The sequence below is a fragment of the Ambystoma mexicanum genome, chromosome 2q, assembly GCF_040938575.1.
Source record: "Ambystoma mexicanum isolate Mex_15411 chromosome 2q, UKY_AmexF1_1, whole genome shotgun sequence".
Lineage (NCBI taxonomy): Eukaryota > Metazoa > Chordata > Amphibia > Caudata > Ambystomatidae > Ambystoma > Ambystoma mexicanum.
In genome coordinates, this window is record NC_090924.1 from 503,278,660 (window position 1) to 503,350,748 (window position 72,089).

Below are 72,089 nucleotides of genomic sequence, written 5' to 3' on the forward strand. Positions count from 1 at the left end.
AGAGTTTAGCAATCCATCTTAACTCCCTCCACCAGCAATTGAAGACCCATAGGCTCCTCCTTCCATTCCCTTTGCAATAGCATGGCGATTGATGCTGAGAGACACATGGAACACAGATGCTGAAGTCTCTTGAGTCTTCAGGGGGAAAAAGCTACGAGGAGCATAAAAGCATAACATTACATTTCAAGTGTAAGGCAGAGGCAACTGTGAGGAAGCAGGTACCCAGTGGTGGCAGTGCCAGGATGGGAAGGGGACTGTCACGATACAGTGCTCCGAATGGGAATCATACCAAAATGTCACCCTCACAATTAAGACGGCTGAAAATGCTGACTTTATTTTTTTTGGACCCCCCTTACACCACATATATATCTGAGGGGTATAGAATATAATATTAAATCGGGGGTGCAGGGCCCCCCGCATATATATGTGGTGTAAAGTTTTTTTTTTTAAAAGTCTGCATTTTCGGCCATTTAAATAATCACATAGATCCCTCCAAATGAGGATGCTGCACAAGTTTAGTATGCTAAAGGACAGGTATGTTAACAGCCACTCCACCTGTGCAGTTCCACCTGCATCAGGCATGGCACAACACAGCCCTCAAGGCAGCCAGGAAGAAGGGTCTGGGCAGAGCTTCACATTTTGGTCTGTCTGCCCACAACAGGAGTGCATTAGTGATTCCTCATGATGACTGATAATTGTTTTTTGGCTAGTGACCTCATTTAACACCACTGAGCCGTATCAGCTCAAAGGATTCCTCTACATTGACCTTCATAACACCATCCCTTAGAAGTGTATTGCACTAGTCGTCTCCAATGGTGGTCTGGTTTCTGATTATGTGGAAGGCTAGCAGAAGAACAGTGACTACCCACAGTGAGATTGGAAGATTCTCAAAGATAAGGGCTGCTCCAAAATTGTCTCTCATATTCAGTCTCCATATACTTCTCCTTGTCATACTATGTTGGTTGTTTCATACAGAATAGGAACAAAACGAAGTCCCACCAGCTATCCGAGTCTATTCCAACCCTCCACCTGTCCTGTCCTCTGTTACCCACCTGCTTCCTCCAGATGCCAAACTATCCAACCAGAGCCACTGCAGATGGTATCCTCCATCGGAGCAGCAACCATCAGTTGGAAGAAGCTTGAAGGAAAACATTTACGGCCAGTACCTTGACTAGGAAGCTGGCTTTCATCTCCATTTCAGAAGGCCTCAGAACATTCTATAATCCACTCTATAATCCTAGAGGTCTTTATTCCCCATCTCTTGTTTGCATAAGGGACACCCATTTTGCAGAACCAGGATATATACATTTTGTATGCCACATCTGTTACAACCATCAGTGCCAGAAAAGGATTACAGAATCCTCTTATGTTACTCACAAGCTGATATTCATTGAGGTTTACTAAATCAACAAGTCTGACAAATACACACCCAATCTCCTCTTTGATATTCTGGGCCTTGCCCTTTGAAATGCCACTGTAATTCACAAAGGGTCTGTGATAATCCTCCAGGACATAGCTCAATGCTTCATCACTACTAAATACAACAACTCTAAAGTTATAGTAGAGCAAGCCATGCCAACCTTTCTTCCTTAGATCACAAATCTGAGTTTGTTAAAAATGACATGCAACCAAGGACTGCAGCAGCAGTCTTTACTGACCCATTAGCCTTGCCTAGCCTACACCCTTACAAGGTTCTGATGCCTGTTACCCACAACCATGATTGTAAAGACTGGAGGGGGTATCTGTATTTGTGCCCCGTATATGGTAAGGTAGAGACATAGAGCACCCCAGCCAAGGTTCTCTATTTAGCAGCTATGGCCGATGGCAGAAGGCCTAGTCAGAGCATGAATGTAACTTACCGTTTCAGAATTATTTTTCACCAACCAGCGTTCCCATTTTGGCTTGTGGTGCTTTGAAATAGATTTTTATTGTGGAATGTGCGGTACAAATGTTCACCTCGTGTGTCGTGTGTCAACTTACATGGTAATTAACACACGGGAGACCTATTCAGTCTGAGCATGCAATTGTAACACTGGGCCTCATTCCGAGTATGGAGGTAATCATGGCGCTATTTGCGCCATGACTACCTCCAATACCGGTACCGAGTCTGCCCTGGTTCAATGGGGACTTACCGGTCTATTCCGACCTTTGCGGGACCGGTAAATCCCAATTGATAAAGCCATTCCCCATTCCCATTTGAGCCCCCATAGGACTCAATGGAAAGGGGGAAGACGCTAATAATGGTACTGCAAATTGTGGTACCGTTATTATCTCTAAAGTCCCTTAACGGGTCCTGTCCTTAATGCCTGGACCTGCTAAGGGAACTCGGAATAGGGCGCAAAGGGATTACCGGCACCAGTGTCCTTACCGGTGACCGGTATCCCTTTGTGCCCAACTCGTAATGAGGGTAACTGTCTCACATGATGGTAGAGAGGGCTGCTTCAGGTGTGCAAGGGAGCATCAACGGACATGCATGAATTATGGTAAGACCTGTGCAATATATGCCAGAAGTGTAAGTAGCAAACAAATGATTCAAGAGCGGAACAGTGATATAGTAATGATGGGCGGTTGGTATATAGCACACTAGGAGTAGGGGTATGCTTTGTGCCATGAAACAGTGCTGGACGAGGGATAGGTGGGGTTTTGATTTAATTTTCTTACAGGGATGACATATCCCTGGAGGTAACACATCATTTTTTGGATTGTTCTTATGTTCCTGTCGGGAAACATAATTTACATAGTTGTTTCTAACTGTCCTGTTTTCTGAACCACTTGCCTGAATCAGCGTCTTGTCAATTTTTTTTTTTACTGGCATTCTTTCACAAATTAAAAACCTACCCGTCTCTGTCTTCAATCACTGAAAACAGGCTCCTATTGTTTTTTGGCCTTGAGTGAAAGTCAGCAACTGTTCGCAGGACACAAAGGGCCTCGTCACAAGTTTGGCGGTAACCCTTAAAAGCGGCAGTAACACTATTACTGCCGCATTTAAGGGTCCAGCAAATCACGGGTGTGGCGGATTTCCCTCCAGCTCTGAGCTGGGGGCAAATCTGCTGCATTGTTGCCGTTTTTCGGAGCTATTACCGCTGGCGCAAAAATTCCCCATTGGGCCCAATGGGGAATGGGAATTTACCGTTCCGCCAAACCCGTGATCTGGCACTAATACCGCCGGGGGTTTGGCGGTAGGGCTAATAGCCCCGGCAGAAATACCGCCAGGGTTAGCACCCAACTAGTGATGAGGCCAATGTGTCGAATACCCACAAAAAATGATAACATTTACTATATTGAAAGTGGACATACGAAAATGTAGTTTCCATTTCTGCAATCTGTTGTTCGGAGTGGTTACCCAGTGTGACAACGAGATAATTGAACTTCCTGAAATGATGTAAGCTCAACTATACAAAATATTTGTGTGATTAAAAACAGCGTGTGTGCTGTATGCATATTGATTAATTCAGCAACGTGTGAATCTGCGATTTGACCAAAAGAATTGACACCGTACATTATGTTATGGTGAATGATATTTATACCAGGCACTATTATAAAAAACTGAGTGCGTAACACGTGGTTTGTTTATCTGTCTAGTAATGATTGTTGTTTGTGTATAGTTTAAAGAGGAGTGAATAGAAGTATGATATTTTTGGCCGTATTGCTTACTGGCCTTGCCCACCAATATATTCAGTGCATAATTATGTGCTGTTAAATGGACCATATTGTGACGATTATTCCCCAAAGACCCGCAACCACTACTTGTATGCAGGCTAATGATATCTACACAGCTTTGTCCCGTGGGATATCCTGGTGTGCTGTCACTGTTGCATTCTTGTGCAACATAAAGTGGTGGTTGGGTGGAGGGACGGGGACAAACCTTTTCTGTGGGCACTTGGTTCTCTTATCGAACACTAATCTTACCACTTCCATTCTAGTGCCATCTGTCTGTGGTTCTACAAAAATGTTATGGGCCTCATTACAAGTATGGCGATAAGGCAACAACGGCGCAGGTATCGCTACCGGCACTGTTGCTACCGTACCGCCATACTACGAGTTCTGCTTGCGGGTGCCGTTGTAGCCACCAGGTCTGACCTGGTAGCCTTACCGGCACCCGCTTGCAGAACATGATGGTAGCCTCGGTACCTTTATTAACGATACCGGTGCTACCACCCTCCCCATTCCCATTGACCCTGAATAGCCCAGTAATTGCCCATTCATGAGTGCCAGACCCATATGCGAGTTTGGAGGTAGCGTAATGAGTCCCTATGTTTGTCCTTATTTTATGGTAGGGCCAGCTATGTGAAGCAGGTGCATCTGGTTCTCCATCCATTGGGATCTATAACTACTTCACATCGCTAACCTTTTATGCACATCATGGTCTCAACTATTCCCCCATGTTGTCATGTCTGTGTTCATTTTGGGTGGTTTGTGCATAGGATTAGGTTTCATCCGTTTCTGAATTATATGGTAACTTGTTATAATCGATTACAGAACGGCTACTAAAACATATTATTTTATTTTGTTATCTATACAGCTATATTGTACTGTTCTGCGCATGCCATAGTTTCCAGCTACCGTCGGATGGATTCTTTAATCAACATTGGCGGATAATCATAAACAATGCTTATTGTATAATCGTTATGTGGGACGACCATCAGGGACCAATCTACCCTTTGGTGGTACCAGCAAAAAGGAGCAACCTGCCAGTGTTTATAATATAAATATGCGCTGAAGCGAAAGTGTTGTACATGAAAGAGCAAAGAATCCATATCTTCTCACGAACGGATCAACATGTGTGCTATTACAAAGTTTTGCTGATGTAACATAAGGACGCACAAAAATTGGAGTACAGGGATTGATCGATCGCTGATCACATTCGGCGTATCATGTACAAGTACATTCTAAGAATGCGATGTTCGCTAGCTATAACTTGTATTGAAAAAAGATATTGCTCATTTCGTGGACTTAATCTTCTCTTGTGATTGTTATTTGCAAAATAAAAGCACTTGTTACATTGCAGACTATTGATCTTTTTTTAAAACTAAATGTTTTGCTCTCCTATTTGGGACATGAAAGAAAAGTTACGTGCTGTGAGAGGATGTGTGTGTTTATCTTCCTGGTTCTGCGTTAAGTAACGTTATGGCGTGTGCGATGACGGGGCACATTTGGCTACGCTGGCCCCAAACGTCATGAAAATAGGTGGAATATATCATTTGGACTAGTGATGTCACTTTGAGCGGCGGGTTATCTGTATTCTTGCTGTGAGGGAACTTGAATTTAGGACGATGCATCAAAGGGCCAGGAGGATAGCTCAAGGGCAACCCGCTCGCCTTGGAATCAAGACAATGTGGTGCAATGCAGACTCGAGCCCCGGGTCCGCGCTCAGAAACCCCTGGGTATAAGCGCATTATAAACAACCAATTAAATTAAATTAACTAATAAGATTAGCACAAGATGGCAGCGCACGACCTGTTGTTTTCGCATGTGTAAAAGCGAGGAAAACTAAGTTAAGATGCATAGGAAAAAATGTTAAGATTGATTACAGTATGCTTAAAAATACATGCCTGAACAATCGGGACAATATCATTTTTGAGCTAGCTATTCCTTTAAGACCCTGGTTTCACATATTCGTGGCCTGCTGAATTTTGTGTTTTCGTTGGTCGAGTGTTTCAGTTTAAAGTAAACAGCAATGTTTACCCAGCGCCTAACTACAAGGAGTTTTTTTCCTCCGAGTGCAGTGCCTAGAGACCGAAGATACATTCACTGATAAAGCTTAATGAGGCCATTCTAGAGGTAAAGCTTATTTCCACACTTCCTGCAGTGGGCGCAAGGAGGAGTTCCCATTGCCCAGTAATGTGATGGCCTCCAACTTCCCTAATGTAAATCATGGCAAACCTGGCCTCTGCATGTAGAAGCCAAGCGGGAGACATAGGATTTAGCGAACATTTTTGAAATGCGACACGTTTACGGCCTTCTATATATGTCTAAAGTCTCATCTCGGCTTTCCGGTAATTCATTGCGAGCAACCATGATTGGATGACCCTGTGGAGTGACCTGACCCTACCCTGGAAGGTCAGTTGAAATGTAGGGACAATAAAATGTGCAATTGACGTTTCTTTTTCATTCACTTGTCCCTGGCCATAAAAAAATATAAAAAAAACGCTTTGTTCCCCTGTATCATTCACTGGGCCTGTCACAGGTGGGGATGACGTGGGCCTGGTATAGACAGTGCTACGCGACCGTCCTGCCGTTGGATAGGCGTGGGGGGTAAGGCCATCATTTCCTCACTGCACGACCACACCACGGCGCATTCATTTGATGACTGTGGTAGGTCTGCTGTCCCCGGGTGTGCTGCAGCGCTATCATTCCGCGCAGGTGGTGGTGGGCTGCGAGGCTCGAGTCTGCAGGTGCTGGCACTGGCCTAGCACAGAGGGGCTAAGGCTATCATGGATTGCTGCCGTGGCGATCGTGTAAAGGTTGCATCTGTAGAGTCGTATCCTCGTGATGTGCTGCGCCCACGTGCTGGGGCTATCATTTCTGCCAGCATGGCGCCGGCGTATGGCCAGAATCAGGGAAATGGCGCCGGGGCGCTGTCATTAGCTGCGTGTGGCTTGCTGGAGAGGAGAGGTGGCTATCTCCTCGAGCAGGCTGCGGTGGGCTTTGGTTTGGCTCTGTGGCTCCTGATATACATTGGCATCCCAATCAAAGAGCAGACATTTATAAATTAGAGGAGCACAGCGCATGGAAAACGCGAGATATGATTTTAACATGACAGCAAGAGCTAAGCGGGTACGCAGGAAGAGAGAGAAAACAACAAACCCCCTGAAAGTTGACTGAATTAATGTTTAGTACACAATGCACCAGATGCGCCAATTGTTCCCTTGGCCTGTTTGCGGCAAGGATGCAGCTTGTAAACCCGGGATCTGCATAGAACGGCCATTAATGGGAATCTGCCACGGCTGTAGTCCTGGTCATCAGTTCCTGCAGGGATTTATAATGCATTTTTCATGTCGGCCATAATATTGCACTGTCACTGGATGTGTCCAATGTACCAGTGGGAAATTGCGACTAATAGATCCTGCCACTCTATATGAATATTGCTTGCGTCTACGAAGCTGTGCCCGGAACATGTCAGGCTCTCAGCACGTCAGCACTTTTCCTTTTGCAAGCTGCACATGTAATTGTACAAAGCCTTTTCAGATATTTATATTTATTTATTTATTGGTCACGTGTTAGGCGCTTATACAATTAGCAAAACTGTTCCAAAGCGCCCACAGGGCAACTGGATGGGGACAGGGGAAGGTAGACACTGAATTACAAAAGGATACATAGTTCAAATTAATAGTGCAAACAAATGATGAGAAGGAAAGGGACCGGAGACAAACCTACTAAGTGTTCAGAACGTGCAAGTGCAGAGGGGATGGGGATGAGGTATAGGTGCTGTGGTGCTCATAGAGAAGTGCTCAGGGCGAAGTGCTTAAGAGGGGAAAAGTTAAGTGCAACCTCCCGTGGGGAGGGTCAGCCTGAGAAAGTGCAGTGAACAGACAGTGGCTGGGATGAAGATGTGGGGGTCAGGGCCCCGAGGATTCCTAAGGGCCCTGCACATCAGTCAAACTACTGTATGATTAGCAGGGAAGAGAGGAGGAAAAGCAAGAGGTCAAGAGAACAGTCTTGAGGCTTTTTCGGAACTTAAGGAGGTCCTGCTCAAGATACAGAGGAGGAGGGAGCTTATTCCACAGGAGGGAGCCTGCTGAGGAGAGAGTTCGACCACCAGCTCTCTGTTTAGCAAACCGCTTCACACGCAGGGAGTTGGTGCCAGAGGAGCGCAGGAGTCTAGAAGGAGCCAGAGGAGTGCAGGAGTCTAGAAGGAGAGTATTTGTTCAGGAAACATTGAAGATAGAGTGGTCCCCTGCCCCAGATAGCCTTGTGGATGATACAAAGGGCTTTGCATGTAATCTGTGCTCAGACCAGGAGCCAGTGAAGACTTTGTAGGGCAGGAGAGATGCAGTCCCTGGGCTTGAGGCCAAGGATGAGTCTTGCTGCCCTATTCTGGGTTAGCTGGAGGGGTTGCAGGGTGGCCAAAGCAAGATTAAGGAGGATGCTGATGCAATAGTCTAGCCTGACGAGAACCAGAGCACGGGCAACATTGAGTGTCTGGGGGAAGGTATGGAAGGGTAGAGTACCTTTAAGAAGGAAGAGCTGAAAGTGAGACTTCTTGACAATGTCCTGAACATGTGGGAGGTGTCGAAGATGACTCTGAGGTTCCTGGCTTCAGAGGAGGGTGCAGGAGGAGAGCCCATGGAGGAAGGCCAGAGAGAAGGGAAGAAGTAGGGTGCAGGGGACCCAATGGGGAGAATGGCTAATCCCCCACACTAGTGTGAGATGGGGGTTTAGATTCTATTAAAGATAAGGAGGCGAGTATTATGTATTACAATCTTTACTCTGAAACCACAGCAGCAAAGAAAAACTTTTACAAACAAAAAAAGTTGTAAAAAACAGAACTAAATAGAGTTCAATGTCAATGTAAGGGGACTCCCCAATCCATCATGGAGGAACAGGTCATGCCCTGCAGGAGACCAATGAGCAGGGACCCTTCCCTATATAAGTCCATTACTCTAAACCCAACTCCTCTTTCTGTAGCTGTCTTGAACCAGATGTCCACTGCACAGATCAGATGATAAACAATGAAGACGAATCCAGCGAAGCCCTCGTATCACACACTCCACATCTTGTAACTGTGAGCCACATTCCTGATCAGAACCTCAACTCGTAGCTGTAAGAACAACAAGCAAGAAGGGTGGGTGGATGGGAAGAACAACAAACCCAAGAATGTTCGCTCTTGAAACACATGTGTATATGCGTGCCATAACTGCCATGTCATATCATATCAAGGGTGGGTGGGTGTTATAATACTCACCTCCTTGTCTTGAATAGAATCTAAACCCCCATCTCACACTAGTGTGGGGGATTAGCCATTCTATGACAAGACAGGAGGCTCATATTATGCATATTATTTGAAGCCCTTGCATCCCATTAGTACAACATGATAAATACAATAGTGACAATATAATAAAAAATAATAGGAGAAGAAAATGTATTTAAATGTTTTCATTTGATCAATCAGCTGAACGCAAGAGTATTGCCCAAGGCTAGGCTACCCGAATAACTGCCTTATAAGACATAACCAAATCCACTGCAAGAAAAACAACTGGAAGATGTGCCAATTCCAGCGTTCCTTACAGGCCACTGGTTAAAAGAGGGGAAAAAAACACTGAACAGAATCTTCCTGTACTAATAGGTTAGGAAAAAAACACATAGGAGTGATAAACTCCTCCGTTGTCCAATCAAACAATTAAAACACTTAAATTCATACCATCTTTGGGAACCTAGATAGTAACAAAAGAAGTTAAACCCTTAGCTCTCCTGGAGATAAAGACAAAAAAACCACCAGGGGGTGAAAGCTTTGTAGCTTCCATCCCATGCGTTAAAGGAAGATATTGTATTAGAAACCGGGCATGTCACATAACTGCACAGGAAACCAAGTGGGAAAGGCAATCTTCATAAAAGGTAAAGCGGGTGTAAAAGGACATTTTATTACCATGTTATAGGAAGACCTAGCTTGAGTGGAGCTGAAAAGCAATAGACCTGCAATAGACCTGGGGCCTTGTGTACACAGAAAAGTCTACTGCAAGCTCTAGCCTTAGCACACCATTGTCCCCAGACATATGTGTATACTAAGACAGGTATGTCTTCTGGAGGCAGAAGCAGAATGGAAGAAAGGGGTCTCACCTGTAACCAAGCAGCTAGCGTTAAATAACATCTGTACTAAGAAAAAAAAACCCACCAGGGGACCCTGATAACAAAGAGATAATCCCAAAAAATCCCTGAAACAACAGGAAGAGTTAAACCTGCCAAACAGCCAAGACGGAGACCCTCAGACCTCCTGAGCTCTTGAAGAAGGACACTGCTACCATGACAAAAAGAAGATATTTACAAACCTGACCCTTAAGAGACCGAACTTGGCAAGGAGAAAAGACGTATCTTACATCTCATCGCTACCATTATAGTGATACCTTAATCCCTATGAAGATGTGCCAGGTGCTTTGACCTTATCCCCTCCCCCATGGTTGATGAATCCCTTAGAGGATCATAAACTAACCGAAGGAGGACCCACTAAATTCCATAGTCTTAGTAAAGACTTTAAACTGCAAAGAAACAAATCCCTAAACAGTTAAAATGCAGTTGTTTACCAGACGAGGACGAACCTCTATTTTAGCAAATCTGAAGAATCTTGAAACCCCCAGCACCCTGTGCTGGCGCCTTATTGCAAACAATCTCCCGTGAAAACCCAAAAGGTCTACCTGCCATGCAGGTGACTAGGAGAACCAAGCCATTAACTAAATATATATATATCCCAGCCCTCTGGCAATCACATTGACAGACCCCTACTGAGATGGTTAATGTAGAGACGTCATAACGCCCTGTGAGAGAGGGCCACAAAAAACTTGGATGGCAGATGAGGAGCACTCCCAGACCCCTCTATCCACCAAGGGATATTGTGCCTTCCCATAGGAGGAGATACAACCTCCTCCACTTATCTAAGGAAACCCTGCAACCCAGAAGAAGGCTACCTTGAGGACCACACTAAAGCCTTGCTTTACACCTTTAAAAAATAAAAACACTCTTGCACTTTTAACCAAACCCCATGCCCGTGGAAGGGGGCTCTGCTTAATTTAGTGAAATACCAGGAAATTGATGCAAAGGAAAGTAAACTGACGGGAGGGAAATGCCCAGTGCGAATTTTGCACTGGTCATGAGCCAGAACTCCTGTTAAAGGAAAACCGGAAACCATCAGGTGTTACCCCAAGAGTTATAACATTATGATGCAATCCCCCCGCAAGGGTGGCGGGGAGGGGAATGAGGGGCGAAGGGGAGGGGGGAAGCATTTTGGGGTAATTAATGTGCCCTGTAATTGAAAGGTTGTGAAGGAATACTGGGACCACTGTCCCTTCAAACACTGAGGCCCGTGCCTCTGTATGCAAGTAAGGCTGACTGGCCTCTCTGGGGATCAGGGGAAAGCAAAAAATGTAACTAAGCACATTGCCCATATCAAAAAACATTTATCTAGTGCTACGAACCCTCAAGTATACGAGTGCTGCTCATCATTACTACCAACGGGGTGTGGTGTGAGGCTTCCAAAATTCACAGATTTGAAAGCAAGCACTATACTTGCTGCACTGTAGGAAAAATATATAATGAAAGAAACTACACAACTCTCTTGAGGGTACAGAAACCTGCTTGCACTCCTGGAAAAGAGGAGAAATTGTAACACACAGCTAGGCAATTAGCGGAAAAACAGGCCAAGCCTTGGGAGGAAAACCATGGGGCGGGCAACAGAAAGTTATAATTTGGTACCCCGTCCCTATGATGCCAGCAAGTGTTTCCAAACACTCCAACCAAGTCAGAACACCGGTGATCAACGTTGCCTTGCAACAAAAAACTGAACCGTTACCCGTGAGCAGACCTTTTCCCCACCAATATTCCAAATTGTATAATGAATGTCATATTGGGACAAATAGTAAGGGAAACACTCCACCCTCTAAGGAGAGAACTTGTGGTTGCCGAGCAGGTAAACCCCATTTGCACATCAAGTCCTGCATCCTTCCATAGGGACAGAAAGTGTCATTTTCTCCTCCTCATGTCGAGAGAAAATTCTGCAACTTAATCAACCCGGGTACTTGGTGGAGCAATTGTTATTGGGGAAAGAAATGCCTAAGGAAACAGACTGAGTTGTCCTGAAACTAACTAATGTAAAGGGAGACAACATTTTAACTAAAAGATGATGGTTAACACCGGAGTGATGGCTAGAGAGGAAGGTACAATCCCCCCATGGGTCTGTTTACACCACCTCCACACACTCTTTTCTTTAAAATACCTAATAAATAAATTAATCAATATATAAACTAATCTAGCTACGCCCCAACAGGGGTCCGAACCCCGGCCCCTTAGAGGAGCTGATGCTTACTGAGCTATCTGCCTACTGGCAATCCTGAAAACGTAAATGTGCTCCAGGCACAGCTTAAATATATTGTTTAGCGGAAGAGTACACTGAGCCAGTGCACCTCCACTGCTCATCCGAGCAGGGTGTGGAACCAGCAGTACACGAGGGGTTCACCCCACAGAAGAACACAGGCAAAACTGCCACCGAGCAGGTTATGGCCCACATACAGTGAAAGCAATCACAAATTTCATATGCAGCACCTAAACAAAACTGCCAATCTTAAGGGAGGAAGACACTGAGCAAGTGCACCTCAAACTGCTCACTCGAGCAGGGTGTGGAACCAGCACTACATGAGGGGTTCACCTCGTGGAAGAACACAGGCAAAGCCTGTCACCGAGCAGGTTTATGGCACACCTACAGTGATGGTAATCCTCTCTGCCATATGCCGTGCTTAAACAAGGCTGCAGACTAGCAGCGCATCAGGCACTTGAGGGGGCAGGTTCCAAACATATATATTACAAAATATTCTTATTTAAAATGTAATTAAAATGATATATATATAATCTTGTTAAAGTGAAAAGTCCGTAATGGGCTGGCTCAAGTTTTCTCGCATAACTAGGGTGACCAGATGACCCGGTTTTCATTTTTAGAAACCCCGTCTGGGTTTTGCATGGTTGGGCGGTATGGTAATTAAAATTGTAATTATTTTAACAACACGTTCAGAATTTTGAAGTTGGAGGATTGGTTTGAACCTCGACCCTTCCAGGTACAAATGACAACCCCTATTGACTGTGCTACAGAGACTGGCTTCAAAATATAAAAGAGAAAAGAAAGGAAAACATAGGCAACATAGCGGACCGAGCACACCCGCAGCACCTGGCAGTCCCAGGTGCAATTTAAAGGAAAAAGAGACGTAAATTTAACCAATATACATTTTTCTAAATACCCATGATGTTCCGGACATTGTATTAGAACTCAGGACTGTGGCATTCCAACACCAAGCACTTAGCTAGCTTTTTGAGCCACTGGAGGTTGTGCTTTCCAAAGAACACTGCAGCCACAATAGGGCTGTGTACTCGGGTCACCAACACTGCAGGCCCCCAAGAAGCTGTTGCGCCACCGTAGCATTATTCCTCCAGCACCTGGAACGGCCTTTTGGAACACGGAGGTCGCAAGCCCCAACAAACACAGAGGGCTAAATAAACAAAAGAGAGGCTCGCGTGTGCCGGCCTTGAAGCTTTGTCAGCTTCATTTAGACATGCGCGTGACGGCCGTAAAACCTAAAATGAACATAAATTAACCCATCAAGAAGAAGAATGCTCGCGCGCGCCAGCACGAAGCATTAGCAGCTTCTGTCAGACCATAAATCTTACATAAAAGAGACCTGTGACCGTACACGCTTAAGCATAACGCCCAGAGGAAAACTAGCGCGAGAGTTACAAAGTTACATAAACATAAACAGTATCTGGGAACACCATGCCAAACCAGATACATGTCTTATAATATAAAGGACCAATATATATTAAATGTAACACCAAGAAATGCTACAAGTACACAATGTTCCTTAATGTAACAAATTAAGGTTTATTTCTACTGACAACATGCAAGACACAAAAATGAAAGGGGTGACTTAGCTGTGGTGTCAGCAGCAAAGAAAGAGGAGTTGGGTTTAGAGTAATGGACTTATATAAGGAAGGGTCCCTGCTCATTGGTCTCCTGCAGGGCATGACCTGTTCATCCATGATGGATTGGAGAGTCCCCTTACATTGACATTGAAGTCTATTTAGTTCTGTTTTTACAACTTTTTTGTTTGTAAAGGTTTTTCTTTGCTGCTGTGGTTTCAGAGTAAAGATTGTAATGCATAATATGAGCCTCCTGTCTTGTCATAGAATCTCTATTTTGCTGGCATTGAGGCAGAGGTCATTAGCAGTGCAGCAGGCCTACATGTCAGAGAGGCAGTCAGGCATGAAAGAAGGTGCAAGGGCATCAGTGGTACGTTTGAAGAAGAGTTGTGTGTCATCAGCGTAGCACTGGAAGTTGGGGGAGAAGGAGGCAATGAGGCGTGCCAGTAGAGAAAGGTATGAGTTGAAGAGTCAGGGCGCAATGATGGAGCCCTACGGGACAACACAGGTGGAGGAGGAAGTAGTGGAGGAGAAAGGGCCCAGAATGATTTTGAGGAAAGGTCAGTTAGAAAGGAGGTAAGCTAGTCCAGTGCCTGCTCCGAGATACCCAGGGTATCATGGAGCCTTCTTATGAGAATGGAATGGTTTACTGTGTCAAATGCAGAAGAGAGATCAAGGAGAGTGAGGACAGCATGGGAGCTGGAATCAAGGGATGCAAGCAGTTCTGCACAAGTGTTCAGAAGAGAAGTTTCCGTGCCTCTGGCATCCAGACTGGGGGTCGTGTAGACCGCCAACAAGTTCAGTATGTGAGATTAGTTGGGGGAGAGCCAACCTCTCGAGCAGTTTCCCCAGGAAGGGGGTGATGGAAATAGGGCGGTAGTTTGCTGGGCGGGAGGGATCTACAGAGGGGTTTTTAAGGAGTGGGCGCACAAGGGAGGGCTTGAGGGAGGATGGAAAAGAACCAGTAGTAAAGGAGTTGTTGCAGTGATCAGCAATAGCAGGGGCGAGAGAAGAGATGTTGTGCTTAAAGGTTCTGGAAGAGCATGGGGCAACCTGTTTTGAAGAGACCTTAATGCAGTTGACAACACTGGTGACTTCTTCAGAGGAGACAGGTGCGAAGGAGGAGAAGGAAGAAGGGGGAGAGTGAGTGGTGGGGGGCAGAGGAGGAAGGGTTGGAAGAGTGTGTTACAAGACTGTTCAGTATGTCCTGGGTTTTGGAAATGAAGTGGTAGGTGAGTGCATTGCAGAGGGCCTTCGAGGGAGTAGGGGCAGAAGATACGGCAGACAGCTTGGCAAGTTCCCTGCAGATTTTGAAGAGTTCAGCCATGTTGTTGGATGCATTGGACACTCGTGCCTCAATGTGCTCTCTTTTTTTGGCACTGATGGAGATTCTATAGTGTCCTTGGATCATGCGGCAGGCCAGTTTGTCAGAGGGTGAACCTGAAGTATGCCACTTCTGTTCAGCATCCCTGCACTTATGTTTTTGGTCTGCAAGTTCGGAGTCGTACCAGGTGTTATGCTTGGAGATAGGTTTCAGGCTGATCCTCATGATTGGGGCAAAGATGTCAAGGGTGTTGGTAATGGACAGATAGAGGTTGCTCAGGGCAGAATCAGTGGAAGAGTCTTGGGCAAGGAAAAAAGAAATTGGAAGAGAAGGCAGCAGTTGACACTCGTTTCATCGGACGGATGTTCGTGAACGAGGATGGTAGAGCTTTAAGAGGAGTTGTCACAGGCCCATAGGAACTGAGGTGAGAGGTGAGGAGAGAGTGGTCAGACAAGGAGAGAGGGGTATCCAGGGGAGTAGAGAGAGTGAGGGTGGAGTGGATGATATGGGTCTGATTATGAGTTTGGAGGTATTACCCAGGTAATACCTCCAAACTAATTTACTGCTACCCCACACATTAATTACTGGGTGGCCCATTAGGTCTGCGTGATTGCAAGTCATGCAGACGTTCCCATTTGAATTCGTTTTTGAGTCCTATAAGACTCTATGGGGACTGGTACTGTAGAATTTACCCTGTGCGGTAATTACTCCACCCAGTAATTACTGCATGTGGTACTGCTTTTATGTGCCATTAAAATCGATACCACAAAATCAGCCTTTGAAAAGAGTTTCAGTAACAAACCTCGGATTTTGGTAGAGCAGCAAAACACTTGGGCATGGTAATCACTGGGTGTTTTACCTCCATCGCTAAACTTGTGATCTTTGTGCATGTGTATGGTTTGTGGTATGGTGTGGCATCAGGCAGACTCTGTTTGACACTCATCATAATCTGAGGACAGCACCTTAAAATGTGAGGCAAGCGTCTAAGCGCTAAGGGACTCATGTGAGTAGGGTGCAAGAGACCCACCCAATGGGGTCTGTGAAATGAGCTAATTTTGCTAATAAAAAGGAAGACTTTTGGAGATTGGATAGTGCCATCAGGAATCCCACCATTGGCGAAAAACCTAAATCTGTGCACAAGAATTCTATCAACCCCACCCTCTGCAAAGCCCGCAACTGAGTGACTTCTACGGCTAGTCAAAGTCAGTACCCTTTGCTCATTAACGTGGGTCAGGGCCAGTCCTAGGGTTTACGGGGCCCTGGGCAGTAAAAGATGTGTGGGCCCCCCTAATTTGCATAAATAGTGACATCCGTGATATCACAGAATGAGTCTTTAGTGCGCAAAGGTATCATGGGAAGTAAAATTAGAAACATGTTGCCATGCGAAAGGTAGTAGACACATACACTCTGATGTCCAGTATATTAGTTGTCAATTTTAATATTTACTTATATGGCAATATCAGGAGTGAGGCATTTGTTTTTTATGTAGCAGACAGCTGAATACTTTGTATAGACTTCTTATTTTGGTAGCTAAGGCATAGTGTGATAAAAGGAGTTGCACGGGAGCACTCACTTTAAGTGATGAAGCCCGGATTCGAGAGCATTCTGCAATTCAGGGACCTGAACATATCTCTTCCCAGATGTAATTGGTATAAATACTGTTTGCAAAAGGTCTTTTTGAAACTTTGTTTTGAAAACACTATCTGTGGAAGGCATTGCAAAAATATGGTGATTGTGTTTTGCTAACTGAAACGGACTGCTGTTCTTGCAGAGGTTTCACAGTTGTTTTTATTTTTATTGTGTGTTTATTTGGGAAATGCTGGTGCCTAGATGCCTAGGGTCTTAGAGCACTTTACAAATGTAAAAATAAATAAATAAAAGATAAATATAGTCCATGCTTTTATTACAGAAGCTACAGATAAGGATTGTTTTTACTGTCAAAAAAATAAAATAATAGCAAATAATAACTACATGTATGAATTGCTGCTCACAACAAAATGAGAAAGGAACATCAACAATGTACCCTCTGAGCCTTGATTTGAGGTGGTGAGCAGTCCAAAACTGTATGCTGCTGTAGAATAGCAGGGAATCCTATAGCAAAGGCAACTGAGCGGGTTAGGAGACTGTTGCTGAGACATTTAGATCTTCCTGCAAATCATATGTCCTCTTTCCTATTCATGTGGCAACATGTGCTGTAAAATGTGATGTTTTGACATGGGGATGAGTACGGCTCCCGCGCTTCACTCCGTGTGGGAACTTATGCCCCATTAAGCTTAAAATCAAAAGCAGACACCAACGAATAAACACACAGTAAGTGAACATGTCTTAAAGTGGAATGTTAAGTGAACATGTCTTAAAGTGGAATGTACACATTTAGTTCAATTTATGTTTCCCCTTAGAAGAAAGTGCACTAGACAAAATAGCATTTGCCTTTCAAAAAAAGTAATCCACAACAGAAAAATAACCTGAGAGAGAACATTTTCCAATAAATGCACAGGTGTTGGGATGGTCAGGAAAGTTCACAACAAAAAAGAGGGGTTCATGTTGCACGCACAGTATTTGTGACTGGGGGTGTGGTGGACTGAGCACGATGTTGCAATTTCATATGTATCCAGTGTAGTTAAATGTGAATAGGATATGTTACTTAATGTTACTTTTTGGTTAAATTGATACATATTAGCGTTGCACGCGCATAGACGGACAAATGCCAAAACCACCAAATGAAATATAAAACAGGATCAACAAGTAGTTTTCAAAATGTGCATGCAAGGAAGAGGACCGGTCACAGAGAAACCACTGTGAAGAAAATATGACAGTTAAACATGCATGCACACTGATATGCATACACAGGGAATTTATAAAATCTACATATAGTGGGCCTTATTTACAAATGGATTTGCAGAGATTCCAAGGCCAGAGGATGGGTAAATAGGTAATTACGACCCTAGCCGATGGTCAGCTTAGCTAAAGAAACTGGTCATAGTTTTTATGGCCTGTTAGGATCTCAGACAGCAGATGTAATCTTAAATACATGGGAGCATGCAGAAGGGTTTTGGCTGTTTGCTTTGACCAGCAATAAAACATTGGGTCAAGTGGCGCTCTAGGCTAAAGTGATTGAAACCCAGGAGGTTCAATTGTATTCTCAGATGTGCTGTGCATGATGAAATAGCAGTTATTTAGATTAGAATGTTTAAATGGAGTCAGTAAGCCGGGTGGGTGAGATAGCTATTGTCAGTTCCATGAGAACCTGTTTACACAGCTTCCTTAATATCGCTTTAAGTATCTATGCACAGCATGTGCAATTATGTTTAAGGCTAAAGGGCTAAGGCCAGTTGTTACTAATAATGAATTATGTTTGGACACAAATGTTTAACTGTTTGATGATGTCACAACCTACCACTGACAAATCCCAAGAAGGAATGTGCTATGAATATGATCTGGAGATGGTAGTTAAGATAAGTGGCCAACGAGAATGGAAGAATTGGAGAAAGTTGGGATTGGTTAAAGGCCCATCTGTTTCCTGGAGGCATAGTACAATGGCCCAGCTGTGCAGTGCGACTTAACGGAGCACCGCATCAGAGCACTTTGGGTTCACGTGAGTGTATTTTGGGGGGTGAAGCAAAAAAGGGAGAGAGGGGGTAAAAGAGGGATGCTTCTTTAATTTAAGGGGTTTGGTAAGGGTAGAATCAGAGTGCGTGCGTGGAGTTAGTAGAGGTTACAGGGATCGAAAGAGTGAATGCTTTGATGGAGTGAGTGGAACTGTTTTACAATGTAAGTCCCTTGTGTATATTTTTACCTACTTTGTTATTTTAGAGCTGTGAGGTGGTATCCCAGCCAGCATGGTCATTGTGAGGTTTGTCCCGATACCCTTCCGTGTGCTTGCATGGTTGGCTGAAGTCCTCACCTAGAGGTCGGGTGGCATCTTATGGTAAGTCCAAACTTAGATACTGTGGAATATTTTTATCCACGCCAATGTGCCACACTGCACCCCTTTGCCAATGGGGAAAGAAAACTGCCATAAATTGAGGTGATAACCAATGTGCGGACTAAAATCTGAAAAATTGAGCATGGTTCACAAACCACAAAAGAGCTGCACACCCTGCCACACACACACAGGCAAAGTTGGTGTAAAAACAGGAATCGCTGCTGTCACCTGTCATCTGTCATCTGTCAATTGTCACATGAACCAATGCCACAGAAGTGGGCTAAAATCCAAAAATGTCCTTAAATACAGCTTCCAAATCAATGGCAACCTTCAAAGTGCTGTTTTGGCGCTAAATGCAGTCATTTTCCCCAGTGAATTATTGAAAGGAGAGTGTGCTGAAATCATAGATTCTCCAGAGCAGTCGGAGGAATCCAGGCCTCACTGACTGACAGCTGCATTAGAAAATTAGCTGTCAAGCCCAAGTTTAAAGTGTTTCTGTTTCCTGATTAAAATGGCAAAAATCGCCTATGTTTGTGAAGGGCTAATTCTTTTAAAATGTCCAAATCCCTTATTAACTGTGCTTGTATTTTAAATGTGAACTGAAAAGATTTTAATGTATAGGAACCCCGTCTGGAGCTAATCAACTAATTAATTCTGATCTGACAGCCTAGCCTGGGAAGATTCACATTTCAGCTTAACACTCAGTTGCTACAGGAAGGCTAATGGCTGCTTAATGTTTCCCGCATAATGAAAACAAAGAAAGCTTCAGACATTCGTCTCCTGGCTGACCCAAGGACAAAGGAAGGCTTGGACACCCATCCTCCTAAAGGAGGGACAGGATGTGGAGGAGGTTTCTCAGTGAACTTCAAAGGACTGACCATTTGCTCACTTAGGAAGCAAGAAAAAAAACCTGGCCTGGATTTTGAATGGAAATTACTTGTTTTTGCCTCAGAACTTTATGACATTTAACATCAGCAGCCAAAATAAGTAGGCAAGTGAAAAATACAAACTTATAAATCTAAACTCATGCTAGACAGTTGAAGATGTGGTAGGAGTTCCTACTACATAAGGAACCAAAGATACACTAAAACACTGACTGTGGCAAAAGTATAAATGTTGCAAGCTTAAAATTGTATGTACATGATCCACTGATCAGCGCCCAGAGATGTATCGAATTAGAAATAATTAATCCATACCATTATGGTGAAAATTGATAAAAATCCATAGAATGAGAAAGACAGCTCGCACAAAGATGGGGATTGAATGTGGATGTAGACAATCAAATATGAAATATATGTGTCCAATTTTATTAGGGTACATAATGTTAGAAATGTACATGTGTGCAAGAGTTATGTTTTGGTAAAAATCAAGGTGGGAGTTCCTAAATCATGTCATAATGATGACAGCTCTTTTCAGACTGCCAACCAGGACAAAGCACATCCCTGTAGCCACTCACAGACATGGGGGTGTGTTTTTGAGTTCTGCCCATGCCATAAACTTTGTAATGTATAAATATAGGAGTTTCACTACACATGGACACTGCTTCCAGAACCCATTCAGATGTCCGCACAGCACCTTATTCCAGAACTCTTCATCTTGTAGCTGACTCCAGAACTCTTTGAAGATTCAGATTTCTTTGCAGAATCCAGACTTTAGCACTGCAGAACTCTTGTTAGCTTGACCCAATTGCAAACATACAGAACTTAAAACAATAATTCTGATTCAGCTTGGCTTACTACCATTAAGGCTTGCCCGCTGAAACTTGCATCCTGCTATCTACCGTGTTCAGTAATCAGAAGGGGCCCATCCAAATCCAGTCTGAGGCACATTACAAAATTGACCAGAACAGCGCCGCTGATCCAAATCCCTCCAGAGGCGCGTTCCTGCTGGTAGACCTGATCCACTCAATGACCAGAGCTGATGGTCCAATTTAATTATAAAGGAGTGTAAGTATAACTGGAAGAACAGTAACCCATAGCATATCTGTATTGTATTATCCCAATTTCAACCCAACCAATCTTAAATTCAGAACCCTAGTATTGCTAGAATCCTTCTTGCGCTGATTTTCTCATCTGTGTTACAAAACCATAACTCCTTAGTGATTTCAAGTAACTAAAGTAAATCCCAGAAGAAATTGAGGACCCATTGCGTGAATGGTTGTGCTGGCCACGTAGCCGTGAAGATTCATGTGTGGTCTCTTCTTTTCATAGTCCTTAATATAGTATAAGAAAACCCATCTGTAGTTTTTAAAACCTAATTCCTGTTTTCATTTTCGCGCCTATTTTCCAAAAACGCCTCTCGCTAAAACTTCTATAACTTCTTCAGTTTTAAAGATAGAAATGAAATTTCAACTCTCACTGATATCTAAGACCCTTAGCTACACCAACAACTAAAAACCGCAAAAGTGTATTTGACACGTTTTTCTCCAATATTGCATAGTAAAAGTTTTCCGCAAATTTGCAATTTTTACCAAAGTTACATGTGTCTTTTGCCCCTTTCAAGTGCTTCTTCCATCCCATCTTGACCTCAAGTGTGTATTGTTGTTTACATTATAGCTCATGTGTGTTAGGACTTGTTTAGAGTTGCTTTCTTTAGAATGTTTCTTCATTTAAGCATTTTTGACAATTTTTCAGTATTTCACCAAGCAATTGCTCATCTGTCAGTTTAAAGTGTCATTTTACAAAACGGTTTCTCTCTTGTTTGGAGAGGGAAGATTGCCTATAAACTCTGGTCATTATCTTTCATTCCTGAATACCTGCTGGTTACTCACATTGGTGTAGGATTGCTCATTTGTATTTAAAACATTTTTGCAGGGGGAATCTTAACCTAAACACTATCTGTGCACAAAACAAAACTGTTATTTTCCTTGTGTTTTCTACTTTTCATCATTATAAGTGAATTTAATTGCTTTGCTTAGTTTCTGAATTGTATTGTCACCCTTTGGGTGATTGCTGCCTCATATATATATTAAACGTATGTGTGATTTGAATATTAAATAAATAAATAAATATTTACCTTTACAAACTAGCCTGATTCCTTGTTCAGTGTGACCTGGGGGTATTTTGAGATAGTTGTGATATGAGTGGTATATCATTCAGAATATTGAACTTATAAACAAAAATAAATAAGGGTTTCATTGCACATTACATGCTAGGCGAGACTTGGGTGTGTGCCTGATTGAAATCCCTTACAGCTTGGGGGCTAGTGTCATGATTCTGAATTTGAAATACCACCTGTGACAGTCTGACACTGAATACTAGCCTGCAGGGTACAGACACCTTGCTGGGTTTGCGTACTGTGCTACACTGTAAAAGAACCTCTCAAAATAAATACTCGAAGAAAAGTCAGGACTGTTTGCAAACGTAAATTAACCCTGAAATAAGTCAGAAGGAAATTAACATTTCTGAAATGGCGATCCCAGTAGAAATGAATATTGCTAGGGAACACTTCCTGCACAAACTGTTTGTCAGGGGTGAGTGGCCAGAACAGGATGAACAGGTATGGTTACAGGAAATAAAACAACAAGTCACTGCAATAGACCTAGATACATGGCAGGACAAGGGTCCATTACATCAAGCGCTTAGCAAACTGTACATGGCCCCAAAAATAAAAGAGGAGCAGTGTAAAATTGCCAAAATAGCAGCCTACCTGTACCTCCACATAACAATAATACAGGACAAGCATGCAGACAATATAGTTCTGGCAAGGAATCAAGGGGAAACACTGCAGAAAATCCAAACTAATCTGGACTCTGCAGAGCAAAGGCTACAGAAGAGCCAAGAATCAGAAACAGAGGTTCGGCAGTATATCACCAAACTAAAAGAAGATCTGGATCTCTTACAGCAAGAGAAGGCAGAGCAAAATACCCAAGTACAGACACTGCAAAAAGAATGTCAGGAAAGGGTTGACTCTTTGCACCAGAGTCAACAAAAGCTGGAGCAGCAATTAACTTTTAACAGAGTCTGCGCAGAACAGTTAGTTGTCCTACAAGACCGCATAGACAAATTAAAAGAGGAAAACAATAAATTAATTATTAAAGAGATCCACTGTCAAGATGAATTAGATGAGGAGCACCAGAAATCTAGTGCATTTAAAAAACAGAGGGATAACCTGGCTGCACAGAGGGGCACTCTAAGCCAGACGAGGGACGTCTTAGGCCAGGAAGTCAGCCAATTAAAAACTAACTAAGTTAGAGGAAAGAAAGCTGGCCCTTCAGGAGTTTAGTGAAGTTAAAACTGAATATGAGAAGCTACGAGAGCACAGCAGGCGGTGGAGGATGCTCTGGAACAGAACTCTCAGACTAATAATGACAAAACTCAGGAGGTGAGTCTCCTGCAGCAAAAATTGGCCCAGTATTTCCAATCCAGGCAGGAAGCCCAGAGAGACAAGGAGGCAACCTGTGAAAAGAATGATAGGCTCCACAAACAGATAACTATGCAAGAGCAAATCATTGAGACTAGTAAGACCTTAACAGAGGAGCAAAAGAGTCAGATTTTGGCATGTCACCAGGGAATAGGGGCTGAAAGAGATGAGGTAGGAAGGGACAGAGAAACCCCCTGAGCACAACATCAGGACCCCTGTCATCAGGGACTTTAACCCCTTCAGTACCATGGACTCTGCCACCATCATGTCCACTGGCTCATATGAACCAAGGGCCACGGGGATGGTAGACTTCAGTAGAATTAGCAACATGGGACTGACAGATCCGCGCCTCCCAGAAATGGATGGGTGGGCATCTCTGTACAGATTCCCAAATGTTAGGGCTAGCCTTTCTGATCAGGAAGACTCCTGTGAGGGGAGAATCAGGGAACTGGATCCTCAAAAATACTGCCTATCAAAGGATCAGTCTGTAAAATTTGGTGGGGAACTCCATGAAACTAGGCCCACAAAGAGTATCTTAAAGACCTCTTCCCAGCTAGGGCGGTAGGGCAGGGGGTACTTAGCCAATCCTGGGAGCAAGGGAGAGCCAGAAGACTATTCTGTGCACCATAGGTTCCAAGAAACTAGGCCCCCACATTCTGCAAGCCATGCCCAAGCTTGCAGAATCAGGGAGAGCCTAGAGGATCAGATAGCCACCGCCTGTAGCAGTGCCTCTGAGTCAGAGGATGAGTGGACAAGGGTGACTAAGACTAAAACGGCCAACAAAATTAAGAGGGCCCTACTGAAAGACCCCCTGAAACAGATCAAGGCCATTAGGAGCATCATAACTCCCTATCATAAAAATGGCAAGTATACAGTTTGGGAGCACCTCGAGTTATACGAGCAAATGATGGAGACTTTCCATTTGAAAGATATCCAGAGTTGCATGCAATATGTCAAATGGACATTTTCCCCTGAATACTCCAGCTTCTCTGCGGGCTGGAGGATCCGAACCACTCAAGATTGTCCACCTATAGGGCGGCCATCTTAAAACATTTCTTGGTACATAGGAACCCCCAAGAGGCCCGCAAGGCAGCCTACAAGCTGCAATGTGGGGAAGACCAGGCCTCACAAGAATTTGTGCAAGAATTAAAACGTGCCTTTGCGCAGACCACCAGGAGGGTGCGCACAGACAGTAGGGAGTTCATTAATACCTTCTTTCATACACTCCCTAAATACATCATGACCCACATGGTGAGGGACTTTCACGAGAAAAGATCACTAGACTGGGTCATTTAACAGGCGACTCGCATTTATGAAGTGCAGAAACCGGTAGAGAATAAAAATATAAACAAAACCCCCAAACCAGCCAACCCCCCTGCTGCTGCTAAGGTGGCGGGGGTGAAGGTTGCCCCCATCTTAGATCTGGGGATAGGGGGGCCCTAAAGATATTCCTGTGCAAAATCCTGCTAACCAAAGACCCAGAAGGCACACGGGCCAATCCCAGAGAGGTAGCCAGGGAGGTAATCCCACAAATGGGACCCCAGATTATATTAGCCCCCGTTACACGGGCAACAGACCCATCCTGGCCTGTGTGTGGGCTCCCCCTGCCCAAGGGGGGGATCCAACCAGGATCCAACCAGGTAGCTGCCAACCCAGGAAACTTCCCTCCTAACTTTACCCAGGAGGGAGGTAATCCCCCAGGAAGTAATCCCCCATTGCCGGGTTGAGCTTCTTTCCCCGGTACCCGCCAAACCTCAACCCCCAAGACAACCCTTCTTTCTTTCCCACTTTCCTGAGCCCAGACAGCCCAATCCGGGAGAGGGGAGGCCAAGGGTGGAGGGTAACCAGAACTATCCCAACCAAGGGGATTGTGGGAGAACGGACAGTTACCCTTCCCGTGATCAACCTAGGATGGACCAGAGACCCCCGTACGAGCCAGAGTGGGTGTCCCAACTGGAGCACCAGGTCCAGGACTTGTCACAGCATCTGAACATGGCAGCCCAGAACCCCTCAAATCAAGGGTCTGGTACTCCAGAGCAATGAAGGGGAGAGAAGCCTGACAACCTACCTGTTCCAAGGGAGGAGGCACAGAGGGAAGGGGAGTCTAAAGCCTTAGAGGAAGCTTCCGTCCCCACTTGTGAAAAGCCCCTGAAAACCCAGGAATTGGAAACAAAATCTCCTGGCCCCGAAAGTCTGCAACCTAAGGAACAGAGGGCGGGTAGGAGCAAGAAAGGGCCTAAAAAGACTCATTTTGTGGAGGAGGTTAGAGTCTTCCAATTTGAAGGAGAGGAGTCCTCAGAGGATTCTGGGAAAAGGATCTTCTCCTTCAGGGATGGGGGAACTCCTCCCAAAGAAAAATGGGTCCTGAGAGATCCTAACCAAGACTGGGTAAATGTGGGGACTGAGTTAAAATCGCCCATCATTGAACCCCAGAATGACCAGCCAGAAAATCACCTTGCCCAAACCAATTCTGATGGCTGCCTCCAAAAAGGAGGGGGGGCAGCCCAGAATCAGAACCAGTGGAGCCCAAAACTCCCTGCATATCCAACTGTCACCTTTTTCTTACAGACTCCCAAGCTCCCAAACAGAATCCTGCCCAAACTACCCCTCTGTTAGAATCCAGAGTAAAGAAATTAACCCACCAATTGGTCCAAAAAGTGCATTATCTTTGCCCCCTTGAGGAGAAGGAGGGAAGATTTTATGCCCCGGTCCAAATACAGGGGCAATGTACATTTTTGGCACTAGTGGACACTGGATCCCAAGCCACCCTTCTGTCAAAAATGGACAAAAACAACTTCAGAACTTCGATGGGAATGAAACTCCTGTCGAGGGGACTGTGGATTTAGACGTTAAAATTGGGCGACACAAGATGAAACACCCGGTCATAGTTGTGACTCCAGAGGGTACACCATGTTTACTAGGGAATGACATCCTGCGTAGATTGTCTCCCCTAATAGATTGTGTAAACATGTTCCTCTTGACCCAGACTAACCGACCAATCAAATTAAAACATAGCGTCAACCATGTTAGTCTAAATGGCACACGTCACATGGTTGAACAAAAACCTGACCAAATTGAATTCCACTTTCAAAACAACCAGAACCCCGATGTGACAGTAATTGCAGTAGGACAACAAACTGGTGATAGGAAGTCCTTTCTATTTCTGAAAATGAACCTTCCTTCCAGTCTCAAGTGGCATTCCACACTGGTAGGAAATACTCTTAAATTCTGTACCAATTCACAATCAGAAAATCCTACTTCTATAGTCCAAAATGATGAGAAACCAGCTCAGAGCTTGGCTGACATTCAGAAAATTGTAGAACAGTTGTTCATCCCCATTCAGTTAAATGGGGAAAGGATTCTCTTCTCGCCCGAGTGTGCATGAACAACGGTAAGGGCTTCATCAGCGAGGCCATGTTCCGAAAACTCCCAAAAGATCCAGCCATTCCCACATTTAAATTGATAGACAAATGGGAAATGGACCTGGAAACACCCAATTCCAAACATCTCCTGCCTAGCAGGTGTATGCTTCTATAGGCAGCAAGAGCATAGTCCATAATTGTTGGGTCGTGCGAGATGTCCGTGCTGCATTTTATTTAGGCAGTGCATTCTCAATCCCTTTGCCATTAGTTTGGACCTAATAAACTTCAAAGCCTGGTCCCGATTAGTGGGTAATCCCGTGGACTTTGATGATCCAGAGAAAGCATTTTGGTCAGCTCAACTGCTGCCATATGCAGTTGAAGTTCAGATTGGAGAGGAGGTCACCATCCCAGAACGGACCCGACAATTCAGTCAGTAGGGAGGACCAATACAAGCTGGCCTTTACCTTAGAGGGGCAGCAGTATACTTGGACCTGGACTCCCTTCGGATACATCAACTCCGGCAATGAATTTAATATCATTTTGCATAAGGCCATGCCCGACTTGGGTGAAAGGGGTAACCTGGCCTATGTAGTTGATGTCCTAATCAAAAGCACAACTTTGGAGGAACACATAGCAGAGATCTGTTATGTTCTGACACAGTTGAGGGCTGCCGGAGCAAAACTCTCTCTCCAATAGGCACAGTGGCGCAAGACCCATGTCAACCTCTTGGGGCATGAGATAACTCCTGAGGGTCTCTGTCCCCACGAAAAGAAAGTAGAAACACTCCAGAAACTAAAAGACCCCACAACCCTGCGGGAGCTAAGGAGCCTCCTTGGACCAACTCATTTCAGCAGAAAGTTCATTGAGGATTACTCAGAGATCACAAGACCCCTGATCCATCTGTTCAAGGGGGGGTCAAGTGGGATTGGGGTCCAGAACAAGCTGAGGCAGTAAGACAACTCAAAAGAAGCCTCTCACAAGCACCTTGCCTAGCTTACCCTGTCAAAAAAAGGAGTTCTTCTTGGAGAAAGGGTTCTCAAATACATGCTTGACTGCAGTATTATACCAAAAGCATGACAAGGTCAATAAAGTCATCTCCTATGCGAGTAAGACTTTATCCTCTGTGGAGGAAAAATTCAACGATTGTGAGAAGGCACTCCTGGCAACAGTGTGGGCATTGAAGAATTACCGCCCGTTCATCCAGGGGGAACACATCATAGTAAAGACTCCACACCAGCCTCTTCAATACCTTCAAATTGACAGATTCCAAGCCGGAAATGTGAGTAATTCCGAATTACTTCCTGGATTCTGTCAATGTGTCAATGCAAGGTTTCCTGCAGGTCAGATATGGCCAAAACAAGAAGAGTCCCCTCGCGCAAGGTCTGGCTGACTTGCATGATTGTGCCAGAGAAAACTGTCTTGAGGACGAAAGTCTTAAAATCAAGGACAACATGGAGGCATACCTTAATTCCCCACACAAAGCCTATGAAGAAGACAAGTGTGAGGGAATGCCCACTGTCTATGTGGATAGGTGCTCCTACCATGGTGACAACAACAGGGAAAAGGAACTTGTGGCCGGCGTGGGGAATGCATGGGTGAATGATGCCCCAGAACCCTCTGCTGGGTACAAAATCAGTCCCCGTAGTAGTCCAAGTGGCAGAGCTGATGGCTGTGCATCAAGCCATCCTCACTGCTGTCCAACACCAACTCCCTGAACTAGTCATAATCACTGATTCCGATTATGTACAGAACGGGTTTATGGAGCACCTGGTTAATTGGAAAACCAGAGGCATTCTATGTACTAACAATAAACCACTAAAACTAATACAGAATATTGATGATCTGGTCACCTTTAGTGGGATGACCATCTACTGGAAAAATATCAAGGGTCATTCTAAAGTTGAGGAACCAGACAAAACTGTAAATCACCTAGCTGATCAGCTGGCCAAAGCTGGAGCCATCCAAGGGGATCTACTTGAAATTGAGTCCCTGTTGGGGGAAATTCAGGTCACTGCTATCACTAGGTCCCAGACAAATGCTCACAATGAACTCTCAACTGCCCAGTGGAGTAAGGCGACTCCAGATGCTGATTTGATTACGGCTCAAAAAGGGGATCCAATAATTGGTAAGTGTTATCAACACATTGAGGACCCTGAGAACTTTCCCCTGATGGATACCGATTGCATTGCGGAAGCCTGATTCAGAGTCACGCCCATGATGCGGCCACAGCCGGTAATCGGGTCTTTCATACAACATTAGAAATCTTATGAGAGGTTGCATACTGGCCACACATGGGGCAGGAACTCGAACAATACTTGAAGGGGTGTCTTGTGTGTGCACAATTTCAGCCAACATCACGTACACACTGTGCTCCCCTCCAAAAGAGGGGAATGACACTGCCTTGTCAGATTTGCAAGTCGATTTTATCGGGCCCGTGATTCGCTCCTCTAGGGGGAACAAGTACATGTTGACCGTAACATGCTTGTTTACTAAATGGGTGGAATGTCTCCCGGCCCCAAATTGCAAGGCAGAAACAGCAGCTGCCCTGATGATCAATCACATCTTCTCGCATTTTGGACTACCCCAAAGGATTGAGTCAGACCGAGGTAGTCACTTCACTAGCAAAGTGATAACAAAGATGTGGGAGATACTTGGGGTAAAAAGGAAATTACACATTGCATACTGGCGGTCCTTTAGTGGTGGAGTTGGGAGGTACAATAAAACTATTGTGAGAATATCAAAAAAGTTAGTGGCAGATTCTCGGCAAAGTTGGGACATTCCATTTCCCCTTGTCCTGATGGCCATCAGATCTACCCCTTCTGCTGCAATAAAAATGTCTCCATTTGAGCTGATGACTGGACGAAGGATGGTGCTACTCCAGCATCTGCTCTACAGAACCCAAGAGCAGACCTTTATAAATGCCTCCACAACTCATGGTTATGTTGAGAATCTGAGAAAACACCTTCAACATGCTTTTGCATATGATTAACGGAATCTAGAAAGAACTGCAGACAGTATGAAGACCCACTATGACCTTAAGACAACTAAAAAGGAATATCAAGTAGGAGACCGGGTCTGCATGTACAATTTCCAAACGAACCAAGCCAAAGAGAGCAAATTCCTAACAAGTTGGCGGGGTCCTTTTGAAATTGTGGACAGAATCTCACCAGTCGCCTACAGAATCTGCATCATTTGACAGAGGGGAAAGACACGTGGGTCCACATAAACCAGCTAAAGAGTTGCCATCCCAGGCATACTTTGCGGTAAATAGAGGAGCCGACCGGAAACCCAGAAGGGAAAATCCGGAGACATAAAAAGAATTATTAAATGTTCATTGTATACGTGCAAGGAGAGTGTTAAGACCATTATTAAATATAGCTGGGGAATATTGTAAGTTGTATTCAATGCATGCATCTGCCCCACTACACCCCTCTGGGAGTAGTAGTGGGGACATTTCCATAACTGTTTTCTAGCATTGGAACTAAAAACCACCTAATCACCAAGGAGGACTCCTCAGGGACCGGAAAAAAAGAACCAAGAGCCGGAGTATCGCTTCACACTTCCAACCAGAACCAGCAAGGAGAGCGTGTCGCATGCATCGCTGATGGGAGAAATAACCAGATTTCTTCACATGGACCGAAAGAAAAATAATCCCACTTGTCAAACTCCCCCACGACTGGACATCATGCTGGAGTCAGGGGGGATCTGTGGAATATTTTTATCCATGCCAATGTGCCACACTGCACCCCTTTATCAATGGGAAAAGAAAACTGCCAAAAATAGAGGCGATAAACCGTGTGCGCACTAAAATCTGAAAAATTGCGCATGGTTCACACACCACAAAAGAGCTGAACACCCTGCCACACACACAGGCAAAGTTGGTGTAAAAACAGGAATCACTGCTGTCACCTGTCATCTGTCATCTGTCAACTGTCACATGAATCAATGCCACAGAAGTGGGCTAAAATCCGAAAATGCCCTTAAATACTGCTTTCTAATCAATGGCAACCTTCAAAGTGCTGTTTTGGCGCTAAATTCAGTTATTTTCCCCAGTGAATTATTGAAAAGAAAGTGTGCTGAAGTCATAGCTTCTCCAGAGCAGTCAGAGGAATCCAGGCCTCACTGACTGACAGCTGCATCAGAAAATTAGCTGTCAAACCAAGTTTAAAAGTATTTCTGTTTCATGATTAAAATGGCAAAAATCGCCCATGTTTGTGAAAGGCTAATTCTTTTAAAATGTCCAAATCCCTTATAAACTGTGCTTGTATTTTATATGTGAACTGAAAAGACTTTAATGTATAGGAACCCAGTCTGGAGCTAATCAACTATTTAATTCTGATCTGACAGTCCAGCCTGGGAAGATTCACATTTCAGCTTAACACTCAGTTGCTACAGGAAGGCTAATGGCTGCTTAATGGATCCCGCATAATGAAAACAAAGAAAGCTTCAGACATTCATCGCCTGGCTGACCCAAGGACAAAGGAAGGCTTGGACACCCATCCTCCTAAAGGAGGGGCAGGATGTGGAGGAGGTTTCTCAGTGAACTTCAAAGGACGGGCCATTTGCTCACTTAGGAAGCAAGAAAAAAAACCTGGCCTGGTTTTTGAATGGAAATTGGAAATTTGAATGGAAATTACTTGTTTTTGCCTCAGAACCTTATCACATTTAACATGGCAGCCAAAATAAGTAGACAAGTGGAAAATACTAACTTATAAATCTGTACTCATGCTAGACAGTTGAAGATGTGGTAGGAGTTCCTACTACATAAGGAACCAAATACACTAAAACACTGATTGTGGCAAAACTATTAATGTTGCAAGCTTAAAATTGTATGTACATGATCCACTGATCAGCACCCAGAGATGTATCGAATTAGAAATGATTAATCCAAACCGTTATTGTGAAAATTGATAAAAATCTGTGGAATGACAGCTCGCACAAAGATGGCGATTGAATGTGGATGTAGACAATCAAATATGAAATATATGTGTCCAATTCTATTAGGGTACATAATGTTAGAAATGTACATGTGTGTAAGAGTTATGTTTTGGTAAAAATCAAGGTGGGAGTTCCTAAATACTGTCATAATTGTTGTATATGTCTTGCCTGGGTGTGCAGGAATGTTGTGATGTGATGTGGAGTGTTGCTGTCTGAGTGTTGGAATGTGTGAGTGAAGGTTCCATCCCTGGTCAGTTGGTGAACCCCCTGCCTGGGTGATGGGCTGCCAATGTTAATGTCCTTCGTGGGTGGGGGCCTGGTGGAGGGTGCCCCTGCACTGCTAAGGGGTGGGGGGGGGTGGGAGACATGGGTGGGAGCCTGGTGGAGGCTGCCCCTGGTGGCTGGGGGGTGGGGGTGCTGGGAGACATGGGTGGGGGCCTGGTGGTGGGTGCCCCTGCACTGCTGGGGGGTGGGGGTGGTGGGAGACATGGGTGGGGGCCTGCTGGCAGGTGCCCCACAGTGCTGGGGGGTGGGGGTGGTGGGAGACATGGGTGGGGGCCTGGTGGAGGGTGCCCCTGCACTGCTGGGGGTGGGGGGGGGTGGGAGACATGGGTGGGGGCCTGGTTGAGGCTGCCCCTGGTGGCTGGGGGGTTCGGGTGCTGGGAGACATGGGTGGGGGCCTGGTGGTGGATGCCCCTGCACTGCTGGGGGGTGGGGGTGGTGGGAGACATGGGTGGGGGCCTGGTGGAGGGTGCCCCTGCACTGCTGGGGGGTGGGGGTGGTGGGAGACATGGGTGGGGGCCTGGTGGAGGCTGCTCCTGGTGGCTGGGGAGTGGGGGTGCTGGGAGACATGGGTGGGGGCCTGGTGGTGGGTGCCCCTGCACTGCTGGGGGGTGGGGGTGGTGGGAGACATGGGTGGGGGCCTGCTGGCAGGTGCCCCACAGTGCTAGGGGGTGGGGGTGGTGGGAGACATGGGTGGGGGCCTGGTGGAGGGTGACCCTGCACTGCTGGGGGGTGGGGGGGTGGGAGACATGGGTGGGGGCCTGGTGGAGGGTGCCCCTGCACTGCTGGGGGGTGGGGGTGCTGGGAGACATGGGTGGGGGCCTGCTGGCAGATGCCCCACAGTGCTGGGGGGTGGGGGTGCTGGGAGACATGGGTGGGGGCCTGGTGGTGGGTGCCCCTGCACTGCTGGGGGGTGGGGGTGGTGGGAGACATGGGTGGGGGCCTGCTGGCAGGTACCCCACAGTGCTGGGGGGTGGGGGTGGTGGGAGACATGGGTGGGGACCTGCTGGCAGGTGCCCCACAGTGCTGGGGGGTGGGGGTGGTGGGAGACATGGGTGGGGGCCTGGTGGAGGCTGCCACTGGTGGCTGGGGGGTGGGGGTGGTGGGAGACATGAGTTGCACATGGGTGGGGGCCTGGTGGAGGCTGCCCCTGCACTGCTGGAGGGTGGGGGTGGTGGGAGACATGGGTGGGGGCCTGGTGGAGGGTGCCCCTGCACTGCTGGGGGGTGGGAGTGGTGGGGAACATGAGTTGGACATGTGTGGGGGCCTGCTGGCAGGTGCCCCACAGTGCTGGGGGGTGGGGGTGGTGGGAAACATGAGTTGTACATGGGTGGGGCCTGCTGGCAGGTGCCCCACAGTGCTGGGGGTGGGGGTGGTGGGAGACATGGGTGGGGGCCTGGTGGAGGGTGCCCCTGCACTGCTGGGGCGTGGGGGTGGTGGGAGACATGGGTGGGGGCCTGGTGGAGGGTGCCCCTGCACTGCTGGGGGGGTGGGAGACATGGGTGGGGGCCTGGTGGAGGGTGCCCCTGGTGGCTGGGGGTGCAGGGGGACATGCGTTGGTGGGCAGTAGTGCAAGTTGACATGTGGGTTGGCTGGGGGGCATGGCCATGGTGGATGAGGTGCCTGCAGGACATGTGCAGGGTAGGCCCCTGTGGTGTGAGCCACCTGCAGGGGCCATGGAGCGTGTAGAGGGAACACCTGGGAGGACCCACACGTGCAATTCATGTGTGGTGCTCCCCGCGCACCGCTGTAATACACGTACCCTGATGAGATCGCGTGTGGAACTTCCCGCGCACCCCTGTAATACACGTACCCTGATGGAATTGCTTGTGGAACTTCCCTCGCACCCCTGGAATACACATACCCTGATGGAATTGCTTGTGGAACTTCCCTCGCACCCCTGGAATACACATACCCTGCTGATGTTGCGTGTGATACTTCCCGCGCACCCCCGAAATACACGTACCCCGCTCAATCACGTGTGTAACTTCCCGCGCACCCCCGAAATACACGTACTCCACTCAATCGCGTGTGTAACTTCCCGCGCACCCCCGAAATACACGTACCCCGCTCAATCGCATGTGTAAATTCCCGCGCACCCCCGAAATACACGTACCCCGCTCAATCGCGTGTGTATCTTCCCGCACGCCCCCAAAATACACGTACCCCGCTCAATCGCGTGTGTAACTTCCCGCGCACCCCCGAAATACATGTACCCCGCTCAATCGCGTGTGTGACTTCCCGCGCACCCCCGAAATACACATACCCCGCTCAATCGCGTGTGTAACTTCCCGCGCACCCCCGCAATACACGTGCCCCGCTCGCACAGGCCCAATTGCTGTATGTTGCCACTTTTGTAATGCGCAGGGACTCTACCGCCTGCCTTGTGTGGCGGACGTGTTTCAGCTTGTGCGTGTCTTTGGCTCTGCGTGGCTTTGCCCTATTCGATTCCATGAATACGTGTGGTTCGAGTGCGTGTGGGCGTTCTGTCTGCTTCCCTGCAGTACATCCCCAGTTACGCCCTTATTTTCGCGCGTTTTCCCCATTCCGCGCGTTACGCCCTGTGTCCCGCCCACTTTCTGGTGTATGCGCCGAGGTTGTGCGCTTTCACTGTGCGCGTCGCGCACGCCTTTCGGGATGTTGCAGTGACTTGTGCGCCATGCACGGGTTTGGCGCACATCCCGAGGTAAACACGCGCAGGTACTTCCATGAATTGCACGCGTGCGCGTGCGCCTGTTTTTTTGCGCTTGCGCCTGCTTGCGTCTGCTTGCGCCAAGATTTTCGGCGCACGTTTGTTCCATGAATCGGCCCCTAAATGTTATCAGTGATGTCATGAATGACATTTCTAATGTCATCTTTGATGTCATGGGTATTAGTCCTAGCAGTGCATGGTTGTGGCACGAGTTATGGTTGCTTAGCGATATATATATATATATATATATATATATATATATATATATATATATATATATATATATATATATATATATATATATATATACCTGTCTGCCGTTGCTCATCTTCTTGTCTCCTTACAGGTAGCATAAACCTCCTATGTCAGAAGATTAGAAATAACTAGGATAATACATCCAGCCATACCAGAATAAATATGCTATCATACTAATAGCATCATCCAAAGTCCTGAAGAAAGTGGCATTACCATTGCCAACCACTGAAACCGGTTGACCAGTATTATCAAGGGATGTACCAATAAATATGGAACACCCAATATGAACAATATGTGCACCCCTCATGTCCACATATATATATATTTAATTGTAGTAATTGAGTTGCAGTGAGCAGGAAGATTAAAAGTAACTGTGGTTCCTGTGTTGAACATTTTATATGAATATACTGCCATGTGTTTCATGGGTTTTTATTAAATCTGAGTGATAGGGTCAGCCACTTCTCTGTCCACACACCACCGACATCTAGGGCTATTTAACATCTAGAGAGACAGTTAGCTTGGTTGCAGGGCCAAATAGTGAACATTTATGGATGATGGTAAAATAACTGTCGCTCCACACCTGTGCATTTTTAGTGTGAAAGCACGTTGGGAATCTGTACAGGGTGTCCTCACCCATCCCCAATCTCCCATTTGTACATCAAGGTTCTACTACTCCCTTGCAGTGCACATTGCAGACATCGATGGGGCAGTTTCCTGTGCTTTTTTGCATATTTCGCTCTGCCTTACAGCATCCAAAGGTAGGAGGAACACTATGAGCCTCCTCTTTCCGTCCTGCTGCCTCCCTCTCCTACCACTCCTTCTCATGCATCACTTTGACAATCTTTTCTTACTCCTTCTGTCCTATATCTACCTCCCTATAGTCTACCTCTCACTGATTTCCTCTTCCTGCCTCCCGTTGGCCTCCTCATTTCAGTCTACTGCCCTTTGTCCTCCTCCCGTGCACCCAGCACCTTTCGGTGCACCTCCTCGTGTTCCTTCTCCTCTTGCCACAATTCTGCTTCCTTGTGTAATTCCTGATGCTCGGCATCTGCCTCCTCATGTTCCACCTCCTACTATTCCTACTTTTCCTCCTCCTTCTGTCCCAAATCAGCCCCCTTGTGTGTGAACTCCTGACCCTCCATCACAGCCTTCGCTTGCTGCTTATCTGCCGTCTTATCTTTCTTCTCTAGCTGCTGCTTACCACCATCCTCCTAACACAACACAGATCCTCAATTGCTGGTGACATATTCTCTTGCCACACAGTCACGATATCCTCCAGAGACCCCCAACTGCAGTTGCCACATACTTCCACATCAGGTATGGGAGCTCCCACAGTGACTCCATGCCTGCACACTTTCCACCTCATCCTCACGCTGTGTCTATCCATTGCTTGGGGACTATTCTCCCCACCAGGAGCGAAAAAACCGACACCCACTGCAGCGCCTTCATCTCGATAGTCTGCCACATCGACATTCTCAGGCAAGGCGTCAGCCTCAAATAGAATAGGCTACACATCCTCTCCAACCACCTTTCTCCTCATATCGACCCCCCATTCTGCGCTTCCAAAAACAAAATGCTTCAAAAGTGATCCAATATGTGATTTTTAGGGTTCACTTCTAAAGAAAATGTCACAAGAACACAGCATGGAAGAGGAGAACAGCAAAGGTAACTTGTGGGGAGGGCTAAGAAAAAGGGCTTCACAAAGGTTTTTCCGAAGACTTTCTTTTTTTTTATTTTTGTTTGATGGCAGGGGCCGGAAAAGGAAAGGTTTTTTTAAAAAAAATCACAATAGGTGTAGCTAATGGTTTCATGCTAAGGGGTTCTCAAAGGGAGAGAACAAAATTGAAGGAACTTCATAAAACTAAGCTTTTGCACAAGCTCACCTGCTCTTTCCTAGTGTCAGTCAGCCTTGCTCCTCCAACTAACAACAAAGCACAACCTTCATAGAAACAGAAAGTGGGCTGTGCCTTTTATACGTCAGCCACAACTCTCTAAACATTATAGGGACTTGATTGGCCTAACAAATTACCCCGATAGGAGCCCATGTGTCAAACGTATAAATACCTTTGAGCGATATTTTGGACTGCAGGCGAATCTCTTGAGAACATGCAAGTCTGCCGATTCCCAAATATGGGAATCAGTTCGACTTGCGAGTTCGGTGATGTCAATATTTTCGCATCACTGCATCTCTCTTCTCTTTTTAGTACCTATCTATTTATTGTATGGTTTTACATCTTTCGTTCAGGGCGTAAGGAAGTTACGGTCTGGTGGATAGGTTACTTTGTGGGAGCCTTAGGGCCTGATTTAGAAAAATGTTTTACCTTGGCAAAGTCCCATTGTAAACATTTTTGTAAATCAAGCCATTGGTTTCAATAGCCATCTTCAGCACTTGGTAAACTAATGCATCATTGCAGGCAGACGACCTAATATCCCCTTGTATCTCAAATTTTAAATATAAAAAAACAGTTGCACAATGTGCTGTCCCAATTACATGTTCTCATTCCCTCTCCATATTACAAATATGGGGCCTCATTACGGGGTTGACGGTCCGGTAATAAGGTAGCCGGTAAGGCAATACCGGCATCCACTACCGGGCCGTAGTATTACGACCCTAGACGCCGGTCCTACCGGCGATGACAAATACCCGCTGTGGCCGTGCACCACTGTACCGGCATGCGCGCGCGCAGTCGCTGTGCCCATAATACTGGCATGCCGCAAGGAAGAGGACATCACGAGTCGCACGGACATGCACATAACGGCATCCAGATGCTGGTAAGAAGGGCCACCATGATGCCATCAATACCGGCATTGCGGATCACCCGTTAAAAGGAAACTGCTGTGCACCCAACTGCCGCAGGTGCACACAATCAGCACAGATGGAGGCAATGGAGCCAGGCCCTGCACAAAAGGAGCACATGCACAAATGACACCCCTTCCAAGACCAAAATGATACCACTTGCACTGGCCATACTGAAGCTGGAGGACATGCCTGCACTTCTACTCCTTGAGCAGTACAACAGGCAACACAGAAGAGACACAGGAGGAGAAGGTGAGTGAGACTGGCCCAGCAAATCCCACCAGTGCAGGCAGTTGTTCCCCGCAGACAGCCATCAATTCCACGTATAAGGGCAAATCCATTCGACTTAACCCCAGCACACATCCACACCCTGTACCGCCTGGACAGGGACACCATCACCACCATAGTGGAATTAATACAGGAAGACTTGGTCAGCCTGATCAACATCCGCACAGCCATCCCCCCTCTGCTGAAGGTGGCATCTGTGCGCCACTTCCTGGTCACAGGAACCTTCCAGCACACAGTGGGCCAAATGCATGGCATGTCGCAACCATGCTTCTCTGTTGTGCTAAACCAAGTGCTGGATGCACTACTAAAGCACGCAAGGGCCTACATATCCCTACCACAAACACCACAGGAGGCGAATGCCAGCAAAATAGCATTTCATGCACTGGCAGGCATGCCCAATGTAATTGGTGCCCTCGACTACACCCACGTAGAGTTGGTAGTCCCACATGCCGTGCAGGTGGTGTACCGCAATCGGAAGCTATATCACTCCTTCAATGTGCAGATGGTGTGTAATGCCAGGCAGATAATAACACTTTGCTCTGCCAGATATCCAGGATCCATGCATGATGCCATGGTGCTGTGGAACTCTTCACTACCCCACTACATGGAAGGAGACGTCATACAACGTGGCTGGCTGTTCGGTGAATCTGCCCTCTGGGCCATGTGAGGAGAGGGTTGAGGGGGGCTACGTGCATATGCAAGGGGATTGCCCTCTGGGCCATGGGAGGAGAGGGTTGGGGGGCCTACATGCATATGCAAGGGGATTGCCCACTGGGCTATGGGAGGAGAGGGTTGGGGGGGCCTACATGCATATGCAAGGGGAATGCCCTCTGGGCCATGGGAGGAGAGGGTTGGGGGTGGGGGGCCTACATGCATCTGGAGTAATCCCCTGCCACACAGCCCTCACATGTGCGTACATATTGGACCTTGTCAATGCTTCGGGGTGGCTGATGGTTCCAATGTCAAAGCCCCTAAGCCATGTACGTCACCCAAGGCTAGCACTATGGATTGGCAAGTACTGTACAGGGCAGATAGTTGTGTAGATGTGGCTGCCATTGGCGGGTTAGTGCATGTGAACCTGAATGATGTACAGGCTGAGCACATATGGTAACTGAGCAGTATCCTTACACATACCTCCTTCTTCTCCCATGCAGGTGATGCTGGCTATTCCCTGAAGGGGTGACTCCTCACCCCTGTCAGGAATCCACAGAACCGGCACGAAGAGGACTTCAATTGTACACATACATGCACGCGTGTGGTCATTGAGCAGACCTTTGGCCTGTTGAAGGCAAGGTTTCGCTGCCTCAGCAGGTCGGGTGGCGCCCTCATTTACGGACCTGAGAAGGTGGGCAAGATCATCATGGTATGCGCTATGCTGCATAACATGTGCATCCGGCGGAACGTACCCCTGACACCTGACATGGAGCTGCCACCACCCGGTGAAGTAGAAGGAGAGGAAGGAGTGGATGTTGGACATCGGCCAGGATGCGATACACTTGAGGGACGCGCAGTGTGCCAATCGGTCATAGACCAATCATCCTGATGTACTGGGATGCAGAGGGTGCCATGTATGTGGGACTCTGGGCACTGGGTATGGGGGTACATGGGCACAGTGCACTATAAAGCAATACAATGACACAAACCAAAGAAGCAATGTCCACTCCCCCCTCCCCCAACACACCCCCACACACCCACCACCTCCCACACACCCCCAGTACTACACCCCCCCTCCATGCTCCACCCTCCCTCTAACACCCCTAGACATCAATGGCACAACAATTGTCCGGATGCGGTGCAAATCAAAATGTGCAGGGTGGCCCTACTACTGTGGACCCCCTTCGGAGGTGGGAGTTGCATCTCTGAGCGCTGCACGCTTCTCAGGGACCTGTGCACGGGCCTGGTCTGTGTGGAACTTGCTGGAGTGGTAGATGCAGATGAGGTAATTGGTTGTGTCCCCAAAGCTGCTGTTTTCAGCTGCTCCATGCTGTCTGCAATCCTGGTGAGGATCTGGCCCACAGCAGTGAATCCATTGTGGACTTGCTTAGCATTATGGTTGATGGCCTTGATAATGGCTGCAGTGCTGTCATGGATTAGAAAGCATGTTGCCTTGCCTTCTGCAAGGTACTGTTTTACATAGACATGCATCTCCTCCTGCCAGCCCTCCATCCTGGACGCACATCCTTCAAGGTCCCTTATAGCAGTGGTGGTGGTGGATGGTGGGTTTGGTGGTGTGTCTGCAGCCAATACGGGGCTGTGCAATGTTGGAGACCACTCTCCATGGCTGCCCTGTCCTACTGAATCCTGGTAAGGGGTGCCATGTGGGGTGACCAGCGGGCTTGGGCTTCGACCTACAACCACTGATTGGAGGACTCCTGCATTAGTGTTTTCATCAGGGACCCCTTGCTCGTCGCCACTATGCTGTGCCGATGCAGCCATCTCCCCTATTGAGCTTGTGGCAGCAGACTGTGTACCCTCATTGTCCATATCAGCATATGTGGCCTCACCCTGTGTGGGTCGTGTCTTCGGGGGTGCAGGGGCAGGTGTCTGCTGGTCCTGTGTAGGTGGCTGCATGGCTGGTTGGGCACTGGTTGCTGTCTTCTGTGCCAATTGGACCATTCTTGTTCCCCTCGACGGAGATGGCCTGGTGCCATCATCTTGGCCATTGGGCCTTTTGGCTGGTGTCGTGGCTTGTGCACTTCCATCAGGGTCTTCGGTGTCTGCATCCCTACCTGTGGGGGACAGAGAGTGGCAGGGCATCAGTGATGGTGGTGCTTGCATCATGCATGCATTGGTCTTTGTGCAGTTGGCGCCATGTGATCAGTTGCATGCCTGGTTTTGCGGTGGGCTGGGTACGTGCAAGGTTGGGGGGTGAATATTGCAATCCCTCAGGTGTTCATATGTTGACCATGGTGTCTGCAGTGGGGCCTAGAGGTGTGTTGTGTCTTGCGTGCTGTGTGACACGTGCAGGCCATCTGTTTGTCGGGTGTGAATTTATGTATGGAAGCGGCATGCAGCATGCATTTGGATGTGATAGTGGTGGGCCAGCATGTGGACAGGGAGATGTGTATGTGTGTATGATGGGCCATATCTTGGCTTTCATCGCTGTCACATTTGGTGGTCAACTGTGATGATTGGTTGTCAGGTGTTTGTAGGGACACTCACCTTCATCTGCCGATGTTGGCACTCCAAACTCCGCTTCACTGACTCCTTCAATGAACTCCACATTTGAACTCAATTGCCACTTTTGCCCCTGACTATAATTCCTGTATTCAATGTCTCAAGTGCATGCTCGTGCACATCTAGTCACTTTTACGTGACTCATGTCCAAACCCTTTCAGTGTTCTATAGTCCTTCACTTTTCTAAACCGTCCTGGCTGTCCGCTATCTGCTTATCTGTGTTGGAACCTTGCTCCAGAACTAGGATATTTATTTAAAAACAAAACACTACATAGATACTGTACGGTACGTATGGGGGAAATGCTGGTTTCCTGTTTTTCTCTCCTGCAGTTCTTTGTTTCCATTCTGGTGTTGCTGGGTCATCTGGTGGTATGCTGGCCTCTGCAGATGTCACATTTCTCATCCAGGTAGAGTGGTGCTTTGGTTGTGACTCCTTTGTAGGTGATGCAGGCTGTTTTGAACATGACACACGTTTTGAAGGGGTAGCCAGTGCAGGTCTTTGAAGAGGGGGTAGGGGGCGATGTATCTGAATGTTCTTAGTCCTGTGATGAGGTGTCTTGCACAGTACTAAACAGGTTTCAGAGCAAACATGTTCCGGGCAACTGAAAGTTTGTGTGTGTGCCTGTATATACACGGATGGATCCTGCAGCTTCTGAAGTAGTTGGTTGAGGGGATGGTAACTTGTGTGGTGAAACTTGCCTGTGGGTGGTGGCCGTGTGTTCTGCTCTGAATCCCAGACAGAGTTGTTTCTGTTAAGGACTACTGTTGCTCTTTGGTTTCTCTATGTTTTCTTGCAAAGCTACATTTGGTTCTGCATCTTCAAGTTTTGGTTCAATGTTTCCTGGTGATCCTTGTTGACTGTTGGTTCATGGGGGTTCTTGCATAGGAAGCCAAGTGATGTCACTATTTATTACACAAACCCTGGTGTTTGTAGTGTGAGCAACGGACGTTGATCATGTTTCATGAATGTTCTGTATCCTCTACTTTTGGTTGTCTTGGTGTTTGGCGTCCCGGATCACATGAATATCTCTTGGTTGTTTCCCTTGTGGCAAGTCAGGTGGAGGTTTCGAATTGTTGCAGTGACCATCTGTTGATTGTGTGTTCATATTGGATGTGAACTCTGTGGCTATGTGTGTTGGTATCTTGTCCTATTGTGTGATCTGCCCTCTTTGCCCCCGTGAAGGTGGTTGCTGCTCTTAGCGGCGTATCTCATAGCAAGCCAGGCATAGGTTGCTTTTGTTATGTGAGGCCCTAGTGGTTGTAGAGGCGAAAGTTGGAGTGCTTTGTCTGCACGCTGTGAAAGCCTGGACCTTCCCCTATACTGTTTGTTCATTGCTAGTGTGAGTGCATTTTACTTCTTCTTGTGGTGTGGGCGGGTGTAATATGAAAGAAGAGGGGCGTGTAGTTTGTACTTCTTCTCCTGCCCCTGTCTCTGTGTGCGTGGATACTAGTAAAACTGCGATTCAGCGTGCATGATGCCATGTGCATATTGTGGTGTGCATACCGGTGTGCAGAACATTACCCATCAGTGGGTCCCACATAAGACCGTTACGCCAGTGAGCTGGGTGGTGGAACTGTAGTATGTAATTCATAAAGTATTCACCTTAAGTCACTGCTTCCTGCATCATCTTCCTGAATTGGATGCTTCAGTGTGTGTGTGTTGGTGTGTGTGTGTGCGCGCGCGCCTATCAGACTTTCGTTTGTGCAATCGTTAGCCTGCATTCATATGTAAATGTGATGGCTGCTACAGTGACATCCCAGCAACCATACAGATGGACATTATACTAAGCAACGAAGAGTACAATCAACAAGCCATTCAAATACCTACAGAGAGAACTTGTACATAACTTCCCCTTGCAGCGAGGAATACCGTAGACATAATATTCTTGTAATAGTAAAATGTCTTTTTTTTATGTAGTATTCACTTTGGTCCATGCACGTTCATGCTCACATTGTGCACACATGCTCGCACTGTATAAAAAAGCTCACACTACACACACATACACACATACACTGTGCGTAGAAAGACATACTGCACATGGATGATCCCACTTGACGTGCATGTTCACACTGCACAAATGTACGCTTTCACTGCAGATGCATGATGCTCATCGAATACATGCACCCCATAAGGTGCACACAACTAAACAATGCAGATGATTCCACACCACACACAAACACACACCCACACCGCGCGTACACCCACACAATTCACATACAACCGGGAATACAAATTAAAAAAACAGGAAATAGAGAGTCAGGGAAAAAGGGCAAATTCCATCAACTAAATCAAATGCATTTTTAATGCAGAAAAATAAAGCGGCCACACGCTGAAGAATGAACATGGGATGCTTGAAGGACCCCAGGGAGAAGATGGGGCTTCAAGGAAGGTGCCAAAGTTAATCGAGCTCAACCAAGAAACATCCTCATTAGCAGCCTCGCTATGGGAAGCAGCTAAAATATATATATGTGTTATGAAGCTGAAGAAAGCTTTCATTAAAAAAGGGCAAACATGAGGTGAAAGAAACAGCTGGAAATATAATTAAGTAATTACCTGCATATCTGTTAGAAGACCGGCAAAGAAAACATTGCAAAACTTAACAGTAGTAAAAAATAAAAAAGAGCACTATTTATAGAGTCCAGGAAGACTACTTCTTATTATGAATTAAACGCTGACTACATGGAAGGAAGGATGAGGATTCATTTCTAAAGATCTAAATGCAATGTGGGGATTAGTGGAGCTGTTTTATATGCAGAAAGTATGAATGAGATTGAGTGATTGTATGAGAAGATCACTCCATCTGAAACAATGGCCGGTGGTGTAGGAGTGGTGGAAACTGACTATAGGCTATAAAGGGCCAATTGGTCTAATGCAGATTGTTCATGTTATTACGAATAAACTTGGGGATGCACTCAGATGCCCTCTTATGGGGAATGAACCCACACCAACATGGAATGAAACATCAGGGGAGGTTCAGGCGAGCATCCAGGCCTTTTCCCCCTATGCACGCGTATTCTGGGACATGTTTCCAGCACACAAAAGAGCTGCCTTCTCCATCCGATACTCAACCCTACTTCTCCATTACTGAGACCCCAGACCCTGCACACCTCAGCTCCTCTACTACCCCTGTTCCTCACTTGTGAACCCCTGGGTGTGTCCCCTATGTAAAGTATTGTATTGCTTTCCAGTGAGGCGTTCACTAGCATGGGCAAAACACGCCTGTTCAGACACTAATATACCAATACAGTACACGCAGCCTCAGCTGATGCTCGAATAGGGCCACTTCTTTCTCACGCTCCAGAAACCAAACTCTTTTTTCTCAGTCTTGCCTTGGTTTTGCTGGTTCTCTGATGACCAGGATGGCACAGCTGTATGACCCAATGGATGAGTTCTTGAGGGATGACTAACCCGGTCCCACTGAGTAGTAATTCTTCCATGGCAAAAGACACATGTACCGTCCACAGCCACCACTTCTCTGTGCCTGCGTGCTGCAAGACAAATCTTCTACTGCCCATTTCTCAGCTTCTACATTAACATATGCAGGCCGTATGCTGTGATGTGGTGAGCAATATGTAGTGTACAAGCATTGTTTTTGGTATAGCCACCTGTGTGATCATGCCTACCAGATCTGCTTCTTCAGCATCCACTGACCTTTCCTGGTAAGTATTGGCAGGGGGATACCATGACAGATAGTCTGTGTGGTTGTTTGCTCAGGCTTTGTACTGTACCATTGCCTCATAGTTGTAGGAGCCATCACTCCAGACGGACAATGATCTTGGGGATGAACCTAGCATGATGGGGAAGGGAGGTTTGTGGTCTGTAAAAACTATAATGGAGGTGGTCAAAAATTATTTCCAAATGTAATTGGTGGCAGCCACAAAGAGGTGCTAGCTCTTTTAATTCCATCTAAGAATAATACCTTTCAGTGGGCATTAGGGATTTGCTGGCACCGATTACTGATTAAGTTCAATCAGGACAACTCCTAAGAACTACAGGGTTGGCATCCACAATAATGCCAAATGGTCCCGTTAGGTCAAAGAATTCCAGGTTGTTTCTGCAACTAGACCACATTTTGTGCTGATAAATGCAACCGGTTCCTTCATGCCCCATGCCCACACGTGGTCTTCACTAAAGTCCATTGAAATTCAGTTAACTTTCCCAAATTATGTAAAATGCGTCTTTAGATGTTCACCATCCTGAGGAAACCTTTTTTTTTAACCTGATCCTACCAGACCTTAGGAAGTCAATCTGGACAGACTAGTCACTAGTGTCTGCCAGATTGGCAGGGAATGAACCATTTGATGACAGTGCCAGAGAAGTCCCTCCTTTGTGCAATGTGGTTGAGTAGTGTGTGACGGTTGACCGTGTCGAACGCAGCCGAGAGTTCCAGGAGGGCTAGCAGGCACAAGTCTCCTTTATTCTCTAGTAGATGATTAGCAAATACCTGCTTGATAACTTTGCTGATAAATGGGAGGCTTGTGAGTGGCTAATGGTTCGCAAGATCTTCTGGATCCAGTTTGTGTCTTTTCATGTGTGGGCATATAATCCCTGTTTTAGGATGTCTGGGAACATATCCTCACTGAGGGAGACATTGACTATCCTAAGAAGACCCTATAGGGGAGGACTGGCATATTTTTAAGGATGGTGGCTGGGAGGATGTCGCTGGTGTAAGAGGTTGGTTTTAAGTATGCAAGCATGTATGAGAGGTCTTCTGGCGAGGAGGGAGAGAAGTTAGTTTAAATGACCCTTTGGGGGAAATAGTGGGGGGGCACAGAGAATTTTGGACCCTTGATGTGGAGACTGATGGTGTTGATATTGATAATGACGAAATTATTGATAGCCTCAGACTTCTTCTGAGATTCTGGTACATCTGGGTCTGGTGTGGGGTTTGAGAAATATTTCACTACTGTAGAGGAGGTGCTAGAAACACCCCCTACACCCCAAGCTGGGAACAGATGGCATGCTGGGCTTATTAGTGGTTCCAGTATTGCAAAAATCAGAATTATAGTGCTTGTTGAAGACAAAGAGTGCATATAAGGCGACATATATTTTTTGGAGTCCGAATGACTCAAGAAGTAAAGGGTGTCTCAGGTATTATATGCACATCATGAATATGTAAAAATATAATCTGAAAACTGGATAGAAAATGAGTTATGCATAAGAGTAGATTGGATTGCCGTTTGGTAGCATAGCCGAGTATTCAGGCTGAACAGACAGGGATAGATTCTAAGATGGATGCCAGAGAAGAAATGGCATCTTGAGTGCAGGTGTCAAAAGACCTTACTCATGCAGATGATGGAATATTCTTGGCAGCAATTCACTGCAGATATGTATGTTTGGTGGGGTTTATTTGGAATTTCTTGGCAGACAAAACAGGCAATAATTGATAGTAAATCAGATAAGGAGCATTGGAAGGCTACTAATTAGGCAGAACCGCTGCTTGCTTAGCAACAAATAAGATGAACTCATGAAGTTTCTCACAGTATAACCTGCCAAGTGAAATTTGGCAGGCCTCGAGAATTAGATAAGGGCAGCTTCTTCACAGGCATTTAAGGATTTATAATGAGGTCTTGCTGGATCTCAAGCAAGTATATCAGATTATGTGTCAGTTAAATAATGCTTGCCAAGATGACGTCATGTGGGCTTTGTGAATGACAGTTAAGCTAACCAATCACAGACAAGTAGGGGCTTGCTTTTGGCAGAAGGGACCAAATCGAGATGTATTCTGAAATTGTATGAAATGTTGCATCATTCTCAAAAGTGTATAAAAGCAAGATGATTGCAGGAGCTCAGTGCTGCTGCTTCTGCTGTCTTTTGAATCTGTATTAAAGATGACTTTGAACCAAGTGCCCGGCCATCCATTTCCTGCTCTATCCTTGTCTAGTCTCCCGTACCTGAATCTACAGATGTCAAAGTTCATGCACGGCGGTCCTCCTGTTCACTACTGCAAAATGGTCTTCACTCCTGATAGAATCTGCCAGAATGTTGTGGTATAACAAGTAGTCTTTGATTCAAATATCAGGGTCAACCATTTGGAATGTAAGGTCTTGAGGGACAGAGGTTTTTCTGGCTGGTCGCCCTTGTGCCGACATTTCTCAAGAGCTCCATTTTACTGTTTGTTGGAGGAGAAATGTTGAGTATTCCAAAGGGCAAACAGTTTGCTTCTGGCATGGGCAAATGTTTTCCAGAGTACATGAATTTGCAATTTTGTTGGTTCAGCAGGAGGTCATGATCATTGAGTCGCTGAAACACAGCAGCTTACCACAACATACATTCCCTTTCCAATGACAAGTAGGTGGGCATGCCATCCCTTAAAATTGGCATCCTGGAAATGCCTGCCAGCACACCCCTTATTGTGTTTTGAAAGAGCTTTGTGGCTGATGAGACACTTATAACCAGTCTTTTCTACCTAAAGTGTTCAAAATGTGACAAGAAGGTCATTATGGGCCTGGACTCCATATGTGGCACCATTAAATGTCCTAATTTTACATCAGCAGTGGAAAACATTGTGGAAACCTGTAAATGGGCAATAATGTCATCCAGGGTGGGTGAGGGTCTCTACCATTGAATTGCTTTGTTGGGCAGCCTCATATCTATACAAATTCAGATGGAATCCAGTTGTTTTAGTTTGTGTGCTATAGCTATCAGGGAGACCCACAGCGTAGGGCTCTCTACCTGGCTCTGTTGTCCTCCTCTTCCAGTTTTTGCAGCTTTGCCTCCACTTTTTGCTCATGATGAAGGTTATGTTCCAGTGTCTCAGTGCTACGAGTTGAACTATGTGAAGCATGAATTCCTGATCCTTCAGAAATTTCATACCTTCAAACTGGTCATGGTGGGCATGCAGGAGTATGTGGATGTTCTATAGATATACACTGCAAAGTGAAATATTTCTAACTCTTCCGCTATATTGACACTCAATAATGAGTCCTTGGCTTCAGGTTTATCTAGAAAGTGGCTGGAATCAAGTTATTTTCATGGGTCACTCTTGTGTGGCTTAAAATACATTTGTTTGGCTTGGCCAAACATGATTGAGGGGTGAGTAGATGGAGTTAGGTGGTAGGCATAACATTCACTGACAACCCTGTGTCAATGATAACAGTGACTTTTCAAAATAGTATATCTTCCGAACAAGGTGGTTGGTGTCGATTGCTCATCGTGCCATGGAAGATGCCCGAAATTTAGAAGATTTCTTCAGTATTTTTTAATCCTCTTGCACCCAGCACCAGTCCTTCTTTGGTGATGATTGCAACTCTGGCTTGCTCTAGTTTTGAGCTAGGTGGTATCTTCACTATCATTGGATGGCTTATCTGGTGTACATCAAGCCCACATTAGCATAGCTGGCATCCACAATTGTCACTGATGGACAAAACTGATAAGCTTATTTTAGACTTGGCTGGACCCACTATGACAGTGCTCAACTCCTGCCAAGGACACCTTCATCACATCAATGTCTACTCGTTATCTGATTGGTGAGGTCCTGCCAAGTTAGTTAGTGCCTTATGCAGTTGGAGAAATAAATATACTCTATTGTATGGTGTCAACTAATACAGCGGTCTCTCAGAATGGTCTCCATGACACATATTGTGCTCTTTTGAATAAGAACATAGATAAATGTATCTAAAACTTCCCTTACTTATCTGGCTTCATCATAATCTTGCCTGCTTGTCATGCCATATTCCAATTTTAACCTAACAAACCTAAATACCTCACTGCAAGCTGCTTCCAAAGACTATCTCCAATGTATCAGCCTCTGTTGCTTGTTTGAAAACATTTGGCATGGATCATAGTCTTTAACACCAAGCTTAGGCCTGGAAACCATTTTACACTTGAGTATCCATTTTGAAATATATTTTTGTTTGACACTGTATTTTGCTTCAGGGAGTTATTATTTATTTAATTAAGCATCTCTTACTTTGAATCCTTGTGCATTTATAATATATCCTTATGTACTTATGGAGTGTGTGTAACATTTAAAGCACCCTTTATTTCCTCGGCCACCCCAATCTTAAATATGCGCAGTGCCATGTGCGCTTTTTACATTTAATAAAGGCAACATAATCATGATTCCTTCAATGATGGAACTATCGGGGGCGTGGCCAGCTACGGAACGATGCAGATGTGAGCCTTCGAGCTCCCGGGCCCGCTGTATACATCCTGTCTAAAAAACCCTGTCAACCGTGTCAAATTCCCAAAATAATCAGATCCACGAAGAGAGGAACCGCTGCCGCACATCACGGGACAATATCGCATCAAATAGTGGAATATTGAGGCGGAGAGAGGACAGAGAACTACCCGAGGTAATCCCGGGAAGCATTCCCAAGATGGCGCCGCACTACGCAACGCGGGCGTGAGCTGTCCGACGCTTCGGAAGGACCCGCTCGGAAGGTGGCCTCAGTGCAGAGGGTGAGAACTGGGAAGTGAAGACCCGGGGCGACCCCAGGCGAGAGATAGGTGCAATCGGGCCGTAGTACACGGCGGAACGCAGGGCAGAGCTGCGTGGAGACCAGTTGGATACGGCAAGCAACTTCACCTCCGGCCGACGCCCGCCCCGCTGAGCAGAGTGGCGTTTCCTCCCCTGCCCGCCAAGGACTCACGAGACAGAGGTGCTGCCACACCTGAGGCCGGTGCCCTAGAAGACAGCCCTGGTGGAGGGGGCCGCGGACGCAGCGGAGACTGCCTCCGGCTCCATCCAGAGCCGGCCGAAGCCGGTACCACAACCCCTCCGATTGCCGTGGAGGGTGCATGAATCGAGCGGAGGTAGAGATGGCCCCTTCAGCAAACTCGGCGACCAGGCTCGAGCACACGGACATCCACTGCGCTGAAACAGGTGGGGCACTGGCTTGAGGGGGTCGGAGGTGCCTGGAACCAACGTTCACTCCCAAGCCAGGTCATAAACCCTAGCTGGCATACAGTCAGAGGGCAGGAAAGCCTTATACGACCTCATCTCATACCACCGAGGGCCGCCGCTACAAGCCAACATAGTGGCTGCAAGCTCAAAACACGATGCACGCTCGAACGTAACGCGGGAGCAGGGGATGCCAAGACCGAGCACCCCAGAGGAGGTGCCTGGAGCCAACGTTTGCCTCCAAGCCAGGCCACAAGCCCTAGCTGCCACACAATCAGAAAGGGGAAACCGCCTTCATACGACAACATCTTCTATCTCAGAGGGCCGTCGCCACAAGCTATCATAGTAGGTGCACGCTCAATTCACCGTGCATACTCGATCATAACGAAGGGGCGAGGGATGCCAGGATTAAGCACCCCATAGGAGGGAAACTGGGCACCGACAACAGACCAACCCAAAGACCGCGACGAGTGCGGCCCATCGGATCCACTGGAAGCATTAGGACAGGTCGGATGCACCGGCAACACATGATACACAACGACTTCTGTGGAGGGTAGCAAGACGCTAGTATTCGTCAGTGATAGGCGATAACAAAACACAGAATCCCGATCCGGACTCGGGTGGGACTACACAGGCCTCTGATATGGGAAAAGAAAAAACGAAAAAGGTGGGAACACAGAGCAAAATCGACCAATTCACTACGGCCGCAACAAATGCACCGACGGTGCATGAGCAAAGGGAAGCAATGGAAGAGGAAAGAGAAGTCATATCCCTGAAAGACATTATGGCGGCAATCGCCAACTCACGAGCTTCCATGGAGAAAAAATAGATGGAATAAGTGTGGATGTCTCACTACTACGCAATGATCTCCAAAAGTTAACTTCCCGCACCGGAGAGGCCGAACAGCGCATTTCTGGGATGGAGGATGGGCTGAGGAACCTGGAGCAGCAGCTAAACAGAGCTACTTCTCTCCTAAAGGTACTGGAAGCGAGAGTAGATGAAGGAGAGGGCAGATCGAGACGGAGCAATGTGCGGATCCTAGGCTTGCCCGAAAGGGCCGAAGGCGACTGTATGGAATTGCTTCTGGAACAGTGGCTCACCGACCTGTTCGACCAAAAGAGTTTCTCTAAATTCTTCTCGATAGAAAGGGCCCACCGAGTACCCACCGGACGCCCACCACCAGGGTCCCCACCGCGCACGGTAGTGGCTACATTTCTAAACTACAAGACCGGGACGCATTGCTCCAGATGGCGCGCATGAAAGGCACGATAACACATAATTGCTCCAGGATTGCCTTCTTCCTGCACTATACAAGAGAAGTGCAAAAGGCAAGGCAATCATTTGAACAAATCAAGAAACACCTTCGTGCTTTGAATGTTAAATACGGTCTAATCTTCCCAGCCCAGCTGAAGATCTTTCATAAAGGGACAACGGTCCACTTCACCGACCCGAAAGAGGCATGGATGTGGGCGAAATTACACATAGATGGCAACTGGAGACCGAACCGGAGAAACAGAAATGTGCACCCTGGCAACCCACCGGCCAGAGAACCCCGCCCGACCGACCACTGGATCGGGATGACATCTTGCTGCCACTCGAGGGAGAGGGCTAGGATAGCGAACAACGCAGCAGTGACTATCCAGACAGCGGCGCTGAACTGACGTGGGATCGGCAACGATCGAAAGCAACGCAGCAAGGTATTTGACATGGATGCAAAGACATTTAGCGCCCGTTTCCGACGCACACACGCCCCCAGTTCCTTGGGAACAGTTGTAGCAGTTGTAGGGGTTGTTAAGTACAGTCTGAGCAGACCCTAGTCAAGCTTTGACTGATGTTCGGGCGACAGGTACTTCAAGTTGGGGCAGAGTATGGGGAGGGGGTGGGGGAGTTTGGTTTTGTGCCAGAATTTGTTTGTTTAGTTGATTGTTTTAGGATGGCCCTGGGCTTTACTAGGGCACAGGAATTAATGCACACTTTGGGTCGGGGGCTGGCTCCCACCGGGCAGACAAAGGTCACCATTCCGAGACACATACAGCACCACTCGACACACCCAATTCCCAACCAACATGACAGAATCTACCGACGAAAATAGGACCAAATCCATTAAGATTATGACATGGAGTGTGAATGGGCTGAGCAGCAGTATTAAGAGGCGCCTTGTACTACAATATCTGAATCGATATGCGCCCGATGCAGCTTTCTTAACGGAAAAGCATCTGGCAGGCACGAACTGCAACCTCTTTAAGCGAACCAATTACCGAATAGCATTACATCCGGGCTTCTCCATGGGAGCCCGGGGAGTATTGATCCTAATACACAAGCGACTACCACTGAATCTCCTATCCGTTACACAGGACACAGGGGGCAGATTTGTACATATAACAGGGACTCTCTGGGAGCGGTCCATATCCATGCTAGCCGTCTACGCACCACCAACCTTACTTACCGCCCTAATTAATGACATAACGCCTATAATCGCGGCAGATCCCTCGAACTTGGTAGTGGTGGGGGGAGACTTCAATGTAGTCATGAATCTGGAGCTTGATCGCACGCATATCCGTACGAGAAATCCCTCAACGCATACCAAACTGGCCACATTTGTTGACGCGATGGGACTAAAGGATGTGTGGAGACATCTACACCCTGGCACAAGAGAATACTCGTTTCTCTCTGGAGCACATGCCTCATTCTCGAGGCTTGACTACTTTTTTCTCCCGGCATCCGAACTACACCTAGCAAAGGATGCACAGCTCCTACTCAGAGGCATATCAGATCCCTCCCCGCTCAAGCTAGAGCTTAATACCCATAGACCGGTCCCTCCGCCCACATGGAGGCTAAAAAGTTACTACATGGGCTTTCCCGATCTAGTAGAGCATGCCCAGAACGCCACAGAATCGTACTTTGAATTGAATATATCTTCCGTGGATAGCCCAGTAACATTGTGGGAGGCATATAAACCAGTACTGAGGGGGGAACTCATCTCCTGGATCACAGCCCATAAGAGAAAACAGACTGAATCAATCCGGGCATCTGAAGTGCGAGTGCAAAGGGCAGAGGTAACTCATACATAAATGCTATATAAATGCAAAATAACATAACATAACATCTATCCCAGGGTCTCCCAGAATCTCACCATGCGCTACAGCTAGCACAAAAACAGCTACACAATGTTGCCCTGGACAATGCCAAACAGGCACACACAGCGATGCGTGCCAGAGTGTACGAGACCGGAGATAAAGCGGGCAAAATGTGGCATGGCTGGAGAAGCGAGATGAGGGGCTCCGACATGTCAGAGCGATTAGATCGCAGGAGGACACACTAATAACGGCGGATTGGGACATTGCGGAAGGGTTTGCACCAACCTCCCCCATTGATACCACAGCCATATCGGGAATCACCCTCCCCTCTTTGACACCCGATCAAAGAGCCCTGCTAGAAACTGACGCTACGGAGGATGAACTGTCTGCAGCCATGGCAGACCTCCAAGCCGGGAAAACCCCGGAACCCAACGGTTTCCCCATAGAGGTGTGGAAGAAAATAGGCACAAATTTAATTACACCACACTTACTAAAAATGTATGAAACCTGCCGAAGCGAAGGGACCCTCCCACAAGACCAGAGACAGGCCACCATAGTGGTAATACCCAAAACAGACAAGCCCCCAGACAGATGCAGTTCATATAGACCTATCTCCCTCATTAACACCGAAACCAAAATCCTAGCAAAAACACTAGCCAACAGGCTCCAGCAAATCATACCCTATTTAATTCATCCGAATCAATGTGGTTTCATGCCACAAAGATCCACGCGGATAAACATACATCGATTATACACAGCGATAGAAAATGTGACCACCATCCAGGGCCCACTAGCCCTGCTGGCGGTGGACTTCGAAAAAGCGTTTGATTCGGTCAACTGGGAAGCGATCTGGGAAATAATGCAAAGAATGGGATTCGGGCCCCAATTCATGAGTTGGGTTAAACTACTGTATAAATCTCCATTAGCAGTCACAAAAGTAAATGGTCACGTATCAAGCCCCTTCGAAATAGGTAAAGGGACCAGACAGGGATGCCCCCTATCAGCTATGATATTTGCGATAGCAATCGAACCACTCCCGATAATGTTAAGAACCAATGAAACATGGAAGGGATTCCGATGGTCAGAAACCTGGGAAGACAAAGTGTCCTTATATGCAGATGATTTGCTGGTTTATCTGAGTGATCCGGTCAGATCCTGTCCCATAGTGACCGACCAACTGCAGAAATACGGCTCCTTTAGCGGCCTAAGGGTTAACTGGGCTAAATCCACTCTGTTCCCACTAAGGCAGGAGGAAGAATCGATTCCGCCTCAATGTCCCTACCAGGTGGAAAGGGAACATTTCAAATACCTAGGTATACTAATAACGAATAATCTGAACGATTATATTCCCAGAAACTTGTACCCAGTGATGACAAGACTCGTGGAGGACACCCGACACTGGTCATCCCTTCCTCTGACACTACTAGGTAGAGCAGCGCTCTTTAAAATGATGTCCCTGCCCCGACTCCTGTATATATTGCAGAATGCCCCACTATATATTCCCCCAAGCGCATTCAGGAAAATAGATCAAGCACTCCGAAAATTGCTATGGAATGACGGCCACCCAGGCATAGCACTCGCCACGCTCCAAAGATCCATATGGGAGGGCGGAATAGGGCTGCCCCGAATGCAGACATACTACTGGGCCAGCCAATTGACGAAAGTGAACAACCAACTGCATGGGGACACAGCTGCGCCACATAAGAGATCATTAGAAGCCAACACTCCCGAGAAACCAGTCATGCAATACCTTTATAAGAAAAGGGCCCGAACAACCACCTGCAGTATGCAAGCACATATAACGCAAATTTGGGCAGAAGCACACACATTTGTGGGATGGGGCGATAAATTATCACAAGCGCAGCCTCTGTGGAATAATAGAAACCTCCCCGGTGTATACATGCTCCCCAAATGGCCGAACCGGTCTCAGCATGGATCGCTCAGATTGGGTGATGTTGTGAAAGAAGGCAATATAATCCCATTCACGGAGCTAGCACTCCGCTTTGCACTTCCCCAAACCAAACAATACCACTACACCCAACTGCAACACGCACTACAAGGCATCCTCCCCGAGGTAGCCTCCCTGCCGGAATATACCCCCATAGAGAGGAACCTATTTCCTGAACGAATCACCCACAAAGTGACATCAGTCTTGTACAGTGCCATAAGTTCCTTTGGCACGACAGATCTGCTATCGCTGCGGACCAAATGGGAGACTGACGTGGGTGCTATACTACCAGAGGAATGGGTTATGGCACTGATGTTCCCCAGGGAGGTAGCCATATCATCAAGACTTAGGCTGATTCAGCTAAAAATACTATACAGAGTATACTACCATAGGGTTGCCCTCTACAAATGGGGAAGGATAAATGATCCGAATTGTCTGTGATGTAAAACAGAAGAAGGTACCTTTTTCCACATCCTGTGGGAATGCACACGTATCCAACTATTCTCGGAGGCATGCTTTAATGAGCTATACAGAGTCATGGGCAAAATTATTCCTAGAGATCCTAAGTTATTGCTGTTGGGAATGGACGATGAAATCGATCTGTCTAGATATGAGAAGCTGTTTTTGTTCACCACTACTGCACTTATGAAAAGAAACATTGCTCAAAAATGGGGCTGGGATCTGACACCGAGTTATGAAAAATGGAGGACAGATATGGACGTTTGTGTTGCAATGGAGCGAAGGGTATACTCGGCCAGAGGTTGCCCGGTTAAAGCGCATAAAGTATGGCAAAAATGGGAAGACTTCCAATGAAAGCTAATTCTGGATAAATGGACACCAAGTTATGTCGAAGCACTCCCTGACACCCATGGTGCTCGCAAGACAGGGGAAAGAAAGGTAGATCCCGCGTTGGGATAAGTGGACTCAATTCTAAATATATGTGTGTATCGGGGGGAGACAGTCATTGACCCTTACCAGCAGTGTGCTTGTATTGTTTGTTCATGTGTTTATTTGTTTAAATACCAATAAAATACGTTATCCAAAAAAAATGATGGAACTATCATGTTATCTATATTCAGTTGAGGGAGGGAGGGGTCGGCACCCCTATACAGTTTTTCCTCTGAACCTCTTTTTTTCATGGCTGTGACCAGCTTCAAGGTCCTGGAGTTAGAAAACATTTCAGTTGTGTGTCCATGAACAATATCTGACAGCTAAGAGGACCTTTTAAATAGATCTGTACTAAAGTGCTAGTGAAACCATGCTAATTGCACAATAAACCACCATGCATAGGTGGTGTTTTCCCTGCCTTCTTGTGCCATTCATCCTGCTCCCTGAGCACAAATCCTGGCAAGTTCAAGTGCCACATGCATTTTCTGTCACATACCCATTTCACATGGTTTCCCCTGTACCCTATGTTCCTCACTCTCGTGACCTCCTCTCCTACACATTTACCTATAACCACTAGTCATGACAAGGAATCTCTCATTTGGTTCTGTACTAGGAGGATGTTTGCACACCTTGCTGCGTTACACATATGCCAAACCACTGTATGCTCGCCTGCACAAATACGAGTACATAACCGACATGGAATATTTAACTGCTGATGTGTTTTCACTTCCTCATTTGTTGGCCGGTGTCACAAAATAAACCTACCGCCATAACAAAGTCTCCCCAGGGAGACTTTATTCTGAAAGAAAGTCTCCCCGGGAGAATGTATAAATGAATTTCACAGGGGGCGGAAAAGTATTCCTCTCCCCGGAGATTCTATTTCAGAATAAAGTCTCCCAGAGGGAATTCATTCTGAAATTAAATCAACAGGAGAGAGTCTGCCATGCAGGGGCAGATATATTATGCAACACCGGCAATGATTTTTCATTGTATCAGTCCAGGAAAATATAATATTTGGTTTTGGCTTATAGGTGCCATAATTTTGATACAATGTGAGGAAAAAGTATTGTCATGAGAGTGATGAGGGGAGTTGGAAGGTTTCGGTCGTTTTGACCAAAAAAAAATGGTCGAAAGGACCAAATGTTCGAAAAATGTTACCACCAAAGGATCGAACACCAAAAGTTCGATCCTTTGGTGGTAGCATTGGAGAAAAAAACAGGGGCTGCGGGGGTGTCCCCCGCATTCCCCCGCTCACTATACTTTATGGTATAGCGAGCGGGGGCTGCTGGGGACACTCCCGCAGCCTTCTGTTAAAAAAAACGAGAAGAAAAGGTCCCTGCAGCGCCAGTTCCCTTTCACAGAAGTGAAAGGGAACTAGCGCTGCAGGAACCAGCGTGAAGATGAAGGTAAGTGGGGTTTGTGTATGTTGGGGGTGTGGGTGGGGGGGAGTTGTGTGTGTATGTGTGTGTGTGTGTGTGTGTGTGTGTTTTTGCAAATTATCGCGGCTGTAATGTCCGAAAACAAAGTGTTCGAACTTTTGGTTATTCGAACACTTTGGCATAGCTCTCAACTCACACGCTTTTGGCGGGTGTCACCCGCCTTGTAAAGGGCTGACTCACCCGCCAAGCCCCCTGCATGCCAATTCATTCCAATGGGCCTCTCACCCGCCAAAAACAAAATCGGGTGATTTCACCCGCCTTTGCAAGACAAATGGTTGAGAGCTATGACTTTGGTTTCGATCATTTCAGCCTCGTTCATTTTGGCTTCGGCCAAATCACTCGGATTCAGTTGGAATATGAGAAGCCACACATAACCCGTGAGTGACATTTGGCTCTCCACCCACCCATGGCTTCTCATGGCCATGCTAAACCCTATGACCATTCCCTCCCCCCCTCGTGCAAATCACAAACATTGCAGATTTGTCCCCTAATGCTAACCTGCTACATGCCTCACAAGTTCCCTGTGCAAACTGCATCTGACTAACCACAGGGAAAAAGGAAAAAAGGAGTACAACAGGGGGTTGTACTTCCGGTTTCATACGATCAGAGCTTGTTAATATTTTAATAGAGGAAATAGAATTCTGAGTGGCATACTTATTCAGAGCCTGGTGTACAATAACACCTAGGGTAGAAGCATCTCACTGGGGGAAAGAAAGACAAAAAGGCAGAGCTTGTTGCTTTAAGGATAATGTAGATGTAGTAGACAAGATGTAGATCGTGGGCACACAAGAGGGAAGTGGCAACTAACTGCCCCATGTTATTCATGGGGTGGATCTGTCTGTGTCTATGCATCTCTGTTGACCATGCCTACTACAGGTACGTTGCCACAGTTACATGCACCAGTTTGCCCTCCCATTACCCCCTCAGTATCTTTTCTGCTTGTATTTGCCATCTGTACCCCCTTCTGCTTGTACTTGAAACACGCTTGGCTGCCCCTCCCAGCCATCTCCAAAGTGGCTTATGTTGTATCTCCTACTAGAATTTACATGGGGTACTTCAGCTCCCTCTTCCATTTCCCAGACCTCCACCCTGGAACATATGCCAGGTAGTGGGCACCAGCAGCATCCCCATATTAGAAAGCTGACAAGACTCATGGAACTGGAAAGGCCTGAGTTCTGAAATCTGTAGTTTAAAGTCCCAGAAAACCCATTTCGCAGGGCTGTAGTGTGAGCCAGGATCCGTTGGGAGTTTCCGCCTGATTAATGGGGATTACAATATACTGATGGCAGCCGCCCCGGAAAAGAAGAAGGAGACCCCTTTGGTAGTGTTAGACTGATGCCTTCTATCAGAGCTTTCAGGGTACCCCTCTGCCATTCTCGGGGGGTTCAGTGGTCCCACAACCTCCAGTTTGCCCCAGTCATCACATGCAGGGGCAGAAACTAATGGTGCTGGTGCTGTCGCTGCATGTGATGGGTCTACTCTTCACCATCTCTCTGTGAGTCGCAGTGATGCCAAAGTTGTAGGGCCCAAGATTTAGGTAGGGATAGCGAAACCACAGCACACACACTGCACCACCTACCGATCAAAGGTGACCTGCCTAACCTTACAAGTTGCCTTGCACAATTAAATGTGCACCACTAAATCTACTCAGGTGTGCACATATCTTTCCACTCGGGAGCTCCTTCGGCGCTTGTAGGTATTGAGCTGCTGCTAGTGTTACAGTGGCTTGTGTCTGTTTTGGAATAACTCTGGAGGAGGCTTGAAGCACTCCCTTGGGAAGTACTCTGACCAAAGCAATTGTTAAATGAGTGGCATCGTATAAAATCGCAAACCATCTGGATGAACTATTGTAATTGTAATTGGTTATTTATAACACACTTACCAACCAGAGGTTTCTAAGCACGTGTGTTGCTCTGCGTCGTCTAGCTTCCAAGGCGACCGCATTGCCCCTGAGCTATCCTCCTGGGACAACTATGCTTAGGTGCTTGTAAGCCCAAATGGTCAGATCATATTGGAAAACCCCTCCTCTGACCCAGCCTATTTATGGGAGGTTTAAGACCTCAGTTCCCTTTGAGCTACTGAACAGGAACACATAGGTCCTCATAGGATCGATTGTTAGGAAGCTTAAAAAAAGTTGAATGGAAAAACCTGTGGCTATTGTGGATCTGAAACTAACTGTAGTTCCCAGCCAATGATCCCTTATTTAAATGTTAGGATCCCTGCTGTACTTTGCAGGGATTCCAATTTGTTTGAAATGAAGAAATGCTGAATAACCTGCATGGACAGCCTGGGCCCCAGCTTCTTTGTCAGTATACTATTGACCAAACCTTTCTTTACTCCTTAGATTCTGTGTTCCTGCTTGTGCGTGCGTGCGTGTGTTTTACGTTTTGACCACTAGATAATGCTCTAGGAGCACACAGTGAGGCAAAATTATGGACATCAGAGTGAGTGTAGGAGGATGATATCTGAGGTGAGTCATATATCCGAGAGGTGTCCTTTGGCTATGTATCATCTAATACACATCGCTATGTTTATATGTTTGAGGATGCCTTCAATCTCCCAGTCCAAACCATGCCTCCTTTAACTGATTTGGCTTTTCATTTTATGCTTGGACAGAGCCAAGTAGGTTCAATAGGTGTCCTTCTTTTATGTTGATTAGAGACATACTTTCCTTTCCCCAGGGAACTACCCACCTTGGTCACCACCAATGAGCTTTCCCTTTGAGTAATAGTCTGACTCTAACGGGTGTTGGAGCTGCAAGCCATAAAAAGCGTGTTGGAGGTGTAAGTGTGTGGGATTGCCATAACGTTTGGCATTTTTGGTATTACATTACAGCTGTGTGGAACCAGGTCTTGAGGGTGGATTTGGATTATGATTTGGAATCTATGATATTAGGATAAGATACTGTGTTGGGGACCTATCTTATTCGCAGAGGTCTTAGCTCTTCAGGGCCTCATTGGTTGCAAAGAAGAGTATTCTGCAGGAATGGAAGTCTCACACCTATCCAGAAAGGTCAGCATTGTTTCAAGAAATGCACGCTTTATCTCTTTTTGACAGGGTTATACTGAGATAGCAGAAAAAAAACAATGTTTTGAGTGTATCTGGGGAAGATTTCTTGACTTGGTCCTGGATTAACTGTGAAGGGAGTTGGTTTGAGGTATTGTGTCTTAACTATTTTGGGCTAAATGTGTGTAAGATTTGGGTAGGAGAAGAGGGGCTTTGGGGGTCTAAGAATTTTCTTTGTTCATACTGTTTTTCTTTCTGTGCATTATTAGTTGGCCGACATATATCTCAATTATTGCTTGATCATTATTGCTTGTATAATTTCATCAAGTGTTAATAAAAACAAAATGTAAAAAAGAATAATAGTCTGTCACCACCAAATGGTCAGTGTTACTCAGCTACTGGACTTGCGGGACACACGTTATAGTCTGCAGGGCTCTGTGTGAGCAATTGGATGAGACCTGTGCATTATAAATGGCAGCAAGCCTGGGAGAGATGTACCCTTTATAGAAAAAGGTGGCCTTTCAATGCAGGAACAGGGTGGTCCCGATCTGTGTTGATCACAAACAGAAGTTCCCTGTACACCAGGGGCATAGTGGAGTTTGACTGCACAGGGGCAGATCCTATAGGGCAAAGGGCAGTGGTTTTGGTACAAGTGCCCTCTGCATATGAGGTAGGTTTACACCTTGCTTCTCCACAGGCAAAGTTCCCAGAGCGCACATCAGATCAACCCATCCCATGTGTGTGTACATGTTAATCCTGTCTCCAAGCGAGACTAGCAACACATACTCTGACCCACCTGTGTATGTGTGTGCTGTGCTTTTCAACATGGAGTGTGTGTGTGTGTGTGTGTGTGTGTGTGCAAGTGTGTGTGTGTGTGTGTGTGTGGGTGTGTGTGTGTGTGTGTGTGTGATATGTACTGCTTCTTCTGTCTCTGTTTGCATGTGTATGTGTAGATGCTAGTGTGGGTGTGATGTGAGAGTTCATGATGTCCTGTGTAGGAAGTGGTGTGCAGAATGTTCCCTTTTGAAGGGTTCCACTTGGGCCATTTTGACAGTTATGTGGGTGGTGGTGCACTGGTGGATCCTATAGTATATATTGTGACATGATATTCCACGGTACAGGATGTCCACCAACACAGAAGGAGGTTGCATGCTAGTAGAATCAAGAAGCATCACCCATCCCAGGCAACTGTGTGTGTGTGTTATTTTGCAGGCCATTAATACTCTCAGAGCCCTTGGTTTGCATTAACTGCCATCACATGGTGTTTGCTGCAACACACGCCAGCACTGCACACACTCCCATCTGAGCCCACAGATGTCTGTCCCGTACACACCTACAGCGTGCTCCACATCAGTGACCTCATTATGCCTGGGTTATGAATGGAAGAGATATAGGGATATAGTGAATCTACAGGCTGAAGAAGAGACAGGAAAGGTGCACACTATAAAAATTCATGTAAAGAGTTGTAAGGATTCCTACTGGCAGGGCCAGGTAGAAGAGTGTGCATCAAACTCCCAGAAGTGGAAACAAAAAGAGAAGACAATATATCCACTAAGATAGCGGAGGAACCATTTACATAGGGGGCAAAGTAAACATACACATATGCAAGGGATTATAATATGTCAAGTATAAGAGTTTGTGTTGTGTTTAGACTGATTAATATGAGATAATAATAAACAGTTAAAACTAAAGCGCTGAAGTAAGAAGTTCCTAATCAAAAGATTGACATCAATACAGGGGGCGAAATGAATAAAGAAAGAAAAAGACAAAAGAAAATGCATGAATGGATATTAAAGCAACAAAAACACAAGTTGATAGAAGGTGTAAATAAAGGAACAAAAAAACATTGTGACACAAAGTTGATGGAGGAAGGTGTGGATAAAATATTCTGATTTTCAAACAATGAACAGCATTGGATGGTGCCTGTTTGTTGGTCAGTGTAGTATATTTGATAAAATAAATGCGATTAATGAAAGGCCAAAAAGGTGTGGACGGCCAAGATTGATCTAGCAGTAGGAGAGAACTTCTAGTAGAATTGCACAAAAGAACATATGAGAATAAGTGACAAGAACATTATTTGTGATTATATGAAAATGTAGATTTATGTATTACAGATGAAAGAATTGTCATTTTTGGAGCGTGGGAGGAATGTCTATATGGTCTTGGCAGAGTATAGCAATATAATGGGAAGAAACATTATGACAAAAGTAAGTATTAGTGGACAAGTGGAGAAAGAAAAGGTAAGTACCAGTGGACACACTAAATGTGTGAATAGCCTTATTGATACTTATTATAAGTAAGATGACCCAGGTGAGTACCGAAAAAGATAGTAAGGGATACAGTCATTTTAAATAGGTAGCATTTTTCCCAAGAAAGGTGTAAACAGGTGTGAGCACAGAATAGTACATATATGCGAGTATGGCCATATCTAATGAAGAAAATGAAGACGACTTTTGAATAAAAGGTGGAGTAACCTTTTTGTAATCATGACAATGAGAAATGTCAAATATGTATATTTGGCAAATGCATGAAACTTTAGGGATAGGCAAAACATTGGTTGCCTATATGACACATTTGCATGCACTTAATAAGATCAGTGCTTATTGCCAAATAACGCTTGTAGGTAAGATTAGTGTAGGGAAGGCAACACAAAAATGTTAATTATGTCTCAATATAATACATACAGCAAAGAAAGAAGAGACCACAGTACCACGCCATCATGAGGAGGACTTCAAAAGTACAGAGAACATTTTCAGCACAGCAGAAAAGCTAAAAAACTGGATGTCACTACATTTATGATAATTCAAAAGAAGAGACTAAAGTGAACCATTGTTTTTATTTTTCAGGAAAGCAACCTTGCATTTTATTGTGCTGAGGACACAAAGAGACAAGCCCAGAACCATCATGTTAAAGGCCTATGTTAAGGAAATAACTGATATTTTTGCTAGCTCATCATGACTTTGCCTCTATTGTGGTTTCTACAGGGAGCAAGAAACAAAATTATCCATGGATACAAAAGGAAGAAAGAAGGGGAGCAGCTGAAGAAGACCACATCCATTTTTAAAAACAAAAAAACTTTTGAATTTGTTATGTTGTCTGTTTTGTCTTTTATTATTTATTTGTTTAATAAGGAAGGAAACAGTGTAACTCTGGTGATGTGAAGAATGACACAACCACAGAGAAAATGTTTCCTTTGTCACTTGGAAAATAAGCACGCTATAAGGAAAGAAAGAAATAAGTGTGAGCACATGAAAAGATGGGGCAAATGAAAGAAAAATAATGATGTATGTGCTTTATGGTCCCATATCATAGAGACACCCAGGCATCAGCCAGTATGAATAAACATAGATGGCACTAAGGTATGCATGAAAGGGAGAAAGAAGCAGTCATTCTATTACAGGAAAAGAGGAAATTCAGTAGCAATTGTTTTTCTAGGAGTGCTTTAAAGAAAGGGATATGGTCCCCATAAGGTTTAGGTTTGAGGACTAAACACACCCATTTTTTATATTACAGATAACATGATAGTTCAAATAGTTCCATCATTGAAGGAATCAGGATTAGCTTGCCTGTATTTAAAGTAAAAATTGCATATGGATGGCAAAGGAAATAAAAGGTGCTTTAAATGTTACACACACTCCTAAAGTGCATAAGGATATATTATAAATGCACAAGGATACAAAGTGAGATATGCTTAATTAAATAAATAATAACTCCCTGAAGTAAAATATAGTGTCAGACAAAAATATATTTCAAAATGGATACTCAAATGTAAAATGGTTTCTAGGCCTAAGCCAGGAGTGAAAGACTATGATCCATGCCAAGAGTCTTCAGACAAGCAACAGAGGCTGATACATTGGAGATAGTCTTTGGCAGCATCTCACAGTGAGGTAATTAGGTTTGTTAGGTTAAAATTTGAATTTGGCAGGAAAAGCAGACAAGAATATGATGAAGCCAGATAAGTAAGGAATGTTCTAGATACATTTATCTATGTTCTTATTGAAAAGATCACAACATGTGTCATGGAGACCATTCTGAGAGACCACTGTATTATTTGGCACCATATAATAGAGTATATCTATTTATCCAACAGTATAAGGCACTAACTAACTTGGTAGGACCTCGCCAATCAGATAAGGAGTAGGCATTGATGTGATGAAGGTGTCCTTGGCAGGAGATGAGCACTGTCATAGCTGTTTCCAGCCAAGTCTAAAATAAGCTTATCAGTTTTGTTCATCAGAGAAAATTGTGGATGCCCGCTATGCTAATGTGGGGTTTGTGCACACCAGTTAAATCATCCAATGATAGTGATGGAATGTTTTTTCTCTAACTAAGGGGGACTTTCAGATGCTTACTCTGACCAAGGTAGTCATTTGCATAAGGATGTTGTATCATCCAAATAGACTATAATCCAGGTTAGAGGAACAAAACATCTTTTAGAGAGTGTGTATTGTTATAACAGCCAATAAAGACGGCTGAAAACCTCCCAGGCATCTGATTTTCGGTCTGCTTCTGTCGGATTAAAGAAGTGTTCATCGACGCCTGGTGCCTGATGGAGGATGGGGACCAGGGCCCTCAGTTCAAAACCTTCTCTGTCACAGGCACCACATTGTGGAACAACCTCCTTACAAGCCTTAGAAACTAAGAGAGATGCATGAATGTTTGTAGACAGCATACATCCTTGTTTTACTTGTTTATGCGTGGTACCCAGTGGTGAAAATTGAAAATATTTGAAGGGGGGTACCACAAGGGCTGGGCTGGGGGCACAGTTTGAAGGAGGGGGTTTAGTTCTGAGGAGGCAGAACCTGCAGTTGAATTCCACTCAAAGGAAATGTTCAAAATAATAGTTTAAAAATGGTCCGCTATCTGTCATGCTGCTTCTTTCCAAACTCCATACTGTACATCAGTTTTGATTTAAATCACTTCCATGGCAGTGATGCACCCATAATACTGGTGGTAATGCAGTGATTTTTATTACATTAAGGGATCCATCAACAGCTCTACAGTAGAAGGACAGCAGTATAGCTCAGCAGGTTGAGTGACCATTGCTGAGAGGTTATAAATTAAAAACTGGTTTCTAATCATAGGACTTTTTTCAATTCCTTATATAAAACAAGTGCTATAAAATGTGTTTGACCAGGGCATGGGTTGGGGTTGGGTGGTAGCTTTCGTATATTCTGGGCGGGAGCATTTCTGCCCCTGCAGCAAAAATCAAAAGTTGGCACCCATGAACCCACAGTTCATCAGCAGAACTATCAGCAGAACAGATGCATTTATTTGTGATTAAGCAGTTTGGCAACATATAATTGTAATCACTACTTCAGGAGTGCTTGCCTTTCATAAACACCAGACTAACACTTGACTCACCGACACAGAGGACCTAATTCCCCAGCCCTGCTGAGCTTTCAGAGTAGCAAGACTGGCATGTGAATTCCCAGTCCTACTGACCCTCCACAGATGGTACCACTGGTATCAGTGGTAGAACTGTGCCTCCTCCGACAACCCCACCCAGAAAGGGGGAAGCTGCTGCAGGGGCCAGGGCTCCAGGTGAGCATCAAAGGACGCTTTGCCTCTATCTCACTGTCATGAAAACTTAAGTATGGGACAGATACTTAAATTCGTATGATAGTCACCTGGGCTGGGGGCAAAGTGCCCATTATTTGCCACTGGTGAAGTGCAACATGCCCGGCCACAAAAACTACAACAAATGCAGGGGACTCAGTTGGTGTGTGTGTTTGTTCCTGTCAATTGTGTCCCCTGCTATTCCTGTGCTGTGTGTGATCCTGCACTGTGTAATTCTTTCTTAGGTGCGGTGAAACCTTTCTCCCTGTAAGCCTGTTGACTAATTGATAGTCAAATAGTGAAAAGAGGGACATTGAGAAATGTTTTTTTCGTTGTGCCCTCTCCCCTCCGCCAAGAGACAGGGCGCACCGAGAAATCTCCCACAGGGTGTTGGGTAGGTTGTTTGCCAGGACTGAGGCACAGGGAATCTGAATCCCAAGATCCGGCGAGAAATCTGATGCCTTATCTCAGATCCGGCGAGAGCCTGCCCATTGACCAGCCCTGGTGGTACCTCTCACCATGGTACCTCCTAATTGAACCCAACCCTGTTGTCATGTATCACCAAGACAAATGGTTGCCAACAAATGCCCAAAACCAGAAATGAAGTTCATTAGAGTTTACTTGGGTTATCTTCAAGGCTGGCTAAAGAAAAACGTAAAGTACTTATATTAAAATGCCTCTCACAATGTTTTGAGTGGATTCACTGAGCCATCTATGCAGGAAGTATTTCTCTTGAAGTTGTTGCTTTCTTGGCTGGGTTTTTGGGTGACTTGTGCACATTGGAGTACCCTCTTCTCAGGGTGTCAGGTCAGGAATTGTATTCCAATGGCTTCTTACCAGACAGCTCACCAAATCCCCTCATAATCCTGGCTCTACAACCCACAGACCCACAAACCCCCTTTCTCTCTCTCTCCTCCATGACGGCTCACCGCCTGCTTCTATCTATGGGACCTCCTCTTAATCCTCTCCTTTCCTTCTTTCAGTCCTCATGCTTCATCTGCATATCCATGATGCCTTGCTACGTGCTCCTTCCTTCATCTGTCCCAGAATCCCCCTTTTCAGCCTCAGGGTTTTCCATTTCTCAAACTACCATTTTAGCACACTCTGGGCGAGACATGCCCTTTGCTTCAGCCACCTCCTCTCTTTCTTGGATGGTCCCCCTCCACTCCTTCTCTCCTCTGATGTTACTATTCTCCTTGTATTTGTATTTTTGTATGTATTGATGTATAAGCGCTTTCCCAAAGGCGCAGGACATCCTACAGGTAGTACAATAAAGTGAAAAATGCCGCAATACATTTGGAAGATCATGATGTAAAAGAAAGAAGGGAAGCTTTTAGAAGAGAGAGTGGAATAAATAGAGAGGAAGATATGTTGGAAACCGGTAAGGAGTTCCAATGCTCGGGTGCAACAAGTGAGAAAGAGTCGAAACAGGATTACACACTATGAGACTGCAGAACAGCAAGGAGAAAATGAGTTTGGGAATATAAGATACGAAATGGGACTTACAGACAAACTAAAAAGGATAGATAAGAAGGGTCCAAACCATGAACCCATTTGAAAATGATACATAAAACAAGGAATAGAAGACTTGATTAAAAGGGGAGCCAAGAAATAGAGCGATGATAGAGTAGGAGATAGAAGTGTGAGGTGAAAGACAGTAGAGTGTGAGAATAGAATAATTGTAAAGAAATCACAGAGGAACAAGTTAAAAGGCAGGAAGTCCAATGAAGAGAGCATAACAATAGACAAAGCGAGAGAAGAAAAGTGTGAGAATAGAAAGTTTTGTAGCAGGGAAAGAGATTATAGAATGAGCTTTATGAATATTATTCAGTTGATTGTGACATTTTCGAGCAACATTAGAGATGTGAAGAGAAAAGAAAAGTGAGGAGTCAAAGATGACTCCTAGGTTACATGCAAGGGAGGAAAAGAAAAGAGCTACATGAGGGAATGAGAAGTCAGGGAGAGCCGGGGGGACGAGATGGTTAAAGCAGGACAAAAAGAGAATCTCCATTTTAGAGGCAGTTGGATGAAGGAAATGAGAGTGCCTCTTGTAATGAGAGTGGATGGCCAGTAACTAGGCACTGAGAGTGGAGTGAAGAGTCACAAAAAGAAGAAAAAGAGGCAAAGAGTTGGGATTCATTGGAATAGAAGTGGCTGGGTAGCCCAAAAGAAGCAATAGAGAAGGAGCATTCAGATAGATACGATTTAAAGCGTTCAGGAAGAGTTCCAGAACGCTCAAAAGAAGAAAGAGTAGAGAGCCGTATGGGGGATCTACAGCGAGCTGAAAGAAATGATTTAGATACACCATGATTTAGATACACCGGGTAGAGCAGTTTCTGTGGAGTGTAAATGATGAAACCCACAGTGGTAGGTAAAAAGAAAAAGAGAATAACAATCTTAGAATAGTTGGTTCCTCTCACTTCCTCCTCTCCTCTTTTCTAACTCTCATCCTCTCATCCGTTGTCACCCTATGCTCATCTTCTAACCCTCTGTCCCATCTCTCTTCTCACCCTCATACCCTTTATCTTCCCTCCAACTCCTGAATGTCCACCTCTCCTCCGCTCTTCCCACTCCCCTCAGCCTACTCTCCCCTCCTCCTACACTCGCCACCTCATGAACCTCTGCTCTTGCTATGTATGCTGTCTCCCTCAGGCTTCACTGAATAGACTTCTCTTTCTCCGAACACCCACACCCCACGCCAAACAGGCGCTCCACTTATAGAAGCTCCAGGAACCTCAAGTTAATCCATGTACTTCAGCTGCAGGTGTTAATTTGGGGCCTGCCGGGATTGCTTTTTAGGATCATGTGTGTATCTGCATCTTTGTGTGTTATCTGCTGGCTGCAATATGCAAAGACGCGGAGCAAGCCTATTTCAGGCTCAGGCACCATTTTGTTTTCCTTTCAATCAAAGATATGTTGCAGAATGTCCGACTCCACCCCCTCCCCTCCAGCTGTGAGCAGTGGGACATAGAAACCTGCAGGTTTGCTCTGCATGTTCTTTGCCCTGGCTTCCAATCTGTAGGCATACTTTCTCTTTGACTACTGAATCTTTGGCATCTGAGTGCCACAAGGATGCTACGATTTCCGAGATGGCTTGCAAAGCTTTAGAGTCATTTAAAGAGGCTCAGCATGGTCAGCAGGTTGGAAAACCTTAGCATTGCGTAAAGGGGCCATTTAATAGACAGCAGGTTGCAAGAGTTTGGTGCTGCTTAAAAGCGTGCCTATAGAGACAAGACCCCGCCTTCACATCAGGGCATAGTGGGGTTGGCAGAGGATCCTGCTGGCACAGTACCTGGGCCCAACATCACAAAACGAGTGACAGCACCTGTCACCCTATGCCCCTCAACCTATCACGCCAAGGGACAAGCAGAAGACTTCATTGCACATATCAGAAGGTTCTCCTGCAGTTCCAACTAAGCAGATGGGTTTCAATGTTCCCTTTGAATGCTTTTCTTGCACTTAGTTATGTGGAATATCCTGATGCATTAATGCTAGCTTGCACTTTTATATGGAGGCAAAAATGAAATCTACGTACTCCCATTTTTCTGCTACTCTAATGGTTTTGTAATGTATTATTATAATTGTTCTTTTATAACACGCTTAATACCAACGAGTGGTTTCCAAGCGCGGGATCGGAATTCGAACCTGTGTTGCGATGCGTTTAGCATTTCTGATTTGAATGTTCCAAGGCAGTGAATGATCAGTTCTTTCCTCTGCCGCCTACTAGTGTTTTGTTGGGCAAGTATGTGAAGAGTTTGTGATATCCATGCATGAATGTTCGGGGGTTTTTCATCTTTCAGAGATCATTGATGTTTGGAAGTTTCTATTTTTTTCCATTAATATATCAAGTTTCAAATCCTTTCATGGTGTGATTGGCGGAGCCTTGATAATCTTTCGTAGTGGTCTAAGTTGGTGGAAAAAGGTGAACAGGATAGCAAATTGGTTGGCCCAGGGAAAGGCAATGGGGAGGAAACAGTGGTTACATTTTCGATTACAGAAAACTCCATCCATGCATTTTCGCTGAAAGAGTATTTGTCATCATGTTGATATTTTTTCAACCAAACTTTGAAGACTTCCAGTATGGTGAGATGCTAGCAGTCTACCACAAAGTTAGCGCCTTCATCTATCATGTTGTCTGACATGAACGGACAATGACCAATTTCATGGAGGGAGCCTGTGGTTAAGTAGGAATCTTAGTGAGGATATGTGCAAGTTGGCACATAGTAGGAGGAGTGATTCATAGTTTGGAATGGTGTCTAAGGATGACATTTTTTACATTAACAGAGTCTATGGGCCTCATTACACGGACGGCGGTGGACCAAGGTGATATTAGCACCTTGGTCCATGCCGGTAAAATACCGGCACCGCCTTGGTGGAAAGGGGAATTACCGCCCCATTCCAAGGTTGGTGGGGCGGTAATTCCCCCTTCCCCCATTGCCCTTCCCCATTCCCATTTTTGCCCCGTAGGGCATAATGGGAATGGGGAAGTTGCTAATTACGGCAACGCAAATTGTGGTACCGTAATTAGCTCCCTGGTCCCTTTGCGGGTTGGTTTTTAACGCCTGCAAAAAGCAGGCGTTAAAGTCTCCAACCCGCAAAGGGACCTCGTAGTAAGGCGGTAAGGGTTAACGGTCACCGGTACCATTAATGGTGACCTTTAACCCTTACCGCCATCCGTGTAATGAGGCCCTTTGTGTCCATGGGAAATTCCTTTACCTCTCTTCCCATTTCTGTTGCTGAATGTAATCTTGTAGCCCTTGGGGACTTCCTTATATAAAACCACTGCTTAATCATTGGCAAGACAAGTTTATTTGATAATTAAAATGTTTGCCTTCGTTGAGCATTGCATAGATGTCATTGGAATGTTTTGCTATCATGGTTTTCCTCATGGCTCCCAAGTCTCTTAGGTTGTTGGTTGACTTGATTGATGAGGTTCAGTTTTCTAAAGTTTGCAGAATTAAACTTCAAAGTGGGTGAGCAGATTTCCTTTGGGATCGGTTTATCATCTTGGCTCCAGCAGCTGTTGGTATCTGAGGGCGTTTAGTGATGAAATGTGTAATCTGGTTTATAGTCATAATGTCGACAAAAAAATGTCGACAGACAAAAATGTCGAAAAAATAATGTCGAAAATAATAATGTCGACATTCTATACTTTTAATGTAAAAAGTCATAATGTCGAAAAAAAAATGTCGACATTTTTTTTTTTGACATTATGACTATAAACCCTTAAAACTATCAACACCTCACCCAACACCCCCCTGCCACCCCCCCCCCCCCACACCCCCCAACCACCCTTTCACCCCTCATACTCAACACATACCAATTATTTATTTATTTATTTATTTATTTATTTATTTAATAATTAAATAAATAAAAATTGTATTTACTATGGGGGGGTCCCCCCCCAACCCCCCCTCACCCAACACCCCCCTGCCGCCCCCCCACACCCCCCCAACCACCCTTTCACCCCTCATACTCAACACATACCAATTATTTATTTATTTATTTATTCAATAATTAAATAAATAAAAATTGTATTTACTATGGGGGGGTCCCCCCCCCAACCCCCCCTCACCCAACACCCCCCTGCCACCCCCCCACACCCCCCCAACCACCCCTCATACTCAACACATCATATATATATTTATTTATTTATTTATGCATACACTAAATTAATGTCGAAAAAATATCGAATAATGTCGACATTTTTGTTTGTCGACATTATTGTTTTTCGACATTAATTTGTCGACATTTTGACTGTCGACATTATTGATGTCGACATTATGACTGCACACCGTGTAATCTATAGTGATTCGAAAGGTTATTGGTTCCTGTGTATTTGTCTAGTGGTCTTGTGATGATGCCCCATGCCTGGTTCTAGGGACAGCAAAGAGAGTGATTCAAGCAACCTAGTTCCACTGCAAACCAGTGGAGGTTGGGCCTGGGGGCAGAAAGGGGAGGATCCACTGGTCTCCTTCCCTTTATCCCTATCACATGGCAGTGGCATGTCCTGTGGCTGTGACCTCCCTATCACTGCTGAAGTAAGGCAGGGCCTGTTAAATTCCCCAAATACAAGCAAGAAGAACTGGTTCAGGGGAAATCCTGCGCACCAAAAAACAGAAGGGTCCAAAAACATAACAAATCTCACTGTTTATTGAAAGCATCCAAACAGGGATCACGTTATGGACAACACATGATTCTCCATTGCTTTCTCGATGGTTACAGGCTTGTCATGGAGTTTTACTGCAAAGTGACATCACAAAATAAATGATATATTGCAAAAACCTAAGGTGAAATCGGATTGGTTAGTACG